Here is a 68569-nt window from a genome sequence, read left to right as displayed (position 1 = left end):
ATCCATCGAGACCGCGCCAACGCGCAACGCGATGCACAGCGCGACGCCGCCAATGCACAGCGCGAGGCGGAGCGAGACCGTCTGCAGGCGCAAATGATGGAGCTAGCGCTCCAAAGGGTGACTCCCCACTCTTCCACCCGGAGCTCCCGGAGATCATCACGACACGGGTCGAGGGCACCTTCCCCTCCCCGACCAATCTACACGGGACACGCACGAACCCATCTCGGACCAGGAGGAACAGTACAGCCCCGACCTCAGCCCCGAGACGCTGCGTTACGAACCCCCGACCCAACCCAGGGGTGAGTTTAATCAACAGTCAGCACCGAGGAGCAGTACCTGGGGGCCCGGCCTCTGGTTCCCACCCAGCACTAACCCACGACCCCCCGTACGGGGAGACTCGCCAAGGAGGCCTCTCCCCCTACGCGCATCGTTGTCACAGCCATCCATGGCATCTTACATTGGGACACCCACATTCCCAGACTTTACGCGTGAGGACAGAGCACAGTATACTGAACTACGCATGTGTTTAGAGACTATTATGTCCGAAGTACAGGACGAGTCCTACAAACATGCCATCCTCCTCAAGCACCTTAAAGTACCCAGAGCGCACAACATAGCGCTGGCATATTCTAACTCAAGAACCCCCTACTCTGATGCCCTGGTGGCCCTCGACGCGCGCTATGGACGTACATGGGACTATGTAATTCAAGAAATACGGGAGATCGAACGCCTCCCCCCAGCTAAAGACAATAGAGCCCTAGATGACCTATCTATAAAAGTACAATCCCTGGTAGGGATGCTCGGGTCACAGAAGGAGAAGGGGAGATATGAACTATACGCCAACTCCAACGTGGAGCGGATACTGGAGAAGCTCCCCCCAGCCCGTCAAGAGCGCTTTCGGCGGCAGAGAGACCACCGTGACCCCCACGGCCCAGAACAATCCCTCCTAGACCTTGCTGACTTCCTAGCCAGGGAGGTCAGCAGTCTACGAATAGACACATTCGCGTGGGGTGGCTCTAACCCTAAAGATGGACCGAGAAGGTTCAACGACAACCGCCGGTCCGTGACCGTGATGCACCAGGCCGAGTCAGTGCCGCGGCACAAGAACCATAACACCCCCCCCCCCCTGCGAAGGGAAAATGGAAGATCGCCTGCCAGTATTGTGACCACGAACACTGGCTATCTCAATGCGACACCTTTAAGAAGTTGACCGTTGAAGAAGTGAGTCAGTGGATCAAAGCGAACCCCCGCTGCTTCCGCTGCGCGCGCAGCCACATGGCAGCTGAGTGCCGCCTGAAGAAAAGATGCAGCAAGTGTGACGGCGCCCACCTGGAGGTCCTACACGAGAGCAACAAGCGGAGACCCGTACCACAAAGCAGCTCGAGAGCAGACGTCCTATACATAGACCCTGCGAAGAGCGGGAGCTCCCGAGTGCTCCTTAAGGTGGTCCGAGTGCTCCTGAGCTACGAGGACAAGGTCCTGGACACTTACGCCGTCCTCGACGACGGGTCAGAAAAGACTCTCCTCCTCGCTTCCGCCGCAGCCCAGTTGGGCCTGCGGGGTACCGAGGAAACAATGACAATCCGTACTATTCGGCGAGACCTAAAAACAATAAAGGGTGAAAACGTCTCATTCACAATAGCAGCGGTCGAGCAGCCCGAGAAGCGGTACAGCATCACCAAGGCATTTACAAGCCATGACATAGGTCTGTCACGCTATGACTACCCCATCCCACAGCTGATGGAGAAGTACGCGCACCTACGCCGACTGCCTATACCGCTCATCGACGGCGCCACACAGACCCTGCTCATAGGCTCCGACCATGCAGACCTCATCGTCCCAACGGACGCGGTCCACATCGGACCCAGAGGCTGCCCAGCCACGGTCAAGACCCGCCTGGGCTGGACGCTCCAAGGCCCTCTCTCCGGGCCTTCCAACCGACCAACGTCCACACGCTGCCTCTACACGAAGGTGAGCGACCAAGACACTACCCTCTTGCAGCACATCGAGAGACTATGGACATTGGACTCGCTGCCCTTCAAGAACGAACGTAAACTAGTTCGCTCCAAGGAAGACAAGTACGCCATAGCTCTCCTCGAGCAGAAGACAAAGAGGGTCGAGGTCGACGGAGTGATGAGATACGCAACTCCACTCTTGAGGCGGGAGGGGATGCCCACCCTGCACGCATCAAAAGAAGTGACACAACGCTATCTACAGAACACAGAGCGGCGTCTCGCTAAAGACCCCCCTCAAGCAACAATATACCGCGCCGAGATCGACAAGCTGATCACGGCTGGACATATAAAGAAAATCGACAACCACAAGGCAGACCAGACGACTGAATCCTGGTACGTGCCCCATCACAAGGTCCACCACAACAGCAAGAACCGCATTGTATTTAACTGCAGTTATCAGATCGGACTACAGAACCTGAATAACTTGCTCCTGCCCGGCCCGACACTCGGCCCCTCCCTCCTCGGCGTACTACTACGTTTCCGCCAGGACAAAGTAGCCATCAGCGGCGACATCAAAGGAATGTTCCTACAAGTGCGACTGATGGAGGAAGACAAGCCCCTGCTGCGGTTCCTGTGGAGAGAGAGGATCGACGATGAACAACCCTCAATCTATCAATGGGAGGTCCTCCCATTCGGCACCACATGCAGCCCATGCTGCGCCACGTTCGCGCTACAGAAGCACGTGGCCGAAGACCCTGGAGCCGACGAGGAGGTCAGACACAGCGTGGACAACTGCCTACAGAGCGTATCAACGCCAGAAGAAGCTGAGAGCATCTTGCTGAAGCTACGAGCCTCCCTGGTCAAAGGCGGATTCGACCTTAGGCAATGGGCCAGCAGTGACCCTCAAGTACTCCGCAGCCTCCCCCCAGAGACAAAGGCTGCAAGCAGCGAGACCTGGATGGCGACCACCCCAGGTGAAGCACAGGAAATTACATTGGGCCTCGTCTGGCGTTTCAAAACAGACTCGCTCCATTACAAGCACACACCCCTGACCAAGGAGCAGGGAAGGTCGACCCCTCTACCGACCACTCGACGGAGTGTATACAGAACACTCGCAAGCCAATACGACCCGCTGGGGTGTATCCTACCTTACACCACTCGGGCGAAGATGCTGGTGCGAGAACTGTGGGACAAGGAGCAGGGCTGGGACGACCCCATACCCGAGCACCTGGCTTCCACCTGGAGAGAATGGGAGGGAGAACTCGACTCACTCCAAGATGTGAACATTCGACGGAGCTACTTCCCCCCTACAGTGCGGCTGGAGACGTATCAGATAGACCTGCACGTCTTCAGTGACGCCTCCGAAGTGGCTTACGGATCGGTGGCTTACCTGAGAGCCCGAGAAGAGGGAGGAGAAGTACATATAGCCTTCGTCCTGGCCCACTCGAGGATAGCTCCCCGCAAGCAGCAGTCGATCCCGCGTCTAGAGCTCTGCGCAGCTCTGGTAGGCACGCAACTCGCCACGCTGATACAGAGTGAACTCACCATAACGGTGCGAAAGACAATCCTGTGGTCAGACTCGATGACTGTGCTCACTTGGATCCAGTCCGACTCTTGTCGATACAAAGTTTTCGTCGGAGTCCGAGTCACCAAGATCCAAGACTTGGTAGGATCAGCATGTTGGAGATACGTTGACACCAAGCAGAACCCAGCGGATGTCATCACACGGGGGATGTCCTTAGACGACCTCACACGTCTTAACCCTTACAGTGACGGTCCTGAGTTCCTCAAGCTCCCGGAGGAGAAGTGGCCTACCCCCACACCACGGGAGGCGAGTCGAGAGGAGGCAGAGATCAAGAAGTCTATGTTCTGCGGGCTGACGCACGCCCCGGCTCCAACGGACCCGAACCTAGACGACTGCTTAACTCTTGAGAGTGCTCAGAAAAGGACATTCTTGTGGCGCCACCCTGAGGTTCCCCCCACCACAGACCTTGACACATCGAACTACAAAGAAGCCCGAAGAGGAACCCCATCTGTGTTGTTGTCCGACCAAGGGACAAACTTCAGAGGAGGAAACAGAGAACTGAGAGAGAGCTTCCTGGCTATGGGTGAAGAACTTAAGACCCGCCTCGCTCCCGCTCAGATCACATTTCAGTTCAACCCCCCGAACGCCCCTCATTTCGGGGGAACCTGGGAAAGAGAAGTCCGTTCTATAAAGACTGCTATGTACACCGTACTTGGGGCCCAGACCGTGGTGGAGGAAGTCCTGATGACAGTCCTCACGGAGATCGAGGGCGTCTTGAACTCTAAGCCCCTCGGTTACGTCTCAAGTGATGTAGCAGACGTCGACCCAGTCACCCCAAACTATCTCTTGATGGGGCGGCTGGACCCTGCCCTTCCACAGGCGGTGTACAGACAAGATGAGATGAACGGCCGGAGAATGTGGAGACACAGCCAAGTATTGGCCGACCAGTTTTGGACTCGCTTCCTCCTCCATTATCTACCATCCCTCCAAGCCCGTCAGAAATGGGTAAAGGACAGGGACAACCTGAAGGTGGACACAGTCGTCATGATAATAGACCAGTCACTACCCCGAGCTACGTGGCCGGCCGGCCGCGTGAGCAGAGTGATTACTGGTGCCGATGGGAAGGTCAGAGCGGCAGAAGTCATAGTCCAAGGGCGGACTTACACCCGACCTGTGGCGAAGTTGATAGAATTACCGGAGATCCCTGACTCCCCTGATGACGACCATGACCCACTGACTTTGTAGATTGCCCTACTCCTCACAACAAGTATGGAGAAGTTGACTGGACCCTAATATTAATCTGTGCTCCCTTTACTAATTAGGTGCGGACTAATTAGGAGGCGGCTGTTCTGAAGGGCCAGATTAACATTGAGAATCTACGTTTTATTGTTTTATATAACTTGTATATTATTTATATATATAAGCTATATCCCTTTAAGCCTCTGTTTGAATCATAGCATTATTCGCTTTCCTCATTGGATAATGCCCTTGATGTTGGCGGTGCCAAGAACCGCGCCCCTGAGACAGGTTCAAAGGCGAGTCTGGACAAGTTGGGACATGCCTGGTGCCAGCGCATTGATTCCAGACAAGAGCTGCGGCTGGGCACTAGAAAGCCCTCTAAGTATATATATCGTGGAAGGCGCGAACAGTAGCAGTTCGGCGTTCGTGTGTGAAGTAAGAAGTTTGTACCGGTTCGATCTAATGCAGTAACGTGAAGTTCGTCCGGAGTAATGCAACAGCAGTAGCTGCACCTAGCGTATAGCAGAGTCAAGTTCGACCTAACTTAATCTGAAGTAAAGAGTCGTCATTTAGTGTGAATCGTATTACAGCAGTTCGTTCGGTGTGCAGCATTAACAAGCAGTTCGTTCGTTTAGTAACTAGCGTGAACCTTAGCAAGTGTGTGTGGACTTAAAGTAATTAGTGCCAGCACACGAGGAGGGCCTAGTAGCAGAACTATTGGACATGTGCGCATTGGAACCTACTGCAGCGATATTGTAGAACCATTATTGGTTGGATTATAGTGATTGTGGAAACGTAGTACCGTGGAGAAGAGCATCGTTAATACCCACTGTCGTTTGGATTTAACTACCTTGAAGATCTTACCTCGGGCTAGCTTCGAGGACGAAGCTGGCTGGCTATCATCATTGCTATCGAGCATTGGATTACAGCTATTACCTTGCTACTGAGCACTTGGATTATAAAGACCGGATCCGTATGAGAACCCCTTTTCTTCAAGTGAACAGCCTGAGTATCCGTACATTCTTCGTTCCTCTGGAGCTTACAACTCTGGGAGGATATCACCAGTCTCCAGCGGTACCCTCGTTTGCCCCCCTATATTGCCATGCCACGCCAGGCGGCGTTTGGTCTAGTATACCTAGCTTAGGAATTATTCATTCCCACTGACTTTGCTACTCGCTGACTTTCTAATATCATTCGCCATAAAAGAGCGACCAAGTCATTCCCATTTGTATATTTGCTGCATAATAATAAATACTGTAAATGATATCTCCTTGTCACCGTGCCGTCTATTCTGAGTGTCTGCCATAATTAACTGTACTGTCTGGCAAGTAATAATAATAATATGTAGTAGTGGTTTAATCTATCACAATCTTTAATACAGTCAGGGTTTTGTAACCCCTCAGTTACACCGATCATATGCATTTTGATTTTTAACTCTTAAAGCTTGTGTAGGGCCGAAACGCTAATCGATTTAACGTTATTAGCTTAGCGCCCTATAACTAGCTTTGCAGGAATTACACCAGACCATTCCGGTATATAGTTCATATTCACGACGCTATAAAACGGGAACGTATTGATGAAAAAATTATTTCTTTATGGCATATTGAAGGGAAGGTTTATACTATCAATTGACAATGACAATGGACACATAGCAATAATATAAAATATAGATTTAGCTCTACAAACAACCTCACGCACAGTGAAAACTTGTAATGAAAAGCTGGCCTCAAGCTGGCCTCATAGTCTAATCCCAATGGCCCCGAATGTGTTAAATTATTTGACATGTGTACATTTTCACGGTATCACGTATGAAAACCTATTAGTATGTTCACGTGAGCTACATGTGATTTACATGTGATTACCATTAAAATGACACATGTGGAATCCTGTTAACAGCACCTGCACCCAGACCCCAATTAGAGAGGAAGGAGGGGGGGCGGGGTTATCTGGTGCCCAGCTGCAAGTGTGTGTGTGTGTGTGTGTGTGTGTGTGTGTGTGTGTGTGTGTGTGTGTGTATGTGTGTGTGTGTGTGTGTGTGTGTGTGTGTGTGTGTGTGTGTGTGTGTGTGTGTGTGTGTGTGTGTGTGTGTGTGTGTGTGTGTGTGTGTGTGTGTGTGTGTGTGTGTGTGTGTGTGTGTGTGTGTGTGTGTGTGTGTGTGCGTGCGTGCGTGCGTGCGTGAGTGAGGGGGGGGGGCAGCTATGTCTGTGTTCGGGGCTGTCTGCAATCATGTAAATCGAGGATTACTCCAACCACAACTGCTACAAAATATTATAAGAGAAACTCTGCACACATGTCTTGCTATAAGACTATGTTCTGTGCCGTTAGAGGCTCTGCTTGGCATCACACTGCACTGCACTATCTCGCGTACGTGCACGCGTACTGAATAAATTCCACAAATGTACCTCTAATACCAGTATTAGTCTGACCACACCCCTCATCAGCTTACCTTCATAAGCAGGTGTGTGGTCACCTGCTCTCCTCTTCTCGCTTTCACCACAAGGAATAAGTGCCTCGGTAGATCCCCACACTTGACACCATGATGGAAGAAATTGGATTAGGAACAGCTTTGGGAAACAAGGATACGTTGACATCATATCTTTATTTTCTCTCTCACTATTTTTCGAGAAAATACGGCGATATTGTCTTCGTACTGGAGTGTCTAGAAGATGATGATCATTCTAAAAACCCTCCACCGGTTTTTCGTATTGGGAGCACGCCGCTGCATGCTTCTCAACTGCAGTTCCTTGCTGTGTTTGTTGGGGTGAAACCTGTCAGGGCACAGCTGAACTGTCGGACATGCCGCTGTTGTGAGAAGCGGTGCGTTCCAGGTTGGGTGAGTAGTGTTTGCTGGCAGGCTCCACTTGTCTGTTAGTGCTATGGGGGCTACTTGACAATGTTTATGGAAACCGGCCCCAGGCTAGGGTCCTTTGTTCAGCCACCTAGGCGACAGGAGACCTTGGTCTGAAGACCATTATAGTTTTAACTAGTGGGCCGCGACCATTGACACTGGTGATCCCTGTGTGTTTTGGACGAGTGGATTCTCTCTGTCACCGTGTTAAGGCCCCATCTTTCATATCCAAATGAGAGTATTCCTTCACGAGGGGATATGTGCATGAATGTGCGGTAGCGGCAGATTCATGTTCAAAGTCAGCTACACAGGCCAGTTGGTATTGTGCTGATTCCGTCGGGTGTGGTAAAATCACCGTTGTGAAGCGGTGTTGACATCTTGTTTTCTCTTTTCTCTTAAAAAGTGAGGAGAGGTTCAGAACGGCGGCCTGTCTGGGTGAGTGTTATGTCATTGTTTACATGTTCATAGCTTGCGGTTAGCCAGTCAGCTGTTAACTGCTGCGTTAGCCTGCTGGATCGCTGCATGGCCTGCTTAGGTTGGGCCTACTATTAGCCAGTCAGCTGTTAGCTGCGGGGCTAGCATGTCATGGTCGCTAGGTAACGTTAGCTTGCTGCTATAGGCCATGGCCTGGCGCGGGGTAGCTTAGCTTCTCGCGCGCCGCCGTGAGCTCGCTTCTGATCGCGTGCGTCGTTAGCTCGGCGTCTCGCGAGCAGAAGCAGTAGCACCCGAACGGTTGGAGCGGCCGTTAGCTTGATGCTATTCTGTTGAACGTGCTTTGATTTTAACATGTTTTACACTCTTGACCACGACGTCATCCTTGACAGGGGATGTTTCGTCGACCCTGCCCTGAGCCAGGACGGCAAGGTTGCATCAACAGGGGACTGTAGTGCGGGTTGGGGCGGTGACGCTGCCCAGTTCGGACAACACAGGAGCGGCTGTGTTCCTACGGTGTCTGTGACTGCACTTCGCTGATCTGCGTTCCGGGTAGGAACGGGGTTGACCAGACCTCATAACACGTCTTCTGGTTTTACTTTGCTAAATGTATTGTGAATAACGGTGTTTTTCCCAAAACGTGTGTTGCTACAATGCATTTAGGATACGTTGCGGGTTATGTGTGAGCTGTTTTTGTCACTGGCAGTTAGCTTCTCCGTGCAAATCGGGATGTAATGATCTGGTTGTTGTGTGAGAAACATCATGGTGTTTATATGTACCGTGTACTCACAACTAAGGTAACTAACCTATGAAGCTATGCTTGGTGACAAGTGAGTAAAAGAATGTTCTTTCTCAGACTGTGATGACAATGAACAGTGTGTTCACATATTAACAGGTTTTCCTGTTTTAACTGGCCGTATTGAGGGTAAAATAGGAGGATTGTGTTTTCCCCCCCGGTTCCCTGGGGACTTTTTCATCCTCCTATCAGACATGTTTGTGCACTATTTGTGTCTTTTGTGTGGTAGGGATGCGATGTAACTCTTAGCTTGATTGCTGAGGTTGTGCTAAATCTGCTGGAGAGACTTATTTTCCTAAAAAAAGAAAATGGTTTGGTTGCTGTCATGTGTGCTTAGCAAGGCCTGTGGCCGATACTAATCGAGAATGATGTATTCTCTCATTGTGAAAAAAACGGCGTTCCTCTGTTGAGTGTTTTTGCCATTTTTTGTAGGTGATGATGGGTTGTGTGTGTCATGTGACCTACAACTGGGTTGGACTGGCCACAGAAGCACATGTGTATGTTGGACCGGGGCTCTTAGAGCCCTCTCTATTCTGTGTTTTTCCTTAGTAAAAATCAGATAGCAGGTTAGCTCATGCGCTGTGTGGAGCTGTAAAACGCTTCATAGAGTTGACTATGACTGTGTCATATTCTCTTTTTGTCATTACATCGTATCATGGGTGTGGGGTCGTAAAGGGGTGAACTGGTAACCTTTCCTCTCCCCATTGTTTCTGTCGGTCAGGGGTACACCCCCTGTCCTTCAAGGTTACGGGGGGGGGGGGGGGGGGGGGGAGTTCCTGGTCCCACGGCCTGGTATATTGGGCGTGTGCACCGCAGGAATTCCCCCGCCATAGAGTACGTCACCGTGCGCGTCTCTGTTGGTAGGACTTCCGTGTGCTGTTCAGGTCCATGTGATGGATCTGTTTTCAGGGGGGGTGGTCAGGGCTCCTCCTCACCAAGCACCTATTCAGGCCTTCTGTGAGTTCGGACTCCTTCTTCCATGTGAGGAAGCCTCCATCAGAGTACAGAGCCTTCCTCCTCAGATTGTCAAAGTGAGTGGACCCTCTAGAAGGGTCCTTTTCTATTGTGTGTGTATTCGATTCAATTCGTTTATTGAGTGTGTATGGGTTCAGTGCCTCTTCCCCGGAGAGCCCTAAAACCAGTTTTTTGGTTGGAATGGATCTGAACATATGTGGAGGGGTCTCACGCCCTTGGGGTGGACCACCAGGCGCGGTTCGCCCGAACGTCTGGGTGGCGCCTTCTTTTCATGTTAAGATCGACACGCATATCTGCCCTTCTCCTGGAGTAGGCATGTCGGCGTGGTTAGGGCACGGGACTGGTTCTGGTCACGCTGGTCCAGGTCAGTTGAACCCGTTGTCCGCCGGGGATGCAGATCTGCTGTTCTGGTACCCTGAGGGACTTGGGCTTTTTTCAGGGGGAAAAATGCCAGGTCGGTCTGGGTGTCACAGGGTTAAGCGCTATGGAGACCCTGGTTGGGTATGTTTTTACTCAGCACTGTCGTAATGGCTTACAGCCATGCCATTCTGTACACGCTCGATCTCGTCGGATCTCGGCCGCTACACAGGTTGGACCTGGTTAGTACTTGGTTGGGAGACCGCCTGGGAATACCAAGTACGGTGTGCTTAGGGGCTGGTTCTCTATTATTTTTCGCTCCTCTCTCACGCATGGCGAAGAGGGGCCTGTGGGGGTGGTTTTTTGACCTCCTCTGGTGACCCTGTGCTTCCCGTACCGCCAGGCCCGGTCCGAAGTGATGTTTGCGACCCGTAGGCCTGGGTTAACCCTTTTTTGAAAACTGAAACACTTGTACTGCGGTATAGCCGGTGTATACCCGCAGGTGTGTTTTGGAGTTTTTTCTTGAGGGGTTATAGGAACAACCACCGCATTGGGTAACACCGAGGTGGTTGATTCCCTGGTGTGTTGGAGCAGTGTCAACTCCCGGGTTCACCGGTTGAGGGTGCCCCTGCACGTTCATGACGTCTGCCAATCGTGTCAGCCTTCTCTGCCTCGACCCCTCTGGGTGGGGGTTTTTAAATGGAGGCTTGGTCATGCGACAACGCCAGCATACGCCCCTTCCGCCGGGGCAGCTGTGTTCAGCTGTCCCCTCTGGCGCCTGTCTCGTCCGCAGTCTCCAGGCTAGGGTTAACAGCCTGTTGCCTGGTTTTTCCCCGGTGCGCTGCCTGCTTCCGTTGGTTAACCTTTTTTTGTGTGCTTACGGCCATGCTGACTGCCTGTTCTGCAGGGTCAGTGTGCCAGGCGGTGTACTATTGGGGGGACGGGGCCAGCTCGGCTTACGGCCATACCGACCTGAACACGCCCGATCTCGTCCGATCTCGGTAGCTAAGCAGGTTCTGGCCTGGTTAGTACTTGGTTGGGATACCGCCTGGGATTACCAGGTGCAGTAACTGGGGGGCCTTTGTCCGAATACGCTGGCGATGTGGGGGGCGGGGCACTACGTGCCCACCTGGTGGGGTCTTGATGCTGGCATCATGGACTTCTCCGGGCCCCCATTCCAGGGAGTCCAGTCCTTTTGGTGGGTCTGGGTCTTCCTTCGCGCTCCGCTGCTACGGCCTTGCCACGGGGTTGGGTTTGCCCTTGACCCCGTGATTCTGGGGGCAGTAACGAGGTTGTTCCTCCGTTCGTTCCCGGGTGGCATGCGGGTTGTGCGTGTGTGTAGTCGTGGGGTCAAGCCACGGTCTGCTCACCCTGTGCGTTGAGTTGCTTGAGTGCCTCTTCGCACGGTCGGGTCCGTCGTCTTCCCGTGAAGCCCCTAATAGGGGGGATACCCTCCATTAGGGGGGGTCGGGGGGGCTCGGCCCTCCCTGTTCTGATGGTTTTGGGGGGCTGTCAGCGGGGTGTATTTGTCAGCCAGCGGCTCCGCTTGGCCTCCCATTGTGCAGTGTGATGCCAAGCAGAGCCTCTAACGGCACAGAACGCTAGGTTATGACTATAACCAAGTTCTGTTAGTTAGAGGTGACGCTTGGCATCAGACGGCCGCTGCAGCCCTTGACCTCACCTTGTGGTGAAAGCTTGGGAAGGAGGAGAGCAGGTGACCACACACCTGCTTATGAAGGTAAGCTGATGAGGGGTGTGGTCAGACTAATACTGGTATTAGAGGTACATTTGTGGAATTTATTCAGTACGCGTGCACGTACGCGAGATAGTGCAGTGCAGTGTGATGCCAAGCGTCACCTCTAACTAACAGAACTTGGTTATAGTCATAACCGAGCGTTAACACTGCATGCGAAACCGATTTTTTCTTCCATTTGCCATGTGCAAAACAATGGTTGCCACAGTATGTTGCAGGCAGCCATGTTGGAAGACAGATAACTACATAGACATTTCTGCAAGGCCTCTATTGAGACCAAAAGTATGTAACATTTCATAGTGTTATTGAAGGTCTTGAGGTATTTATGCTTATGTTTAGACTGCAGGTGAAAAGAATATTCAATTCTGATTCAGTCACTTTCATATGTGGTCCTAAATCACATACAGGTCTGATTTTCTTGCGATGTGATTTCAGTCTGAACAGTCATTTGACTTTCATGTCACTTTTAAGTCACTCTAGATTGACATTTGTCACAATCTTTGACATACATCTCTGTTATTGTTCATTTGCACATGTGGGTCAGTTCAGGAGCGCGACCGATTCACACTGGAATCTGATATTGGCCACATGTCAAAAATAATGTGAACAGCCAAAAAAATATATATATTGACGATGGCATTCAGGATGGCATTCAGGAACGCACCACCGCACCAGCCAATTTGATTTAATGACAGCCAAAGAAGTGTTGAGAATACTTGGCCTATCTCAAGCCCCGCCCTCTTTTCTTGATCCTCCAATCACAACTGTTGCTTCCCTTGGCTGGTGGCCGGTAGTCATTTCAAACCTGTCAAGGGTGTAAAGTAACCCAGTGCTTTTGCTCAGGCATAAACAAATTGGTAGCCCCACATACCAAAGGAAAGGAATGAAGACATGTTTTAATTAAAACACAAGTTTTTCATTGTATTTGCTGTAGGCCTTTGTGGCTGTTTGTTTATGTCCAATGTTTGTAAACAATGTTGTAAAATAGACCTAGTACATTCTAAGTTTAAATTAAATGGGTTAAGAAAGTTCCCCAAAAATATAATTTAGTTTTATACATTACATTTTTTTTTTTACATTTTCAAGAACTTGATACTTTGACCTCCTCACTACATTTAAAAGGAAACATACAAACGTATATTGTGTACTAAAATATTCTTAGGTGTTATTCTAAAGGAACATAAGTGAAACAATCTCGTCATTTAAATGAATGATAAAAAAAAGAAACGCTTCTTTCTTTTAGAAAAAAGCTAATATTAAATACAATTTCTCAACAAAAAGATTTCTGAAATAACCGAGAAGCTTAGCTGAGAAATGTCAGTTCCATTCTGATACAACTCCCATTACCATGCAGCATGTGATGAACGTTGATGTGATTATGCATGTGATTTTTCATCCTAAACAGATATTATATATAATTATTGACACTATTGTGATTTTTTTTTTTTTTTTTTTACAACACCAGCTCTTTTATGCTAGGCTAGAATTCTGCACGTTTGATAAACATTGATAAACAGAGCTGCATGCATGCTTAATCTAAAGAAGTTGTTGCATTGAACATTTCAAATGGAACTAGACATTCCTGATCATTGTAGTGAACATTGTTGTTCTACTAAAGTTTGGATACTCAATTTTAGTTTTGAAACTCAACTACATTTAATATCAAATACTACTTTGACTTCGGATTTTGAAGGACTTCTACCAGTGTAATGTACTAATGTCTCATCATAGATTAGGCATATATATTTTTTGTTTTGTTTTTCTTAAAGCTACAATTCACACTTAATTCGACCATCTAATTCTAAACGTATGATTAACATTATGTCATCGACAGAAGGTGCAGCATAAACCAAACACACTGTAAACTGTTTCAAAACGACATGCACCAGCTCTGTTCATTCTAGTTCCATGTTCTTCAGCAAAAAGATGAGTTTGTCCACATTCATGTGTCAGAGATGCCCTGGTTGCGTGTCTCTCATAAAGGGGACGTGTCGCTTTTCATCTCTCACTCCGAAATTATGTCGTAGTGGACAGTCACACTGCAAGCCTCAATTCGGAATTATTGGTCAGATCAGATATTTTTTGTTTGCCTGTATAGGCTGTGGCCATATTAGAGTCCAGTGTGAACTGGCCATGCTCCTTAACTGACCCGCATGCGCAAATGAACAATAAAGAAGATGGACGTAAAGAATTGTGACAAATGTCAATCTATAGTGACGTAAAAATCGTATGAAAGTTCAGACTGAGGTCGCATGGCTAAATATTAGACCTGCTATGACCACATATGGAAGTGGCCCAAATCAGAATTGAAAAGATCAGATTCCATGTGATTTGTGCTGCTCACTATATGCTGTTGTGAAAATATCAGATCTGGGTCACATAATGAGCAAATAAATCAGATTTGGGCCACTTTCACCTATGTGAACGTATATAGCAGATAACTTTTCAGTGGCTCTGTATGTCCATCCGTCTCTGACTAAGAGCTATATAAATGGGCCGTGTTGGACAATTCTTCCACAATTCCTTGTCGTGTTTCTTAATAAAGTGCGGGGATTATTGTGTTGTGTCTGATAGAGAGGATACTATAGCGCGAGTCAAGTCATTTAATCATGTGCTGAAACCCCGCATCCTCCATGACTGCATATTATGGTGTGCATATCATTCGCGAGTCGCGACACCCCCCCCCCCCCCCCCCAATGCTTTAGTTATTGATTTTCTACAAGGGGATCAATGAAGGGAGATCTTATCTGATCTGATTTGTCCTGTCAGTTGCTCTGTATAGCAGACTCTCTCCTCCTGGCGCTGTCAGGACACAGCGGGTGGTGTCTTCGTATACATGTGTCTCATTCTTCTCATATATTGTGCGTGTTGTCGCAATAATAAACCACACGTGTTGCACACATTCACAGTTATATATCCGCCACTGTTTACCGCCAGTCATTACATCAAATCCCAAATGCTCCCGTGCAGCAGACAGAGACGACTCCTCGGATCCTATAGTCTGTACTCTATCTTGTCCACCCGGGTCCAAAACCACGTCTGCCCCGGGCCCTAACCGAACCTACTGGAACCGTTCCATCCATGATTGATTGATTGATTGATTGATTGATTGATTGATTGATTGATTGATTGATTGATTGATTGATTAGATAGATAGATAGATAGATAGATAGATAGATAGATAGATAGATAGATAGATAGATAGATAGATAGATAGATAGATAGATTCATTTGATTTGCTTTCCATTATAGTTTTGGAGGCAGACATTCTAGTTTAAATTGTTTTTAGGCTAGTTTTTATTTAAATTATACTCTTTGATTCCCATGGCAACAAACCGGAAGTAAAATGACTTGTGTTCCCGCGAAATGGGAACTGGAGTTTGCGGCTGCGCTGCTCGCATCAGCACATTCACTGCGAGTTCTTTCTACCAGTGGTCTGAATACAAAATAAGGATATTGGTTTGATTATTACGTGTCACTGTATATATTATATCATCGATGTTTGATCTGTTTAGAGACAGAGGGAGGTTGCGACTGCGACTGCGAGACATGAACAGACGCTAAAACGATGTATTCTCTAACCAATATATTGGTGGTTTGGTGATTAGTGTAGCCTATACGTTGTCTGTCTTATGATCAAGCAAGTTATTTGGAAGAATAATCATCGTGGCATGAGCATAACGATAGCTTCAAGTTTCACTTCGTCAGAGGAGCGAACTCTAGCAGGTAGTGGTACTGATATTCCCTGCTCTGACATTTAACCAATTCGTCTTTCGTGTGTGGTATATTATAACTATATGACCTCTCGTGTGAGATAATTAGAATGTTGAGTTTTTAATTGTCTAAATTGCTACTGGCCATTGAAAGCATATAACTTCAAGTAAACTGAATTTGGGTTGAAAGCAATATATTCTAGTTCTAGAATTCCAAAATAAATGGATGAGAAAACGTTCTAAATGACTTACAAAGTGAAAGGGTTTAAACCAAACTATCTACAACCTGTCTGGTTAACTCAACGTAACGTATATAGGCGTAGCTGACAAACATACAGGCACAGCTATTATAGATTATCGTATCAGTTTGCCACATGTGCAGAATGACTGTCAGAATGACTGTCAATAAAATGTTTCATTCAGTTTCAATTTCACTGTATTCTTCCTCAGAGTTTTAACCAGGCAGGTTGTAGCTGCGGTTTGGTTTAAATCCTTTCAGATGTAAGTATTTTAGAACGTTTTCTCAGACTTGTATTTGGGGATTCTAGAACTCGAATACCGCTGTATCTTTCAAGTATAGCCTACGTTGGCAGGTAAACAACCATTGCAACCAGAATGGCTGGTGATAATTTTTTTGGAACTGCCCTTTGTGGGAAATCAAACATCAATCGATGTATTTGTTTGTTTGTTTGATTTTTATAGGCAAGGGATTGGGAAGTGGCTGATTTATATAGACATTGGTCCATGTGAGAAATGCTAGGTCTTTTTTTTCTATAGAGTTCATAGAAACGTCATTATTGCTAATTATTCAACTGTAACTAATACGCCTTCATTTAGCCCAAGGACATATATATGTCATGATGTGATCTGTCCTTGTGTCCACGACTGTATTGTGACCTGTATCCCTATGTCTATGTGCTTTTGTTGTGTTTTTATTCTAATGTTATTTATCTTGATTTTATTCTGTTTTTATTGCTAACCCTTTTTTACACAGGATTTTAGCCTGTACCTTCTGGCAGGGGGACTGCCAATGGAAATGAGCCTTTTGGCTAAAATTGGGTGCATTTACATTTGTAAAATGTTTTATTACTGTACACTGTTCCCCCTTGAACAAATAAAGTAAACCTAAACTTAGACATAATATGGTTGGAAATGGAAATGTTTTTTCTCCCTATTTCAATGCCAATATTAATATTACATTTGCTAAATATGTACATTAACTGTGTGTGCAACATATATATATATATATATATATATATATATATATATATATATATATATATATATATATATATATATATATATATATATATATATATATATATATATATATATTTGTTTGTGATATTTTACAAGAGTTGAACTATTTTACAAGGGTTGAAATTGCAACAGTATTTTATTTATTTAACGTGTTGCAGAAATATTTTAACTTGACCCGATCAGCGGTTATTACAAATATACTTGTCTTAATTATTAAGTCATTATTGGTAGTCCATTATATTATTTTAGACAACGAATAGTAGCTCCTCTCGGATTCAACGGGGAGTCAGTAATTTCCTAACGGCTGTCAAATAATGAAATAATGGCCATGAGGTTATAAGGGTTTGTCCCAAAATGGTAGACTTCTCTCTCTCTTATTTAAAAAATATATTAAATAGTTTCAGGTTTCACTTTCACGCTACAGCACTCATTTAGTTTAAGTCCCTCTGAATTGGTGGATAACTCGTTTGTTCTTCATATATCTTAATGCAGGATATGTCCTTATTCATATGGTCTAACATAAATAGGCCTAAATAAATAAACTGAACATGGGCTGTTGTCGTGTGTTGTCCATTTTATCAATATAAATGTATTAGGTTAGCCTATTCCAGACAAATATAAATCTCTTCAGTATAAAGATTAAAAAAAAAAAAAGTTTATACCAATAGAAATTATAGATACTATGAGTCTAACATATAGACCAATATAATAACTTATGTTCGATTTAAAGGTATTCTCTCAACATAATTAACAACAGTCCTTGGCTTTTGATTCGTGATTTGAACATTGACAGATTTATTTTTTATAATCCTAATAGATTAACACTCATAATAACGCAAGAAGATAAATTGGACTTCTTGACAAGGTCAAGCTAGGCGGGATGGTATAGAAGTGAGGGGGAACCTCTTATGTTTCATTATACTCCACTTCTTAGACCAACCTATACCAGTTCTAATTTAGACCTATACAGTTCAGTAGCACATGTTCTATGCTTGAAATGAATCAACGCATAAGCTGGTATATGTCCCAATTAAATGTGTGCGATTTAAACATGAAGATGGTACAGGCCAAAGGTTGGTCTGTAGCCTATAGCTGTCGGGCCATGCGTTTTGTTGCCCGTCAATGGAATGAAATCAATGCTGATCCCACACGAGACATCTGTGCATTTAGGTTCTCCGCATTGTCTGCCTACATTATTCTGCCATTTGGAGAAGAAATAATGTAATTAAAATGCAAAACACCACAAATAGGCTATATGGAAAAACAGGCATGGGAACAGATAAATTGTGAAAAATATACAAAATAAAAACCATGGGCCTATCTTCTGTAAGTGTAAAATGTTTTATTTAGATGTTTTTATACTGTGCAACAGTAACAATACAATAGTTGTCCATACAATCGAGCGATACAAATATACGGAAATTACGAGAGACGTCAAAACATCCGTCGTTAATTTGAGCGTGAAATGAAGTTTGAGGAGCTTGTTTTTGTAAGAGCCTGTCTTTCAGATTAACGTCATCGCTGATTAAATATGCATTTATTTCTATATTTACATGTGGACCCCCCCCCCTCTACAACCGATCACGTGTTAAAAGATGTTGAGGAGATATACAACTGGATTCCACTGCAGCTATAATGAGAAAATCTCGTTTCCAGTAATACAAATAAAAAAGCGAATTAAAGCGCCGTCTAGGCCACCGTCCCATCGGAATTCTTCTCGATAGGCCTATAGGCCTAGTCTACGTCACGTTCTCCTCCCGAACAGGCTTCTTTAGACAACAAAACACGATTATTTCTGACACACTTGGAAAACATGTCGAACTGATTTATAGGCTGGAGGAAAACACATAACCGTTAAGAACAAACAAATGAAAACAAAAAAAAGGAAAAATAAAATAAAAGGTTAAGTGTTTTCATGAGCATGCATGCATGATATCCGACTGACAATTTGAAACAGGCTAAACACACTTAAAATAAGTCATATGATATCAACACATATTGATTAAAAAAAAATCTGTAAAAAGAAAGAAAATAATATAAGGACTATCTTCAGTCACATCTGTAAAATAAAGTCATTTTCGAGGGGGGATAAATGTTCCTCATTCTCCTCTAACTTTTTATACACAGTCTTAAGCGAATGTCGCCCTTCAAAAAGATATAGGCTATAGCCTACAGCAAATCCCAGTCCAGTTCCTTTTTTTGAAATGTTTCACTTTCCACTACATTAAACGTACATATTCGAACATATTCGATAATATTTATAACAGTAATAAAAAGAGAGAGAGAGAGAGAGAGAGAGAGAGAGAGAGAGAGAGAGAGAGAGAGAGAGAGAGAGAGAGCCTCTAACAACAATGGAACTAGGCTACATTGGCATGGAAACATAGCTGAGCGGTCTGGCGTTGGCTGTCCAGCCAGGGGGGTGGGAGGGGGGCCGGGTGAGGGGGGGGGGTCCCCGACCGCTCCTGATCATCCGGAGGAGGCGGACGAGCCGTTGAGAGATGCCTTCCTGGGCTTGCCGCCAAAGGGGTACGGCCGGCTCTGGGCCGACGACGCCGGCGTGGAGGTGGAGGCGCCGTTGGAGATGTGCTGCGGGGGGAACTGGGGGCGGGGGGACTGCACGGGCGTGCTGGGGCTGGGCATCGAGGACGACGTGGAGGGCACGCCGGCGGGGCTGCTGGCCTTGTCGCTGGCCGAGTCGCTCTCCGGGCCGGATCTGCCGGTGCTGTTCTGGCCCCGCTGCTCCTCTTCCTCCTGCAGCTGCTGCAGCGTGTGGCTCGTCTTCATCTTCTTGCTGTTGTGTCTGACGCGGTACTTCAGGGGCAGCGGGCCGTTCTGGAACAAGAAGTTATCACCATCAAAATTATTATTATTATTTTCTTTTTAAGAGAAAAATTCTTCATCTTTATACCTCTTATACACAGGCTGTGGATCATGGGACATACAAGTCACCCATGCTATCATCCCAGTAAAATGATAATTTCTCAGTAAACCCATCATTTACCATATATATTTATCCACATCCGTCTGTATACCTGCATACAGACCATAATATTATTTTTTAATATTCAGAGTTAATTATATTGTTTACACCATTTTTTTTAACCTATTTATACCTTTCTACTAATATACCTGTACCTCCCCTCCCCCATGCTGCTATGACGCATACATTTCCCCAAGGGAGGAATATCTCATCTTATAATTCTTTTTACACACATATATATATGTACATACACCATGGCCAGTATGACCTACTACCATAGGGTATTTATACCTGTATCGTACATATACTCTAACTCTGTACATACATCGGATTGTCATTATTACTCAGTAGTACTATAGTACTACTATATATATTACTATTGCTTATTGTTACATTTACACTCTGGTTGGCTGCCAAACCTATTTTCGTTGTGCTGTATATGAGAATACATTTTAATAATCTTTTTTACACAAACATAGTTAGTGACATTACCCACAAATAAGTACGCTATAATCTGCATATGTATTTAGTCATTGATGAGAATAACAGGTATTAGAAAGAATAAATAAATCAAGGAGCTATTGCATTTTTTACATTGGCTGGTATTGTGTCGTCCACAGCAGATAGAAGTCACAGCTAATATGAGCATTTTGTTTCAATAAACAGAGACCTTCTAAAACAACCAAGACTACAGTAGAAAATAAGAATAAAAGAAAAGGAGCCTCACTATCAGCATATATCCTCACAACACAATGCAAACCATTTAAATAAATATACAGTTAGGATTAGTGGTACAGGGCCATTGTAGTGTATAATCACAAGGTATTTATTAATATACCAAATTCAATCAGTGGATTAGTAAATATCACATTGGTGTTGGTTTGTAAATATTGTGATTTTACCATATAGTCATTTGACAATATAGTCATTTTACCAATCTATGAGGTCAAATTGAATAAAGCTTTAATGTAATGTAGATTTAATATAGATTAGACTGAGAACACTATGAATAAATGGAACAAAGAAATTATTACTACACATTTAATAAACAAGAGCCTCTTACCCTTCTCCAAGTATAGATGTATGCTATATCCATTAATGTGTAGTAATCTTTCAGTGGCTCATCTTCATACATCACCTCAACCTATAGGTGAAGAAAATACAGAATCATTCCCACACAAAGAACACAAATAATAAAACACCATTGATGTCATAATGATGACATCACACATGGCCTTCGACATCAAAACGCCACGGGACAACATTCAGAATGTGTTTCATGATCAACCATGCGTTTCTGAATGAAACAGGCCTCTGGTTGAACAACAACCAAAGATATTGGTCAAACGGAGAGTGACAGTGACAGATGTTTAGACCAATAAGATAGTGTGGGATTATTTCTATATTTTGACATGTAACCCCTGCACCCCCATGGAGGAGTATTGGTAATTTCCAGGAATACAATTTTTTTTAATTTGAATAAGAAAAATATACGTTTTTCTTTTTGGCGTTGGTGCATAGCTGCACAGTACACACCCAGAGGAAACAAGACAAAACATTTCTTCATGGAAACTTTAACTTGGTCTCAAGTCAACATCACAAGGAAAGAAATATTGTTTTCACCAACTAAGCTGAAAGGGAAATTCCACCATGGGCTTTCATACTAACTCAACACTCAAAAAAAAAAACAGTGCTAGGAGGAGATATCCACAAAGCTTACTGCACAGGTGTGGCAGAAACAAAGAGAGCTGCACTCTCGCCACTTTCTCAATCAACACGAAATCCCCCTTCAGAGACACAGCTTTGAGGAGATTCACACTCTGCCACCCTTTGACAGTTTTATTCATACTGAACAAAAATATACACACAACACTGGCACCAGCTCCAGCGGACATTCCTGCAGTCAGGATAATCTGTCTGTCATGTGTACCCTCCCCCCTCTTCCTGATCCTCCAATAGCATCAGTTGCTTTCCTCAGACAAACTCCCTGAAAACCTGAGGTGTCTGTGGCACAATGAACGCTGCTCATGAGAGTGGCCTTGCGTTGTCCCCATCATAAGCAAGACCATGCGTGGTAGGGGTGGAACAGTTCACAAAATTCACGGTTCGGTTCGTATCACGGTTTTGGTGTTACGGTTTCCGGTTCGGTATACATTGTTTTTAATAATTTTTTTAAATGTAACACTCCAAAAATACCAAAAAAATCAGCATAAGATATATAGCCTAAAAAGAATCCAACTTTTCAGTTATTCTCAAGAACATAGTCATGCAAAAACTGAAAGAATGAGGCAGTTTGACATCAGGCACATTATATTGACAGTGACCGGTTAGAGCTAGGAGAGATTTTGATACAGCAAGAGGGGCATTGCTGATTTAAACACGCAAGTTTACAGCGGTTTGTCTTAAATAATGTTTGGCACACAAAGACCGAACTGACTGAAAAATATAGGCATTTGACAAAATATTAACTTAGTGCAAACAAACAAAAGAATTCTATTTTTGTGGCCACATTATAGTTCGTAACGTTAGCCTAGCTTGCGGCTAACGTTATAACCGAACAATACACACATGTCCCGAACCGTGGAGGTCGTACCGAACGGTGTACGGTTCGAATGCGAACCGTTCCACCCCTAATGCGTGGCCATCGTACTGTTTAATCAGCCTCTCCATATGTCACACATTATTATACAGGCCTGTGGATACAGTAGATGCAATTATCTACCCACTACTGACATCTACCCACTACTACTGTCCGACACTGTAGTCACAGAAATAAGCTCTTTGTGTAAAGTATTGTTTAAATTTTTGTAAATTTTTGTTTGGTGTATTTATTTCTTTATTTTTAATGTGTGGTGGGGGGGTCAAATTGATGTCACCCTCTTCCCAAAGCTATGATGCCACGAAAATGAGGATTCTACTAAGGAAAACACATTTGTAGGGCAGAATTACATACTACCGAATGAGCCAAACACTGCTGTGGAGTTTGAGGCGTGGTAAAAGTAGAACTTACTCGCCCCATCCTTAAACCGTTTCAATGAATGTCAAATCTTAAATGTTATCCAATAAAAACAATTTAAATGATACACGGTTCTTCTACAGAGTGGCAAGTTTCAGTTTTACTTGATTTAGCAAAACGTGACTGATTTTTCAGGAATAAAAACATATAGGATACGTTTGGCCGTCTAACATTTTGGGAAATACAATCAACAGCCACACTGTATTCTGCTTATATTACATACATCACGTCATCGAGACGTATATACCAGCACACGTTAACATGAGTAGCAGTTAAACTTGATGTGGATTTACCTGGTAGGTGTTAGGGATGTCCATTTTACTGCGCAAGAACTTCCTCAGATGCATGACTGTCATGGCCGCTGGACACTGGAGGTACCGCTTGTTGTTCGTCTGCAGATAATAACATTGAAATCAGTAAAATCTAATTGGACGTTGGATAATAACATCACATCCTGTGCACTGGTAAACAAGAATATATAGTGGAAATACATTTTCTAAACAGAAACTGAATAAATATGAAAAATAAAAAGTATATATATTATAGAAATGTAATTATTGAAACGTTTTTAAATATATTTTTTTAAAGAACATTGTAGAGGGCAAAGGTTGTTCCACCTTAAAAGCAGATAAAAAAAAAAAGGAATCCCCACAGAAGAGCTTCAACTCCTGTGGCAAGACAACCACCTTATAATGCTTTCATAAAAGAAAAGTGAGTTGAGATACATTGGAAACAAACCGACAAAATCAAACACTGTTTTCACAGTGTTGACAAAGAGCGTGTGGGAGCTGGTATCTCACCCTCTGTGCTCCCTGGAGCTGGTATCTCACCCTCTCTGTGCTCCCTGGAGCTGGTATCTCACCCTCTGTGCTCCCTGGAGCTGGTATCTCACCCTCTCTGTGCTCCCTGGAGCTGGTATCTCACCCTCTGTGCTCCCTGGAGCTGGTATCTCACCCTCTCTGTGCTCCCTGGAGCTGGTATCTCACCCTCTCTGTGCTCCCTGGAGCTGGTATCTCACCCTCTCTGTGCTCCCTGAGACATAGCAAGGCTACAAAAATGTATCTGAGCCACAGAGAGAATGTGGGACTAAGATATAGTTATATCTCAGCCAGAGACTAAAACAGAGTTATATCTATCTCAGCCACAGAGGGACTAAAACAGAGTTATATCTATCTCAGCCACAGAGAGACAAACAGAGTTCCATCTCAGCCACAAAGAGACTAAAACAGAGTTCTATCTCAGCCACAGAGAGACTAAAACAGAGTTCCATCTCAGCCACAGAGAGACTAAAACGGAGTTCCATCTCAGCCACAGAGAGACTAAAACAGAGTTCTATCTCAGCCACAGAGAGACAAACGGAGTTATATCTCAGCCACAGAGACTAAAACAGAGTTCCATCTCAGCCACAGAGAGACTAAACAGAGTTCCATCTCAGCCACAGAGAGACTAAACAGAGTTCTATCTCAGCCACAGAGAGTAGGGGTGGGAATCACCAGTTTTATCACGATATCATACGATACAGATTCTTTGGACAACGATGCTATATTTGCCGAAATCACAAAATCTGCCACGATACGATTCGATTCAGGTGCCTGCGATCGATACGAGACGATATCATTTGCCCATTTAACATAATCAGTAACATTTAGATCAACTCAAAAAAGGCAATGGAAATATCATTTGAAGTTTTTATTTTTGAGCTCTTCCAGACATTTAAATGAAAAACAATCTATTGTTTTTATACAAATAGACCTCCTGTTTACTGTAAAGTGCCAAGTTTTGATATATTGAGCTTTAAGTTCAATTTTTTTGGAACTCAACACACAACCTAAAACCCCTCCCCACTCCCTCTCCCAAACTGTTCCTACAATTGTTTTATGTTGCATGATGATCATGTATACATTTATTATGCATTATATTTTTTATGTTTAAATATCAACATTGTCTGTCCATCCTCAGTAAATACTATCAATATAATATACTCCTCTGACTTCATCTGGTCTTTCCAAAGACGCAAACACGCGCGCACACACACACACAGAAGGGATAATGCCCCCTCCCCCCGTTTCGCAGTCCCCACTAATGGACCTCTGCTGTTCTCTCTATTCCTCTGATCAGGGTTAGCTTAGCTTACTTAGTGTAAGCAGCTAACGTTATTTTAAGTCTTTAATTAACGTGGGCATAAAGCAATGGCAAGGATGCAAAGCATGTTAGAAAATAGATGCATTTGACCCATTGCGAGAGAAAAAAAAAACAGACTTATTTTGGGACCAAATAGGCGGACTCTGCTGTAACGTCTACACACACGGACGTTCCACATGCTACTGCTGCTGTTGTTGAGCATATGAGATTCACCACAAGATTTTCAAAATAAGAGCATCGATATGAACCAATCTTTTTACGTTGCCTCAATCCTATTGGATCGTTGATCTATGTATCGTCCCAGCCCTAACAGAGAGAATAAGAGAGTTCTATCTCAGCCAGAGACTAAAACAGAGTTCTATCTCAGCCACAGAGAGACTAAAACAGAGTTCTAGCTCAGCCACAGAGAGACTAAAACAGAGTTCTATCTCAGCCACAGAGAGAGACTAAAACAGAGTTCTATCTCAGCCACAGAGAGAGACTAAAACAGAGTTCCATCTCAGCCACAGAGAGACTAAAACAGAGTTCTAGCTCAGCCACAGAGACTAAAACAGAGTTCTAGCGCAGCCACAGAGACTAAAACAGAGTTCTATCTCAGCCACAGAGAGAGACTAAAACAGAGTTCCATCTCAGCCACAGAGACTAAAACAGAGTTCTAGCTCAGCCACAGAGACTAAAACAGAGTTCTATCTCAGCCACAGAGAGACTAAAACAGAGTTCTAGCTCAGCCACAGAGACTAAAACAGATTCTATCTCAGCCACAGAGACTAAAACAGAGTTCTATCTCAGCCACAGAGAGACTAAAACAGATTCTATCTCAGCCACAGAGAGAGACTAAAACAGAGTTCTATCTCAGCCACAAAGAGAGACTAAAACAGAGTTCTATCTCAGCCACAGAGACTAAAACAGAGTTCTAGCTCAGCCAGAGATTAAAACAGAGTTCTATCTCAGCCACAGCGAGACTAAAACAGAGTTCTATCTCAGCCAGAGACTAAAACAGAGTTCTAGCTCAGCCACAGAGACTAAACAGAGTTCTAGCTCAGCCACAGAGAGACTAAAACAGAGTTCTATCTCAGCCAGAGACTAAAACAGAGTTCTATCTCAGCCAGAGAGAGACTAAAACAGAGTTCTATCTCAGCCAGAGAGAGACTAAAACAGAGTTCTATCTCAGCCAGAGAGAGACTAAAACAGAGTTCTATCTCAGGGGGCTTTCACACTAGCCATTCGGGGTCGAATCAGAGCACGATCGCACCAAAAAAGGGTGTGATCGTCCCTGATGAGAACGCTCCCCCACGTCCCCGGGGACGCTGATTCGCTCCAAACCTGGACCGCTGGAATAGGTGGTCTCGGGTGCAAACCAGCGTCCCCGACGACGGAGCGGGGGGCGTGGTGTACAAGCTTGTACCAAAACACGGAAGAGGCTTGTTGTATCAACTTGCTGACACACACGTCATTACTGTAATGCTTTCATGCTTGCTTGAATTTTGGGCAGATAAAAAACATACAGCAACAACTGGACAATACCCACAAAAACGATATTTATGGGCAATTTGGCGAGTTCAGACCTCAACCAAACAAGCATGTTGAGCCTCACAGCTCAGTGGATGAAAACATGAATGGTAAATGGTAAATGGCTGCTTTTTTATATAGCGCTTTTATCCAAAGCGCTTTACAATTTGTTACTTACATATTACCCATTCACACACCGACGGCGGAGGCAACCATGCAAGGTGCCAACCTGCTCATCGGGAGCAATTAGGGGTTAAGTGTCTTGCTCAAGGACATATCGACACGCTGCCCAGGAGGAGCGGGAATCGAACCGGGAACCTCCGGATTGCCAGACGACTGCTCTACCTCCTGAGCCACTGTCGCCCCTGAAGCCACGTTACAAGTAGGGATGCACGATAATTATCGGGTCGATATCAGCAATTATGACGTCATCCCGATAAAATTATTGATAGCTCCGATAATATATAATATATTTTTTGGTTAAAAAAATGCGGTGTGGGTGGATTGGGATGAAGGGCGTTTGTTTTTACTGTAAGCTCCTCCCGTTTTGCCAGTACTGTGGTACGACTGATAGCGTGTGGTTTAGGAAGAGGGAGTTTTTCACAAATCCAGCGCTCCCTTTCTCATGCCTGGCTGTGACATAGTCACGTAACTTTCAGAAGCAGCGCGGATAGTAAACAAAGATGGCGTCAGTAGTGTGGGACTTTTTCAAAGTTTCAGAGGAAAACAGTTTGCTTGCTATTTGTAACAAATGCAATGCAGAAGTTCCACAAGCTATAAGGGCAACAAGCTATAACACATCCAACATAATAAGTCACCTGCAACATCACCACCGCTACGATGGTGTTAAAAGCCTACGACGACGCGCGAGCAGCTAAAGCTGCTGCAAATCTAGCCCCTTTCGTGACTGTGATGCAACCCTTGGTTGAATACGCAGTCACTTATTGCTCCGTAGTAGCCAGGTTAATTTGCACCACCAAGCACTGCTTAAAAGCTAGCGGTGGGTCCAAAATATATCAGATATACATTTCAAAAAGGTACCCAGCGTTCCATTAGGGTTTCACACACACACGCGGCGGGGTTAGAAAGCTCAGCGTTGCTAATAAACATTTTTAATAATTTTTATAAATGAGTAAAAAAATCACTGAGCTAGCCTTGGCTAAAATGGCTGCTTCCGCATTTTACAGTAGGAGCGCCGTGATTGCTGGGCGCACCAGGGCAGACACGTGACAAAGCAGCCAGCAATCACAGCACGTAAGTTTCACCATGGACATATGGACCGGTGATGTTTGTTTGGTTTATTTAATTCTTTTTGAGGCGTGCTGTCCTATAAATGCCAAGTAATAGTTGTTTCATGGACCAAGACCACAACAGTCTCCTCTCCTATAGTGTCAAATGTTTTATCTGCTGACAAAGCACAATACCTGTTGGCTTTTAGTTCACTCATTGTTCAGGGAAACACATTGTTAACACATTGCCCGCCGGGCATTGTACCCATCTAATGCCCCTCTCTGCCAGCGCTATAAGTCTATGGAGTGGATCACCTTCTTTGCAGGGCTATAACTTTTTAAATTGTATTGCTATATTGACATTACTATGGCCCATTCAACATCGATTATCTATCGTTCAGGATGTGGGAACGTTATACTTTTTCATTCATACAAAAATACCTTCTAGAATATAAGTGTTTTTATCGTTTTCTGCAGTAATTCCTAGAACGTGAGTTATAGGCCTAAACGCATATATAGATTATCGATTGCATATATAGTGTATCGATTGCTATACACGCTATATTAAAAAATTAAACTGTATATGATCGGTATACGTTATGCTTCATCATGCGTGGAGGAAAGGGGGGGGGGGGGGGTCGTTTATAATTCCCAGATCATCAGTAAATGCTTTATGTAGTATGGTGGATATATTGATCAGATGGTTTGCAAACAAGGAAACTCACAATTGGGTTGAAAATAACATTAGTGTCCTCTTACCGTGCGCCAATGAGACTGGCGGTGAAAGATCCCAAGTATAGGACGTCGATCGCCTAGGTCCATCTCCGGTTTGTATGTCGCAATAAACGCCCAAATCATATCGATTATTAAGTTTAGAAAGCGATCCATTATGTACATTGTGTCTGTCGGGAGTCATGCAACAATATCTGACGGCCGGATGAATTTAATCGACGCACAGCCCCCATATCCTGTTTGCCAGTGTAACTCGCCCGACCATCCACCAGGCAGCGGTATTGAGCCGTCGTTGCCTTCACCTTTAGGGTCCAGCTGGAGCATCGCAGGTGTATATATGAATTATGAATGCCATGGCGAAAAAATGAAATATTGATCTAAAAATCGCTGCACAGCGTTATTGGCAGAATGCGCATGGCGGGCAATAACGATTTAAAGCGTTTCCGGCACTGGATGTGTTAATGACATTGGCGGATTGTGAATTTTGTGATTGACTCAAATTATATTTATTTGGAAAAATAAATAGTCACTTTATTTGAAGAGTTGTTCATAGTAGTAACGCTCATGTCATGATAAATCTGGTTAGGTCAAGACTACAGGAATATACATTAAAAAAAATTATAATACAATAAATATAAATATATTATCGGTTATCGGAATCGACCTTGAGGAGCAGAAAGTTATCGGTATCAATATCTGGGTCAAAATCAATATTGTGCACCCCTAGTTACAAGCCCAAGACTTCCCTGGCTCGCATTAGGCCTGGCAATTTTTTTTGCCATTGTGTCTATACATTGGTTTCTTGTTCGAATGCATTTATTTCTATAGACCAGTGACATGCAATATAATTGACGCAAGCAATGGGCTAACGTTAGGTGCCAAGTTATTCCATAAACAGGCTAAGCTAACTAGCGTTAGCCGCTAACCCAGGAAACGCTCAAAGCGGACTCCACGACAAGTTCCATTTGTGAGAAAAGGGCGTGGGTTATATTGATAAGGCTTGACAACAGAGGCTCAAAGATAACTTCATATTTATTAGTTATTCGTTTCTTTATATCGGGCATCCAGTTTCCATCACCGTATGTTCAACTCTTCCTGTGCCGACGTTCGAGAGTGACATCATCGCCTACGGCAGCTTACACGCTCAAAACGCAAACCGTAAACAAAAACCGGAGCGAACCAGACTGCAGTGTGTACACAAACCAGAGGGGGAGAGTTCGCACTCAGGACGGAGCGGAGCACCCGTTCCTAATGAGAAAGCCCCCTCAGCCACAGAGAGAGACAAACAGAGTTCTATCTCAGCCACAGAGAGAGACTAAAACAGAGTTCTATCTCAGCCACAGAGAGAGACTAAAACAGAGTTCTATCTCAGCCACAGAGAGAGACTAAAACAGAGTTCTATCTCAGCCACAGAGAGAGACTAAAACAGAGTTCTATCTCAGCCACAGAGAGAGACTAAAACAGAGTTCTATCTCAGCCACAGAGAGACTAAAACAGAGTTCCATCTCAGCCACAGAGAGACTAAAACAGAGTTCTATCTCAGCCACAGAGAGACTAAAACGGAGTTCTAGCTCAGCCACAGAGAGACTAAAACAGAGTTCTATCTCAGCCACAGAGAGACTAAAACGGAGTTCTAGCTCAGCCACAGAGAGAGACTAAAACAGAGTTCTATCTCAGCCACAGAGAGACTAAAACGGAGTTCTAGCTCAGCCACAGAGAGACTAAAACAGAGTTCTATCTCAGCCACAGAGAGACTAAAACGGAGTTCTAGCTCAGCCACAGAGAGACTAAAACAGAGTTCTAGCTCAGCCACAGAGAGACTAAAACAGAGTTCTATCTCAGCCACAGATAGGCCTTTCACACCAGCAGGGCTCCGTGCTGGTGCCCAAACCTAATCTTGAACCGGCCGGCGCGTTCACACCAGAAATTATTTGTTCAGAACATGAAAAGTCTGTGCTCAGCTGGAACCGAAAAATTGTTGTTTTTTCCTTGCGAACCGTGACATCAGTGGGCATGTCATATTCTAGGCTGTGAAGACAAGCATAAACGGGGAAAAGTAGAGGTTCGTTCGGCATTGCACTCAATCGATCCATTCAACAGGAAGCAATTTGCAACAGATTTCAAAATGAGATTAGATTAAAATGTATTGTTATTATACAGCACAAGTACAATACACCATCCAACCAGAGTGGATAAATAAATGCTTCAGAAATAATTATGTGTGGAGAGAGGCTTAGTGAGCCTCGGTGCGCAAGCACACACACACGTACTGTATATACGTTCGAAATTAATTGTTCCAGCAACGTAGGCATCTATTATTCTAATGACTTGTTTTATTGGGTATCATAGTAGTAAGTCCTACTGTAGAACATGACATATTAGCATGATGATTTACACACTTTTTTTCTTCATTAATTCATGCATTTCTTTATCCACTCTGGCTGGGTGGTGTATTGTATAATGACGATACATTTGAAATCGGATCTCATCTTGAGATTGCTACCTGTTGAGTGGATCAGCATGGTACAATGCTGAACCTCTGAAGCTGTTTTATATACGGCACATTTTTCCACCGTCATGTTCATATGGTTGTGTTTACCTCCGCCTGAGTAACGCCCCCAGTTGATGATGGTGGAACGTTGGTTCTCCTTAAATAGGTGTAAATGCGGGCTGGTTCGCCAGAGAGCACCAAGGTTCAGAGGCTCCAGAACAAAGCCAGAGCTTGAACCGGAGCCCCGTCTGTGTGAAAGGGGCTAGAGAGAACCTGAGACTAAAACAGAGTTCTATCTGAGCCACAGATAGAATGTGGGACTAATAAGAGTTCCATCTCAGCCACAGAGAGAACGTGGGACTAAGACTGGGATTAAGCACCTTGGAAAAGGCACTATATAAATTCAAGCCATTATTATTATTATTATTATTATTATTATTATAAGATAAGAGTTCTATCCTACCTGTTCTTTAGACTGTTTGTCCTCAGCTTTGCCAGCCACTTTCACCCTAGAAACAAAACCAAAGGAAAACACACATTAGCACACTGTAACCATGAATGTTGACCTTCATGATAGTTTATGTCAGCCAGTTAAAACCTTTTCAGTCTGGCTGGAAACGGAGTCAATTCAGCCTCAGGACCCAGGCTCTAGAACACAGTACTGGTTCGTTGGCGCCTCAGCAGAAACAAGCCTGCCTACCCGTTTTACTTTAAGAAACACTGGCACATGTCTTTATGTAAAACGATGCAACTTTATCAATTTTATAATATTTACATTTCAAGCACTTGCAGTCATAAATATAACAAAACAGTATGACTTACATTCTATTAAATTACTTGGTCATAAAATGTAGAAATTCTCATAATGGAGGAATGAATGAATGAATGAATGAAAACTTTATTTAACAGATTGCAGAATGGGTACAATACAGTACGGCTCAATACATACAATTGTTAAGGGGATGCAGACCTGAGAAAGACGTTTGTCTTGTTTCCATCAGGGTCCCCCATTTTCAATTCATATAGACATTTATGACATACATAACATACATGACATTTATGGCATAGGGACATATAGGTATTTAGTACTGATACATTTGTGACATAGGCGGTATTCAAATATACAGTACTGTTACCCCTAGATCCTGACAGAGTATATACATATGATGGGGAGGGGACTGTACATTAGGAGGGGGTGGGTGGGTGGGAGGGGAATATACATACGGCGGGGAGGGAATATATACATGCGGTGGGGAGGAGACTGTCTATTAGGAGGTGGTGGGGGTTTTGGGCATTTACGGTGGCCAGTTTCGAATTGCAGCCTCCCGTAGGTGCTCTTTAAGGGCGGTTTTGAATGTGGGCAGGGATTCACATTCCTTTACAGCTTTGGGTAGGGCGTTCCACATTGTTGTGGCATAATTGCGAAACGTGTTTAGTCCCTTGTTTGAGCCGAATCTGGGTTTAACATGATTTGTTGAGCTTCCTCTGGTGTAGTGGTTGTGGTATTCACTGACCTTTGGGAAGTATTTTGACATGTACATGGGCACCCCGGTCGTATAGTGTATCTTGTAGACCAGGCCCATTGCAAGTTGCTGTACTCTGTCGTCTACTCTAAGCCATCCTAGGTTGGCAAAGTGGGCAGGGGTGAGGTGGGTTCTGGGGTTCAGGTCAAGTAGTAGTCTGACCAGTTTGTTTTGTGATGTTTGTAATTTTGTTTTAAGCGCCTTTGAGGTGCTTTGGTACCATGAGGTGCACGCATAGTCATAGTACCCTTGAATGAGTGCTCCTGCCAGAGTCCTCAGGGTATTCTTGTTTACCAGAGAGGAGATCCGGTACAAGAATCTAGTTCGTTGGTTGACTTTTTTTATTACATTGGATGCCATTTTGTCACAGGAAAGATTTGCCTCTAGGATGGAACCCAGGTAGGTAATTTCGTCTTTCCTTGTGACAATATTGTCACCCACTGTAACTGAGAAGCCGTCGGTCTTGCTGAGTTTGTTATTTGAACCGAAGGATGCTTTTTTGTCATCAATAAGATGATCAATAATTATCTGAAGAACTTCATGCATGTATAGACACTACACAGTGTATACTGTCCATGTTAGTGTACCGGTCTCCAGATTTCATGCACCAGGCATTGCCTTTATGAAATATTTTCTTTTTGAGACAATAATTTGTTTTGCTCATATGTGACTCAGATCCGTTTTTCTTTTCATGACTGTGTGAACAGCACAATTCACATAAAATCTCATATTTTCACATGTGGTCCATGAGACTGTCATGCAACTTTTAGGTCACTCTAGACTGACATTTGTCACAATTATTTACATCCATCTTTATTGCTCATTTGTGCTGCAGGTCAGTACAGGAGCATGACCCTACACTGTCTGAAACCTTTTGTCTGAAACTAATGTGTTTTTGCAGTCCTTCTTGGCCAGGTCACTCTTGTAAAAGATATTTTAATCTCAATAAGTTTATCTGGTTAAATAAAGGTTAATAAACACTGCAATGCAATCTGATATATATAAAAATGTGAATAGCCAAACAAAAGAATATCCGATCCGAGCAATAAATCAGAATTGACTAATAAGGCTTGCAGTGTGAACGCAGCCTATGTGACGTAAGAAAGACCAACAACTAGGCCTGCCGCGATAAGCAATAAATCGATTAATTGCTGCGATAATTAAAATGAATGCAATGATTTTGACGGGCGCGATTAATTGCTATTTGCGCGTTTGTTTTAATGAGGCGGAACCAGTGCCGCTTGTCAGTCACTGTCCGTGTTGGGAGGCGGGCCGCTGACGTTACTAGAGTACAGCACGGGAGCTCCGTGGGGCAACGCCACAGCTTAACTACATTTCTCAATAGTGTTGCTCCTTTTAACCAAGTAGCATTATTTGTAGTGTAACGTTAGCTATTTTTAGACCCAAGTAGTTACTCGCTACTGCCCGGAGAAACTGGACTGCTAAATAAAGATGAAAGATAGAGCTTTGATTCTCATTCCATGCTAACAACATTAGCTAAATACCTAACAAACGAAATACAACGTATAGCATAGCTACAAGTACAACACAGAATAACGTTAATACAATTACATGCATCATTGTTTACAATGAACGGGTGGGGCTAGTCAAAGGACTGGACACAGGGACAAGTTAAACATGAATTAATTTATTATAACACTCCGGTAGTTTCGAGTCGTGCTGCAGTGCTTACGCACCACAGCTATTCTATTATATACTGCTTTGACGCTTCCTCCTCATCGTTGATTGCCTGTAGTAGCTGCATCTAACGTTAGTAGCTAACGTTAAAACTACCTAAAGTTAGTTGTTCACCAACAATCTCAACATTTGTTATTAGCTCAAAAACAACCGGACGAGACAAGTTGTCGGCTCATATGTTCTGCTTAGGATAATCACAACAATACTTCCGGTCCGGTCGGTGGGCTTCAAAATAAAAGTCTAAAACCGGAAAAGACGGAGCGGTGGGCTTCAAAATAAAAGTTTGGGGAAATACATTTCTCAAAAAAAATTCTCTAACCGGTCGCAATAATATCGCTTATCGCGATATTTTCGGGGGCAATTAATCGCCCAGCAAAATGTGTTATCGTGGCAGGCCTACCAACAACACACACAAAAAAGGAGATGTCAGACAGACTTGTTATGCAAGTCGTGTGGTTCTCAAACCGCTTGAGTGCCACACAGCCACACTTTTAGGCAACTCATATCCACGGCACACACCGCGGTGTGGTAGAAGAGGAAGCACAACGGCAGCAGATGAAATAGAGTCCATAATGACTGAAGGAGGGTTTGAGTGTTTGATGACATCACCGCCACCATTTACATGTAAGACACCGATATTTTACCTCGACTGTGAGGACATTGTTATTAACCCTTTCACTACAGAAGGTTAACACTTTCTCATGTGGCAGTGAAAGGGTTAACCTTCTGTATTGTAGCAGTGAAAGGGTTAACCATTATTTGGCAGTGTGGCAGTGAAAGGGTTAAACAAAACAATACTGGTGCCCCTAGGACAGGGCTATTCAACTGGCGGCCCGCAGGCGGGATGATTCTGACCGGCCCGCAAAAGATTACATGATAATATAAAAAAAAAACTTTTACACGCACAATTGAGCCAAAAGTCACTCAATTAATGACAGATTTCATTGATAAATTGAGGGAAAACTTTGCAAGTCGATTTGATGAATTTGACATGCCCAGAGAATTGATGCATTTTGTGAGCAACCCATTTGCCAATGTAGCTGCTATTTCCACAAAAGGACAAGAGTTCCTTGCATCACTTCACATTGATGAAGGTCTCCTGCAACTTGAAATAATTGACATGCAAGCATCATCTGCTCTGAAGCAGGCACTTGAGAATGAATCCACCACAAAATTTTGGATAAAGTGTATTCATGTCAACACATTCCCCAAAATAAAAACGCTGGCAATATCTGTGCTAACAATGTTTGGCTCAACATACACCTGTGAATCCAGTTTCTCTCACATGAATGCCATTAAAACAAGCAACCGTGCCTCCTTGACAAATGAGCATTTGCATCACTGTTTGCGGGTAGCCCTCACTTCCTATGAACCCTCTTTCTCTGCCATTGCCCAGTCAAAGAAGTGCAATCTCTCTCATTAGATGTGTGTATGTAGGCTAGGCCTGTCTGCCCCCCACCCCCCCTGATGTTTGAGAGTTAAGAGTGGACAATAAGTGCTAATAAGATGCTGTGATTTGCTGTTGTTGCACAGACATGAAGCACTTTTTCATAAGCTCAGCTGCACTATAAATGTTTTTTTGTTCAAGTGTTGATGCACTCGTTTGTTTTTTATTTTTATATTGAAATGTTGAAGAGGAGATGTTGCAGTTGTTGCACAGTCATAAATGAAGCACTTTTTGCAGGAGATGTTGCAGATGTGGCACATAAATGAAGCACTTTTTTTTTTTTTTAACTCTTTAAATGCCATGCCTGGTTTTCCATTTTACCGCTTGAATGCCACCATCCGCGCCAATGTTAACGTTAATATCGCCTAATCTATGTTTTAAATTATGGCTATGTGTCTAATCTGCCCATCGCATTATCAAAGACTATGTTCCAGACAGTGCTGTGAAGGCAGATTGTTTTTTTATCGCGTCGTTGCCGTTTCAGAGCAGTTAGAAAAGCCCCCGTTTTGATATAAAAAACAACTCATTCTGGAGCATTCTATGAAAATCGTCTTTTAGTGGAATATTCCACAACGTTGATATTCGTCGGCCTTTTTATGAATCGTTTTCAAATAAACGCTAGATGATCAATATTATACGTGCACGCACGCACATTACGGCCGCGCGCGGACAATCGCCTTGTTGATTTCCTCTCGGACTTTTACAGTGAAAACGAAAGAAGAGATTTCACAAAACAGCTTATAACTTCATCAAAATTACTCTGATTATCCTACCACTGATAACATAGAGTCCTTACCTGACATCAGATGGTATCCAACTGGTATATTCCAATTCCTGATCACCATTCGAAAAAATCGATACGTGTATGGATCCAACGCGACACAGTGGTTCTCCATGATCCGCGGAGATCTGAGGCTCCAGAATGAACTCTAGTAACCCCGGCTGGATCAGTGAACTGGAAAATGTGGAGTACCGGATTTTTTTCCCCATTCATTTTCATTGAGTCCATTCCAAAATCACTTATGTCATCTGGGAGACGACAGGGGGCGCTTTTTTCCACAGTGATCACCGGCGCAGCTCGGCAATACTCGGGTAGGCTCGGGTGATGCAATAATTTTTCAGATCGCAAAAAAAAAAAAAAAAAAAATATTCCGAGAAATCTCGTGAGTGGCTAGCAACCACCTATAAAAAAACACGAGAAATCTCGTGAGTGGCACTGAAAGAGTTAAGTATACTACTTTTGCAATGTAGTTAAATAAAAGTTGTGAAAATGTGGTTGCGTGTTGTGTCAAGTGTACATATATTCATAGCACGGGGAGGCGCCGTGGCAGTCCGGCCCCTGGCCCCTTGGGTTTCTGACAATGTGGCCCCCTGAACAATTTAGTTGAATAGCCCTGCCCTAGGATAAGAATAAGCTCTCAATGAAGAAACCCAAACCCATTGCCACGAGTCTAAACAGTTAACGCTACGAACCTACAAGACTAAGCATGTAGAATAACGCCCATAATGGCCCCCAAAATTGCCAACGCCATATTCTTATAGAAATTTCACCAAAAGCCTAATATGATCTTATATGTAATACAAAAGGACAAGGCCCAAAGGGGTTTTAAGCTGAATAAGATGTCTGATGTGTTTGTTTGGTTCATATTTAACTCATTGGCTGCCAGCTATTAGCCTTATCCTGTGGTAGCTACTGCCACGCTGTAAACGATGGGAGTTAGTCACCTTGTTTGTAGCTAAATCTATATTCTATAATTATAGCCATGGATACAATACTATAGTCATTTGACATTGAGTTTCTTCCGGTCAAAATGCAAAAGAGAGATAATTTTTCCATCCATACGTTCCTGTGTCATACCGTGGTGAATATAAGTATGGTTTTAGAGCGGTCTAGGGTAATTCATGAAATGCTTAGTTATGGCAGTATACGTCGATTCCATTGTAGACGTTGCCGTTTCTTGCCTGAAAAAACGCTATTGTTCCGGAATCAAATCCACATTATAGGTATTATGTTCCATCATGAATGCATGAAAGGGGGGGGGGGGGTGGGGGGGGGTCGTTTCTGATTATTTGATTGTCAGTAACACTAAAAACGGTTATCAGCCCGATCAGTATGAAAGCATTGCAGGATCAAGCTAAAATTGACGTCAAATCGCCCTTACCTGTGGCCGGGAGTAATCCAAAAAGAATATTCATTGTTTGATCGCCATCTGGTATATCCATGTCCATTTGATCGACGGCATAATTCACCACAACATATGGATCGGAGATATTTGACGCGCTTCAATGTAACCGGCAAAACCGTTCGTCTTGCCGGACAAGGAAAAATTTAACCCGAGACCTGGGGCCGTCCCACAGAGAAAGATACAAGGGTAGAAGTGGTGCTTGATACCGCCGTCTAGCGTGATGCGGCCGGTATTGCACCTAGGCATTCTCAATGCGATTCCCAATGTTAACCCCGAGTCAGTGGGCCTGTAATGAATAGAAATATCGAATAAAAGAAATAACAATCAAATAACGAGTATACTCGTTGTTGGCGTTCAACGATTGGCGGCCAATAACGAGTATAATAGTCATTGGCGGGGAATGAGTTAATGAAGTCAATGTCGTTTTTGTTTGAAGTTACATTTCAGCGCCCATTAAGTCACTCTTGGATGCATTATAAAACATGATGTGTTTGAAGTTAATGTATCCGTTACCACCCATCGGCAATATGAATCAAAATGTTTCATTACTTTTCTACAATGTTGTTATAATGCTGATACAATATCACAACATTAAAATATGGAGGATAGAGAACCGTTGTGTTTTTGACAGTATTATTAAACACAGAATTCATGTTTTGATTCTATGTTACAGGATTTTCTCTGGCTTGCAGAGCTGTTTTAATGGAAACGTTGATGTTCTGCATGGAATGGGGCTGTGCAACCTTTAGAAACAAGGTTCCTGTAAGACACATGAGTGCAAGAGGCACTATTGGAGCTCACTCACATGTAATGAAATGTTCATTGGATTTAACTTTTTTCATTGTTAGGTATAGTCAGACAACTTTTTTATTTTTTTATTATTATACTTATTTTTTTAGTAGGTGAAAACTTGTGTGAAGTAAAATGCAACTAGTGATCTTCCGTTACCTGTTCTGGTCAAAGAACTCGATGGAGAGGCTGATGATCTCATCGTCTGTGATGATCCTCTTGTCTTCGTCCGCCACCTCCCCGCGGTCCTCGTTTGAGCCGTTAGAAGCTAGGGCAAATAAAATAAACCAATGATAAACGACAAACGTTTGATAAAAATTGAGGAACAATGTTTATTTTATTTTTTATTTTTTTAAGTAAAAAATATAAATAAAATATATGTATATACACAGCCCTGTTGAAGTTATACAAGTGTGTAAATCCCTCTTAAAACACAAAATGTATAGAGTATATACTGCATGTAAAAGAAAAGCACCCACTAACTGAAAAAAGGGGGGGGGTTGGTAACCCCTTAAAGAACATTTATAAAAAAGAAAGGTAATAATATTATCAATTGAACGGAGCATGTATGGAATGATATTTAAATATCTGGAAAATACAAATGAGTCGTAAGCCTGTCAATTTTTCAAATCACATAGCAACTCTTGTGACTAAATGCTATATTTTTCTTTTTAACTCACCATCTACAGTAGGGTGCGCTGCGTAGAAATCTCTCCTCCTCTTCATTTCATCTTCAAAGAAAAAAGGACAGAAGTCGGTTTAGTTTTGATGTGAAATGTAGTTTGAATCTAAAACACGTATATCCATGACCCCAGTTCCCTCTAAGTGTTTGTGGCAACGGGGGAGTTCCATTTAGTTTCAGTTCCCCCCTCTGATACCAGCTCTGTTGCCAGCTTCAACCCTGGTGCTGGGTGTAGTACCATAACTTCTTATTTAGGATATTTCATTGTGATAACTCTGTACATCAGATTAGTAGTACTAATTCATATATTTTATACACAGTTTAATCACCATACATTACCATTTAGACTCAGAATTAGCCCCAAAAATGTGGTGCTTTGTTATAGATTCACATGTATTGTCATCATACAGCACAAGTACAGTACAATGAAAAGAAGTTTGGCATCCAACCAGAGTGCAAATGTAACAGTAAAGTTCAATACTTATACTTTTACAATTGCACTTGATGCCAAACTTCTTTTCGTTTTACTGTACTTGTGCTGTATGATGACAATACATTTTAATCTAATAATAAAAAAGCACCACATTTTTTGGGGTCTAATTGTGAGTCCCTGCTGCGCTGCCACCATGCTGGAGGAGAGGAAACGCTGATACAGCAGTGAAGTGAGAGGAAACACAGTATGCTAATTCAAGGGCCAGCTGTTCTGCTCTCTTACTTTTGAATAGGCCAGGGACCAGCTTGTAGACAATGTCCTGGAGAGTTTTGTCAGACCTGGAGAGAGAAGAGAAATAAACAGGCATGTGACTCTTAACTCCAAAAAGTGAATAGGAGGCACAAGGTGGGATTTCAGGATTCAAGGTTTGACCTCCACAAACCGGCGGTGGCCCTGACAAACAAAAGGAAATAAATAAAAAACATGTGGACAAGGGTTGCAGATTCTTTCTTCACTTAATTCATGAATAAAAGTTCTCGGGTGAAGTGATGAGCCTGGAATGACCGCTGGAGTTCTATACCCCCACCTCGTAAAAAGGTTTGTTTACACACTTGTTCTTAAAAAAAACCTGCAGTCAGAAAGCATTTTATTTTTACTTGTGGTAAAATAGCAGGGCTGCAAACAGCTGATTTCTCCAGTTTAAAGCCATGTGTTGTCAGAAGCAGTAATCTACATATATAATGGCTTGCTCAGAGAAGTGGCTGGACAGATGTCTTGCAGCGTTGCAACGGGACAAACCGGTTATATGAAATTGACACATGTCAAGGACAGAAAACTCAAAATAATTAACGTTACACCAGCTTGTCGGATAAGAGCCGTTTACAGCGTTTCAATGCAAAATATTTTACAGGGAAATAGCAAAAACAACTATTCTCCATTTGTATTTCACATCTCCAGCATCTAATCTGTCATCTCCGGAGGATAGAAAAATGCTAAAATGTCTGCAGTCGGGCATTGACCCAAAAAACAAGAGCCAGTGGTAATCCAAACGTTTGTTTAGTCTACTACACTGTTCCAGCAAGCATGCTAAACAATGATTCCTTGATGCAGTCAACACACACACAGAGAAATGAAGGCTTTGTGCAGCGGAATAGCAAAAACAAGAGCAAGTCTAAACAATGACATGAAAAGCAGAGAAAGTTCTATTTAAATTTTTAAAACAGCTTTCTGGAATGTGACTAAGAAGTGCGAGGGGAAAAAAACTACAAATAATACATACCTAATGTTGAGGAGAGGTTTGGTTTTGTGGACTTGTACATCACAGATGGGACAGTATTTGCTGGTTTCCAGGTAGCGGACAATGCACATCTTACAGACTGCAACCCACACACAAAATAACCATGACTATCATCAATGTGTTGATAGAAAACGGTAATCCTTCCAGATAAAAAGCATGACTTCACTTCTGAATTGATTATGTTAAACATTTTGCTGGGGAAGAATGTACTCTGCAGTATACTACACAGTGCAGCACAAGTTTAGCTGTATGAGTGTAGACACAAAGGCCTCACAAGCAACAAATGTTTTTAAAGTGACTATAGCGTGTTAAAAGGGTGCTGTATTTTTTGTGTGTTAAAACAAGTGTTGAATAGCTCTACATTCCGACAGCCATCACTGATATAGTGTCTGGTCAGTAACATGGGTCTCTCAGTCCCTCCACTCTGCAGTAAACACAAAATAAATTGTCTGGTATCCCTTCCCACTTTATCCAATCAGGAGAGAAGCCTAGATATTTTTACTTATTTCAAGAAATCTCACCACGCCAAAATTTGCTGGCAGATTATTTTACTTGTTGCAAGCATTATTTTTGTTTGTATTTTTTTTTTTTTGTCAGACCATTTTTGCAGTGCAGTTCTTTCCTGGTTGGATAAAGTTGAGTTTACTGCAGAGTGGAGGGACTGGGAGACCCACGTTACTGACCAAAGAGCTATTATTTTAACATGTAGACCACTTATTTTAACAAAGAAAAAAAATCACATTTAAGTGACATGCAAAAGCTATACATGTACAGGCTTCAGTGCCTCTCTTATTCTGAATAATAAATCCTTTAGCTAGCATAACTGAAATCCAAAAATCGCTTTAAATTAACCAGTTGCATCAGTCAAAAAAGTTGTCACATCACGAGAGAAGGATAATATACTCACACGAATGTAGACATTCTATGATAGTTGTCGCGTCTATGAAATATCCGCCGCACAGAACACACATGAGATGAGGGTTGAGCTCCGTGATCTTTATCCTGGTGGTTCGGTGCATGGTGGCGGTGAAGAGGTCCGTCCTGTCGGAGAGCAAAGCAGCGGAATAAACCAAAGGTGCGAGCAAAACAAAACAACGCTGAGCAAGTCAGGCTCGTCGTGAAGCCATTTGGAAAAAAGGCCGTTGTGTTGTTTGCGTGTCTGTGTTAAAGCAACAACAATAATTTATGCTAATACTATAATAACCAAGGGACGGAGCTCCGTGGCAGATTGATCGGCACTATAGTGACGGGCCACCGGGTGACTAGAGGAGGACGCGGCGAGGACAATGAATAATCATAAATCAATCACCTCCATTGGAATGGATCGACGATCACAAAACTTCGAAAATGTAAAACCCGTCGTATAGTATCTTAGTTTTGTGACGTGGTTTAAAGAAACATAACATGCCTCTCTCTACTCTTAGTTCATTTTTGTTCTTTTATTTTTTAATCACACCACGACGGTAACGGTAAGATACGATACGACGGTTTGAAACGGAAGCCTCGAATAGATCCAAGTTGAGTTTCTGATTGGTCCGGCGTTCCAACTACAGCAGCCGCAGGCGCCGCCCACCGATCCTGTCAATCACGGTTTATTAAGAGATGATGATTCAATGTTGGATTATTAAAAATACCAGGAGGGTGACACGAGGCGCGTGTCCGTGGCGCCTAGACGTTCATTCGTCGCGTCAGGTGTGCAGCCAAACATGGGAGGGGGGGGTCTTACGGTTTCTATGGCAACTTCATTCACACACTGGCACCTTGCCAGTCGCCAATAACGGATATAATTTGTCCAGAGAATAAAATCGCACAACCTATTGATGATGTGGCCCATAATAACATGGGACATTATATTAATAGCAGACCCCCTGTCCCTTCTTCGCGCAGCGACTCGGCGGCCAGGCTGCCGACAGCACGGCTGCCATTTTGTGAAGAAAACCAGTGTCGTTGGAATAATTGGCAGCAGGGTTTCCCTCCAAAGGAAAGTAGACGACATGCAACGCGTTTTCACTCGGCTCCCCAATATCACCCGAACAACAGCACGGTGTCATTGCGCACATAGTATTATTCCAAATGATTTTTTTTTCTCTCAATCGTTCAACCGTTTCCGTGTCGCCGCCGCGCCGCGGAGCGCAAGTTATCAACATTCAGCACCGTGCGATAACAACACGGCTCGACGCGCACCACAGACTCAAGCGCACGTACACGACCACACTTCTGAATTTTGCGATATAATATTGAATTAACAACACTATAACAATACGCCCGCGGCTTTGATCAACCAAATGGTGGCGACACTGAAAGCTGCACACCGTGAAATATAGTCAAAGTTTAGCATTCCAAAGTAGACCGTTCTCTCAGACCTGATACACCGACTACATTTCACCGTGCATGGTGTCGCCACTGTTTGGTTTATTATCTTGTTGCCGAGATTAAAACAGGAGTCGAGATATAACCTCTAAACATCTCGACCCACGTGGGCTGGAAGCATAAAAAAAAGGGCAATAATCAGCGTCATAACAACTTGGATGACAGCCAGCGCACGTTTCTGAATCATCTGAGCCGAAAACCAAAAACTATATCAATGGTATATATAATACAGACAACAAAATAGCACGAACATATGTGTTAGGCTCACAGATCTCCCCGGTACCAATTTATAGGACAGTTTCTGAATAAACTGTATAGGCAAGTGTGGACGCTTTAATGAATGGATCCCACGTGGATGATATAGGTATATGGTGTGATCTTAACAGCATGCCTGTTACGCCATTAATCGATTGCATGACTGGTGTTGTTTGCACAACTGTTCTCGCTCTGCTGGATATAGGTGGCTGTCAGTGAGCACACAACAGTCATCTACCAAATATCCACAGGCATAACAAGCTACTTTCTTGCTGCATGGCAAGGAGCCACTAAGTCGAAACGCAGACAGTTTAATGCATTACGGAAATTATATCCCAAAACAACTACCCCGCCAATCAATCAATCAATGGCGTGCGTCATATATATAGTGCCAGATTAGTCCAATTTCAAGATGGCATTGGGAATGGAAACAGGGTTCAAACAAAACATCTATGAATATTGCGTATCTGTCAAATGATGGTTAATTTGCGCTCTAATTAATGGGTCGGCAGATTTGGCAGTCCAGATTAAATTCATGACGCCACCAACAGGAACATAAAACCACCCCCACCCCGCGTAGAGATAAACTACAACGTTCATCTTGGTTTATAGTGGGACCCTAAAACAAACTATAGTGCCGCCCAGCTCGTCCGGTGAAGAGTGGTCCTCTTTACTGTTCCACCACCACGGTTCTTGTTACATGCAGACCAACAGCATCTGGAAATACCCCCAATTAAAAACCAGCCGAAGCTCCGTCAAGTCTTGAAATTCAAACAAGAGACCATGGTGCCCAATTGACTGTATATGCCTGGAAATATGCTGAAATCCGTTGTACAAACACAGAAGGCAGTACTGACACCGTGCACTCTCAGACAGAGCTATGAAACCACCTGGAAATCTATTGACGGACAAGAAGAATAGCGCGTTAAAAAAAATATGTTTACCAAATTAACCACCATTAACAAGATCCAAATAGCATGCATAGCCAAAATTAATTTTACTCGAGACTTCTCTCCCACCCACCCCTAATGTACAGTCCCCTCCACATCATATACTCTGGCAGGATCTATGGGTAACAGTACTGTATATTTGCATATCGTATGTCACAAATGTAACGGTACTAAATACCTGCATGTCATGTATGTCCCTATGCCATAAATGTCATGATGTCATGCATGTTGTGTATGTCATAAATGTCACTATGAATTGAAAATGTGGGACCCTGATGTAAACAAGACAAACGTCTTTCTCTGGTCTGCATCCCCTTAACAATTGTGTATTGAGCCGTACTATATTGTACCCATTCTGCAATCTGTTAAATAAAGTTCTCATTCATTCATTCATCATTCATCATTCACGGAGGACACCGGTTGGCTCTCTGGACATGATGAAAGAACAGCATGAGCCACAGTCAGTTCAAAGGTGCGAAAAGGAAAAATGTCAAAGTCTACACGCTCGCATATATCAATATACACCCTTAAAAAATGCCCCAAAAATAAATGATCTACATTTTCTACAGCATATAAGCGTTGGAACGGATTTTTTTATTTTATTTTTTTTTAAGATGGGCTATAGGCTATACTTTGGTTCCCCGGTGAGGCACATAGTCAACGCTTTGTCGACATCTCGCCCGCAATTAAAAAAACAAATCTAGTAAAAAATCCCACAAGCCGTTAAGCATGATGAGTGGAAAGCAGAGTGTTTACATTCGAGCCCTTCTGCATCAAGTCACGACGAGGAGACCTCGGTGAAGATAACTGGAGAAGGAGATTGCACCACTTGTCACATCTTACAGACAGTTCCGCCGAGCGGGGAATTTTAGTTAATAAAACCCTCGGCCGTGGACGTAGGCGAAAAACCAACACGTCGTCCCAACCGACACATCCCAAAGGTTGAGTTTCTATAAAATGGGGAGATAATATGCAACTCTAGTCCTAATGAAACCCGTCCGAGTGCGCGGTGCGGTGAACATCTCGCCCGTCTCGGTCGCGTTCGCTCGAGATCCTCCGCTTTGAAGAAATCTCCCCGCGGCGCCGCGAGTCTCGTGCGCGAACAAACATAAACAACCGCACCGGTGAAGGGCAACACATGCAAAATGCGTGTCCGTGAAGCTTAATGCACGTGCGTGCGCGAGAAGGGAACGTGTTTCCGAGAAGCGGTGCGGGAGGAGAGAGAGAGCGCGAGCCTCCACGTCGGTGCTGAGCGCGAGCCCCGCCGTCGAGGCTCCACAACATACATCCACCGCTGGATGATCTCCGGTTGTTGCCTCGTTTCAACAGTCAAAAACACACCATCCCGCCCCGCCGGCCCGACCGTAAGAGGCGGTATCGAATATTACATACCCAGAAGCTCGGCCGGTGAACCGCAGGGACTCGGAGCCGGAGAGACAATGAAAGTTAGGAGGCGATCAGCAGAAAATGAATACGAGCCGAGCCGCCATCTTGAAACGAGCTGCAGACGCTGTCAATTGCGGAGAGCGCACAGTAAACGGGAGCACATTTCAGACGCGTAAAAACTCGGGGTTTTTCTCCGCGTTTCCGTTTGTTGGGTCTTCGGTTTCCAAAGATTCCGGGCCGCTGGCTTCACGTTGCGAACGGTTGTAGTTCGGTACCGACAACTTTACCTCCAAAAGCAGCTCTCTGTAATCTGCAGCAGTGTGTGGAAACTGACACCGTCCCCAAAATGGCTTGTGGTTCGACCGCCCCGCTGTGGTCACGTGGTGTCATTCCTTAAGGGTGCCTGGACACATTACTGTCGGTGTATTCCTGCGCTCTCGGTCTGCGACGCAGCGTGATGTTAAATAATAAACAATGCGCGTATATGCGTAGATAGATTGATATTGGTTTTTGTTTTGCCATAGAGACATAAAAAACCAACCGCTAAGATGTTCTGGCGCTCAGATTTCAATGTAGGACTGCAACACAAAGGGTTGTTTGTGTCTCTTGTGCGTAACAGACCCCTCGAAGATGTGGCTTCTGCTCTCTTGTTGTGACTATTTCCAAACCACCAGCGTTGCCAAAATACGCCTTTTGTGACAAATAGCATTGAACCGTTGGTGTCATGTATTTCTTTTGCTGCTGTTAAGCACTTTGAGCTGCAGTTATTGTATGAAAAGTGCTATACAAAAAGGTTGTATTATTATTATTTTAGCCAGGCTGCCCCCAGCATCTGCAAAGTGCAGATCTATGATTCCCATATGAATTCAACCCATTAGGCGATCCCGCGGCCGTGACCGAAATGAAGGTATCTCGGATGTTTATGGAATCTGAGCCGCCGTGGAGCTGCATTAGTTCAGCAGCCGCCGTGGAGCTGCATTAGTTCAGCAGCCGCCGTGGTGCTGCATTAGTTCAGCAGCCGCCGTGGTGCTGCATTAGTTCAGCAGCCGCCGTGGTGCTGCATTAGTTCAGCAGCTCTGAACCTTTAGCAAGAAGTAGCACTATATGCTGCAGACAGTTGCCATTGACATGCTTTTAGGGCAAGAGCTGAGCCCGAACCCCACTGTCTATAATACAACTCTGTACATACATTTGATCTAGCACTACACTCTAGTACTAACTTGTATATGTTGTACTCACCTGTACAAAATGTACATTTGTACTCACCTGTACATTGTATATTGCTGTTGCACGTTACAGTTACATTTGCACTCTGGTTGGATGCCAAACGTCTTTTAGTTGTACTGTACTTGTGCTGTATAATGACAATATATTTTAATCTAATCTAATCTAATTACAGGCGAGCAAACACATTCCCCTTATATGCATCTATGGCAAAATCCCCATTTCGGCTGGTCGGTCTTGGCAAATGAATAGGCTTGTTTCAGTTGCCTGTCATTTAACGGGTCATGTTTCATGGCGCGCGTTTCGGGATCATGCACATTTCCTGACATGCCATATACTGTATACATATGGACGACTTTGTCGAGTTTCTCTATAGGAAATAGGAATTTTCCTGAAAAGATGTGAAACTGTATGCTATACCTATCAGGCTCTCAAACTGCTGTAGGATATATAGAAAGACAAGGCATAGCATGGTGGTACAATTAACTCATTTTAATTGCAACATAAGTCGGTATGATAATTGCCATATGAGCATAGTGTATTTTAGTCAATCTCGAGTACAAAAATACAAAGATAAAAATAAACACGAATGCCGCTTGAAACAGTTGAACGTGCAGTGCGTTGCGGTGTAGAGAGAGATGTGACAACAAAGAGACCACTTCGGAAACTGGATTCCGGCGTCCAGCCCAGGCGTTTCAAGAGTGAACTCCGCTCACATCTGAGTGGCTTTTTCCAAACTCTTCGCTGCATCTTTCATCTTTCCCACCAAATCCTGAAAACAAGGTCACATTTGTCCACTTCAGACAGGAGCAGTCTAAATACAATGACCTATCAATGTAGAAACGAGACAAACTGAACAGCGTCAAATAAACATCATAAATAAAAAAATATATATATAAAAGACGAGCCTATAGGCTATTTACACAGATCCAACAAAAAATACTTCCATTGCCTGTGAGAACCATAATGCCTTTGAATTAATTTGCAGTCGTACTCTTATACAGCATATATATAGGATTTATGACATCATTAACATACATCTCACAATGAAAACGAAACTGGGATCGTACATTGAACTAACTAACACGCAGTGCAGTCTAATTTAATTTCAGTATCCTGGCTTGTGAAACGGACTGCGAGTCGCCTGGCCTAATATAAGCCGGGTCAAATATGGGTCAAGACGTGTGTCACGACATAGGGCTATATAGGACAGCTGTGAAATGTTACAGTTAGCCCACAGTGATCCGCAAGCACAATATTGTCATTGCAAGACAAACATAATAATAATAAAAAATCTCAAGCAAGCAGGGCATCAAATCTGTCTCAGAACCTCATTACGGACTATACCGTTTGGGTGTAGACTATAAATAACCCAGAACAATGCGCCATCCCGCTGGCTTTAACCAAAAATAAATACACTTTACAACATGGGTTTATTAGGCTTTTCAACAGAGAATACCCCGGTGTTGTGCAGACTTGTCCGCTGCAGTTTTGTTTAGAAGGCCTTTAATTAATGGTGTAGTCAATTTTCATATTGCCACATTCTTGTCGGTTTGCAAAAAAGGCCACGTCGCCTTGCTTCGTAAAACCATTCGTTGCTAGATAGATATATAGGCTAACTTTATGCGCAGTTCTGCAACCAAGGTATGAACAGATGAACACTGAACAGGCTACGTCACAATACTGATAGAATGTGAGATGAATGATCTATAGGCTAAAAGTCATGCCAAGTACAGTTGGGTTCACAATTTCCCTACCGAGGATCCAGGAGCAAACTACTCTACCTGCAGTTGTTCCATCGTGCAACTAAAGTTGATATCTTCAGAGGATCCTGCAGCACCGTCCTGTAAAAGTAACACACTTATATGCTTAAAAAACGCAGATATACTGAAATACTGAAATATTCCAACATAGACGGGTGTCCTGTCTGAATCATACCTCGACGTTCAATGATATTAGGTATGATGGCTCATTGACCTTGTGGAGGTGTCCGTTCTGCCGAGGAAATTACATATTAGGTTGTCAGAAGCAAAAAAATATATATATTTGACTGAGATTGTGATGTTGAATTTGTATACCTTCACGTGATATTGCAGGCGCCATGACACGTCATTAATATGAGGAGGGCATCTCCCTATACTAAAACGGAGAATAAACATGTAATTACAACGAAGCATGTTTGGCAAAGCAAGGTATATAGGCCTATAGATTCGTTTATTTTTGGCGCACAAGAGACTAAACAGTCTCCAGTTTGACCTTTATCCTCATTATGAACGGCGGGAGACTTGCGTCTTGGAGCTTCTGGCTCGTTATGAAAACAGATATTGTTTTCTGAAGTTTGCGTGTCCATAACAAAAGGGACAATCAGCGTGATTAATTACAACGTAAGAGCTGTCCTAAAGAGCCATAAACAAAGGATCTGGCCATGAGCAAGGAATAGGCCATAAACTGATATCAAAGAGGCTGTTTGGAGCAAATTGTCGAGTAAAAAGCTGGTGACTGAAAGTCCAGCTATTGACCGATCGCCTAACTAATAAACTGGTAACAGTTACAAAATAAATTAAAAAGAAAAAATTTAATTGAATTATATTTATAAAAAAAAAATTAAACTCTTAAATTGTTATGCAGTTATTTGTAATGCAAAGTTGAATAATTATGCAATATTTTTTTTTACTTTGCTAACACTTCACTGACCTCAAATCAAAGTCACAAGGCCATGCATCTGCAGGCAATAGCCCTTCAGGCTGACCATGGGCACTTCTATAAGGTTACAGACACACTATTGTAAAATTACTTTGAGTTGTTCATAATTAGATAATATCAGTTGAGGAGGCTATACAATCCATTCATAAGAACCGAGTTGTTCATAATTACATTACATATATCAGTTGATGAGGCTACAAGCCATTTCTGAGGATTATTCTTAATTAGAATAGATATATCAGTGGATGAGGCTACAAACCATTCATAAATACTGAGGATTATTCATAATTCGATATGAGGTTGACAAGGCTACATGCCATTCACAAATACTGAGGATCATTTATATAAGATATATCAGTTGATGAGGCTACAAGCCATAAAAAAATACTGATGATTTTTCATAATTAGACATATACTGAGAATTGTTCATAATTCGATTTTTCAGTTGATAAGACCATAATAAGACCTGTTAAATTGTTTAATATTAGCCTACAGCTAATTCTTTTCACAACTTGCCTAAAAGCCCCCTGATGTGAAAAGAGAGGCACTCAACTCAAAAACAACACCACCATACGAGTTACATCTTTATTATCTTATACCGCTCCAAGTCTCCAAGTCTCCAGAACTTACCTCGTCAACAAAGCCTCCAACTCTTCCTTATGTGTCTGGTAAAATAAACACATTTAGATCAGTTTGACGCAGGGATTAGCCAAAGGAACCATTGGCTGTAGTGAAAACTGGACTGCATGGGGTTTAAAGGATATCAACGTAATTACCTGATATGAGTTGTAGAATATTTCTGTTCGTTCCACATCAAATTTGACATCGTCAAGGCACGAGCTGTAACAACAAGGCAAGAACACATGACACGACAAATAAAAGAGTGGGATAGAAGACATTTATTGTCCCTAAGGGGGAAATTATGCCATTGTCCCCAACCACATCCCCATATCCACCAGCTGTAAAAAAGGGTCATGTACAAAATGATCGCTGGAGTGAAAAGTAAGTATCGCTGTGAAATATGGAAAATAGTTCAAGCGAATAGCTGCATGGGACCCGAACTGAGTAAATTAGTCTCACGAGAGGACCCAGTCACATTAAAACTCTTATCAACTGGGAACCCAACAGAAACAGGCCTGTAAACCCATGGGTCCATGGTCCACAGTTTAAGAAACACTGATCTACAGACTTTTGCTTAAAAAGAAAGTTACTTCACTTATGAGGGTTTGATCATCTGTATTTTTTTTATTAACTCTTCATCACTAACCTCTGCTGTGGAGTCAAATTCCCAAAATTACACTTGGGAATTAAAATCCCAAATGCAGAAAGAATGCACAATAATTCACCTAACCATATAAACGCATGCACGAAAATTTAAGCTAAGCTTAAATAGTCTGGGACAAATCTAAATCCAATCCTGCTTGGGTGCATTTACATGTGTTGTAGATTAGAACCTAATCCAGAATCCTTATCCATTCCCCTTTTTAGGGTCTGATGACTTCAGCTCATGCACATTTTTAGAATTTAAGAGAAACACACCTCAGCCTGCTGTGTGTTCAGGTTAAGATATTTTTGCATAAATAAATACTTGAAGTGGTCTGGTAAGAGGGCACTTGCCATGACACCAACATATTACAATTGTATTAAGCCATATTCTGATAACAATTACTTAGCACCTGCAGTACTTTGATCATAACAAAGCATGTAAAAACCTACAGGCCATCATATGTAGCTGGGTACATTTCTAAACAATTAAAACCTACAGTATTCTTTAATTATTATAATATTTTTTAAACCCACCACTACATTGTTTTTGACCCATTTCCCCATCTCTACTGAAGGTAGTATTATTACTCTCTTGTAACCTATACCCACTATCTCCAGCTTTACTCCCAATTAAAGCACATGCTCTGCTGAAATAAAGGTGGGCTGCTGAACAGGATTGTTATAGTACAAGATTAGTATTAGTTTAATGTGAAGAGAGGGGTTGATATGTCTGCCAGGCCAGTTCTCTCCACTGAAATAGCAAGGATAATTCAATTAATTGTTGATATTGCCTGAAAATGTAAGCGTTAAAAATGGATTACATTTTTTAAATTTGTGACCTTTGCATAATGTTTTTCATCATATTACTTTTTCTTTTGCAGTCAATGCCAAAGGCTTACAATGTGTCTGAATATATATAAACATAAACAACTTAAACATATCTCTTTACTTATCTTAAAAGCCCCTTGGATCACCACATGAATGCCACAACCTCTTATAATTTCTTCTCTCTATTGTGACTTAATGTGCATGGCACCTAAAGAGGCTGAGGGTGGAGGCTCCTTACACTTCACTTTAGGGGCCACAGTAATAATAGTTAACTCTAGACTTGAAATATGGGAGTTCGCTTGCTAGGAAATACACATGATCAAATATTATCTCGGGGACATCGGGTCAGATCACCTATCAGAATTATATAGTTTGTAAAGTAGCTGGGAATTGTTATCTTATAAGGCAATATGAGAAAGTGACCTTTTTATTCGTGTGTTCTGCGGAGTATGTATTTTGATTATTCAAAATTATTTGTTTGAAGCAGGCCAGATTTTGGGCTTCATATTGTTTTCAGATATTGTTCACAACAATAGACATCTTGCATTTGATAATGGTTATTCACAGGTAACGACAGTGTATACAAAGCAGGAACACGATAACTTTTTGGGAAATTCGCTTATTTGCCATCTCCATCCCATGGAGTTAGACAAGCAGATACATACCCTTTTCTTCTCTGTGTGCATTAAGCTTAGGGAACAGCCGCACTGTTAGCCTAGCTTAGCGTCATTCACTGGAAGTAGGTGTGCCAGTGTAGCCTAGTTCCCAACACTCCACTCACTCACTCACTCACTCACTCCAAATACACTCAAAATACAACTCCAAGACTTTCCTGTAAACATGTTGTGACATGTGTATTTACCCGTGGAGAAATAAAAATAAAAGATTATTAGAGATTTTCGTTTTCTAAGCGCAGATATATATACTCTGAACTATTTTTTGCCGAACCACTGCTGCCTGGGTGCAGTGATTTCATCACCTCAAAGGCCCCATTTAAAAAAATAAAGAAAACAGGGCTTTTGAGGTGATGAAATCACTGCACCCAGCAGCAGAGTATATATCTGCTTAGAAAACGAAAATGTCTGATTTTTTTTATTTCTCCACATGGTAAATACACAGGTTTACAGGAACGTTTTGGAGTTGTATTTGGAGTGTATTTCGTGACTGTTGGGAACTAGGCTACACTGGCACACCTACTTCCAGTGAATGACGCTAAGCTATAGGCTAACGGTGCGGCTGTTCCCTAAGCCTAACACCCCTTCCTGACAGGGAGCGACGCGAGCGAGCGTGATTGCGAAAATGATTAAAATGTATTCGTTTCAATCAGACTATCCTGACCTGCCGCGAGCGACAGCGAACTGAGCAGCGATGTCGTCCACCCCTCAGATATTCGCTCGCTGTGTCTCTAGTTGAGCGATTACGCGGCCGAGTCCCGCCCCTAAACACTTTTTATTGGTAAAGAATCGCAGGCCCCCCCCACGTGTGCTTCCAGGTAACACACACACACAGACACACTCGGACACGCGCCGCCTCATATCAGGACAGTGTCGCGCGCGATTTCGTCTCTAGTTCGCTCGCTCGCTCCCTGTCAGGAACCGGTGTAATGCATGCACAGAGAAAAAAGGGGTATGTATCTGCTTGTCTAACTCCAGGGAAGATGGCAAATAAGCTAATTTCCCAAAAAGTTGACTTGTTCCTTTAACACTTTCTGCGCCAACCCAGAGATTTCTCTGGTTATCTCGCCAGCGGTTGAGTGTCAAAACCCGAGATTTCTCGGGTTTTCTTTTATTCTATTTTTGTATTCATTACACAGGCTCACGGACCTGTGTTACCATATGAAATCATTCTGAGATCCAGAGAGTGCAATACCGGCCGCATCCTGCTAGGTGGCAGTATCGCCCACCCTTTGAAACCTTATTTTCACACTGTGTGTCACATCTAATTTCGTCTGGGCGGATCATTTAGACCAAGCCAACTAAATCGCTTCATCCGAGCACTTCGAAACGTGTTCAGCACACTTGAGGCATATCTTGTGCCACTTCATGTCAGGGACCCGATCGACATCAATACTGGAAATCGCAATCAAATAATTGGAATATTCTTTTTGGAATAACCCCGATCAAAGGTAAGGACTATCTGACGTCAATTCCACCTTGATCCTACAATGATTTCATATCGATCCAGCCGATCAACGTATAGTATTCAAAACGAATGCCGTTGCTGGCGATCAAAGCATAACCCCCCCCCTTTCATGCATTCATGATGAAACATAATAACCATTATATACCTTTGATTTGGAAATAGTAGCGTGTCCAGGCAAGCAACGCGAACGCTTTTAGCAAAATTCACATATCGCTCCATAACGCAATTACCAGGAATTAGCCAGGATCACTCTGAAACTATACAATTTCACCACGGTATAACACGTGAACGTATACATGAATTATTTATTATTTTTCACATGTTAAACGAGGGATAGTTACTGTCAAATTAGCCATAGTATTGTCATATAGCTATATGTGCAAACACCGCGGCGCAGTGAAAATCCCTATCTTTTACAGCGGTGGCCCAATCAGTACAAGGATGGCTAAAACGGCTGGCGCTGAAAGTGTTAAGATATCAGGGATATCCATCATAATTGGGAGTCTTGATGTGCATTGAGAGGCCCAATCCAAACATAAACAAATGGCTAGCCCACAACCAAAATAAAAGAAATATATGAATGGAGACGTGCTTTCATTCTAGTTGATTGATAAACTGTTAATAAAGGACCAACACTGTATCTTGTGGTTGACTAAACAGTTAATAAAGGACCAACACTGTATCTTGTGATTAATTAAACTGTTAACTGACACACCACTGCACCATGTATGAAAATCTTAATTTGCCAGCTCCCACAGTAAGACGACAGCAGCACTGGTTACAGTTCATTTTTAAATGTATTTATTCACTTCAATTATCCGCAATATCTCAAACAGTATATGGACCCTTTCACCTCTATACATCAACTGAGACACTGTGCACAGCTATTTTTTAAAGTTCCAACAAATGTTACTACCTCAGTTGGCAAAAAAGCATTCATGTTCAAAGGTCCATCTGACTGGAATAATCTCCCAGTTCATATTCGAGCTATAACATCCTCACAACTGTTTAAAACTGTGCTGTCCTCTCACCTTGAGATTACTTGTTCATGTTTCCACCAATAATAGTATAACAGATCTTTGAAGCAATCACTTGAATATGTGCTCTGTGTTTTGTTGTTTGGTTGTCTTATGTTCCTCTTGTTTGATGTTGTTTGAACCTGTTTATTATTAATTGTATCTTGTTTTGTGTTTGGTTTTTGTTTGCTTCTTTTGTTTTGTTATGTTTAATACATAATAATTTATGTATTCTGTAAGCTGTGGACCCCCTTGAAAACGAGATGGTTCATCTCAAGGGGTAATTCCAAATAAAGAATTTCAATATATAATAAAGGATCAACACTGTATCCTGTGGTTGACTAAACTGTTAATACATGGACCAACACTGTATCTTGTGATTAACTAAACTGTTAATAAAGGACCAACACTGTATCCTGTGGTTGACTAAACTGTTAATAAAGGACCAACACTGTATCTTGTGATTGACTAAACTGTTAATAAAGGACCAACACTGTATCTTGTGGTTGACTAAACTGTTAAAGGACCAACACTGTATCCTGTGGTTGACTAAACTGTTAATAAAGGACCAACACTGTATCTTGTGGTTGACTAAACTGTTAATAAAGGACCAACACTGTATCTTGTGCAGACTAAACTGTTAATACATGGACCACCACTGTATCTTGTGGTTGACTAAACTGTTAATAAAGGACCAACACTGTATTGTGTGGTTGACTAAACTGTTAATAAAGGACCAACACTGTATCTTGTAGTTGACTAAACTGTTAATAAAGGACCAACACTGTATCTTGTGGTTGACTAAACTGTTAATAAAGGACCAACACTGTATCTTGTGGTTGACTAAACTGTTAATAAAGGACCAACACTGTATCTTGTGGTTGACTAAACTGTTAATAAAGGACCAACACTGTTTCTTGTGGTTGACTAAACTGTTAATAAAGGACCAACACTGTATCTTGTGGTTGACTAAACTGTTAATAAAGGACCAACACTGTATCTTGTGGTTGACTAAACTGTTAATAAAGGACCAACACTGTTTCTTGTGGTTGACTAAACTGTTAATAAAGGACCAACACTGTATCTTGTGGTTGACTAAACTGTTAATAAAGGACCAACACTGTTTCTTGTGGTTGACTAAACTGTTAATAAAGGACCAACACTGTTTCTTGTGGTTGACTAATAAAGGATCAACACTGTATCTTGTGGTTGAGTAATAAAGGACCAACACTGTATTGTGTGGCTGCAAGGTTTGTTTTGGTAATGTTTGTAAACACTAGAGAGAAACAAACCAATATTCTGATTCATCACGAGTTAAGAAAGCTTATTTTACCTCTAAAGTATAGTCTTCAATAATATACAAGGATATACCCCACATGCGGCTGGGTGGCGCAGCGGACATTGCGCTCGTCACCAATGCAAGAGACACCGGTATCGAATCCGGCTCTCAGCGTTGCCTCCGGCTTGGCCGGCCGTCATACTAACTCAATTGGCAGAGTTAGCGGGTGGGAAGTCGATGGGTGGTAATCTGGACGTTGTAAACAGCGACTCCTACAGGTCGGTCAGGGCGCCTGCACAGCATGCAGAGACAGGAAAATGGCAGGGGCAGTGTGAGCCTCCTACACGTTACTCCTCGCCAAATGAGAGTCCGCGCTGGCAGGTGAAAAGATGTGACTGGCTGCCTCCACATGTATCGGAGGGGACATGTGATGGGCTTCTATCCTCCCTACGACCGGCCAGTGGGGGGCACATGCAAGCTACGATCAAGACAGGGGAGGGGAGAATTGGCACGGCTAAATTGGGATGGGAGAAAAAAAATAGAAAAATGGAGGAGAAAAAGTGGATAAAAAAATAAAGGATATACCCCACATATAGGGTTAAACTATTCCAGACATGGGGCTTCAAAGTTTCACTCTTGGCCACACAAAATAAACAAATAGCTTAACTTTGGTGAATTGATTTACCATTGAGATTATCTATATATTTTTGTATTATTTGTTACACTATTACTATCACAGCAACTGTGACCCTGATGAAGACATGACAGCCAACACACATTGATTATTATTCACCAAATGTAGATTAATTATCTATTTTGTTTACCACATAAATATAATAGTTATAGATAATAGTTTTCATATATTGATTACAAACATTGGTATTTGTTCATATTTAAGGCCCTTATTAAGCTACCTCCTTATACTAAATTATTATTGGAATGGAATTTTGGAACCTATGGAACCCGTTCGTGACTGGCTGGTCCTTGAGTTTGCTCTGAACAGGGTATCTGCATTTTTCTATGATTATATGCTGTGTGATTTTATATGCCTTTTTTTGCTTAATTCTGTGCGTACTCGACGTGACTGTAAATGAGGGAAAGCTCAGTTGCCTTTCGACTTTAAATAAAGGTTTGAAATGAAATGACAGCAGCAGACACACATATAGAACTCTTTCTAGTTTACCTTATTGTAGATTTGTCAGCATTTTGTTTAACCCCCTCCAATATACAGGTGGTGGCTGCGGTGTGACACTGTTTCAACAGGATCTGGTCAATGCCCTTCAACTCAGGTTGATCTACGACACACAAGCACACACACACACACACACACACACACACACACACACAATGTGGATTCCAATTTGTCTACTACTTGTGGTCATAAATTATGTAAGTACTACAGTATGAACATTCCACAAGTTATAGCGAATAAGCATTATTGTGGGTTCTAGAAAATAATAGAACAGTAATATATATATAAAGCATTTGTGATACGTGTTGGAGTGTTTTAGTCAGTAACATGGGTCTCCCAGTCCCTCCACTCTGCAGTAAACACTACATTCTCTGGTATCCCGTTCCCATTTTATCCAATCAGGAGAGAGAACCCTAGATTTTTTTTTATTTTTTTTTCAAGAAATCTTGCCAAGCCAAATTAGCTGGCAGATAATTGTACTTGTTTTTGCATGTGCATGGGGTTCTCTCTCATGATGGATAAAGTGAGAATGGGTTATCAGAAAGCGTGTTTTGTGTTTACTGCCTATTATGTTTAGATGTATTGTCATCATACAGAACAAGTGCAGTACAACGAAAATAAGTTGGCATCTAAGTGCAAATGTAACAGTAAAGTGGAATAAGTGATTAAACTGGAATATATATATGGTACTATTGAGTAATAATGCTAATTTGATGTGTACAGAGTTGTAGTATGTAGTGTACTAATATGTACGTTGATACAGGTATAAATACACTATGGTATTAGCATACTAGTGGTTTAACTAGTAAGAGTAGGTAAGGGATATACAGATATAGTACAAGGTATATGTAAACATGAATATATGCAGGTCTAGTCAAACAGCCACAGGTGTGGATAAATATATATATATTAGTATTGTGCATAGCTATTACACAGAGTTATATGGGTAGACAGTTAAGGTAGTAGTTATGACTATACGCTATACTTTTGTGCAAGCTAACCCATAATAAATTAGGCTACCATTGCTCGCTTCGAGGCGTTTATGCTGATGCCAATTGTCACATTTACATATCAACAAGCATCCATTGTCAACTTTGCCTAACGGTGATTGACACACTCTTTCATATGATAAAACGACTTAATATCAGTTTAACTAACAACAATATGGCTTTCCGAGTCGCGCAATGACGGCACTGGTATGCCAAAGCATGCACAAGTTATTATAGGCTCAAACTCGCGACGATTAGCTTTGCAGAGTTTAGAGCACAATGCAGCGACACGACGTTTCGCTGTGAGATTCGACCAAATGCCTTGTCTGTTCCGCGCCGCCTATAGTCGAGCGCTACGTGCATCAAACGTTACATTATAAATGCTACGCGAGCTTAGCCTATAAATAATAATTTAATGGAATGCGACGAGTCTGTCTGCGCTCGACTATATAGGCGACGCGGAACAGACAAGACACGTCTCTCTCTCTCTCTCTCTCTCTCTCTCTCTCTCTCTCTCTTCTCTTCTCATCTTCCTCTCTCTTCTTTCTTCTCTCTCTCTCTCTCTCTCTCTCTCTCTCCTCTCTCTCTCTCTCTCTCTCTCTCTCTCTCTCTCTCTCTCTCCTCTCTCTCTCTCTCTCTCTCCTCTCTCTCTCTCTCTCTCCTCTCTCTCTCTCTCTCCTCTCTCTCTCTCTCTCTCTCTCTCTCTCTCTCTCTCTTCTCTCTCTCTCTCTCTCTCTCTCTCTCTCTCTCTCTCTCTCTCTCTCTCTCTCTCTCTCTCTCTCTCTCTCCTCTCTCTCTCTCTCTCACAACAAGAGAAACCGGAAGCCGTGGAAGCGGCGCAAACAAAAGACATCGGGAAGGAGACGTCGAGCTTACCGAGGACATCGTGGTCGGAATGGGAGGAGAGCAAGCTACGAAAAGCGACATCTATTAGCACGGCGAAGGCTTTCAGGTCCAACAGCGACGGGTCGCCGAGGCTCTGCAGCCCTTTCTGCGCGGACTCAGACAACTCCATTTTGAAAGGAAAGACCCACGTGCGGTCACGTGGCGGATCAGCTGATGTCGCGTTTAGCGCAGTAGGAGGCTGTGCACAGCAGAACCCTGTGTTGCAGGGAGGGGAGGGGGAGGGGGAGGCTGACTAGCAAATGGATACAAATCTATGTGGATATAATACGGTGAATAAATAATACTGTTGGTGATGATTGTTGATAACTGACTACATGCAGGATAAAGAACTGACGACATGCAGGACAAATAACTGACTACATATAGGATGAAGAACTGACTACTATAGGATGAAGAACTGATAGGATAAAGATACTATATAGGATGAAGAACTGACTACATGTAGGATGAAGAACTGACTATAGGATGAAGAACTGATTACATAGGATGAAGAACTGACTAGGATGAAGAACTGACTACGGATGAAGAACTGACTACATGGATGAAGAACTGACTACGGATGAAGAACTGACTACATATAGAATAAAGAACTGACTACATATAGGATGAAGAACTGACTACATATAGGATGAAGAACTGACTACATATAGGATGAAGAACTGATTACATAAAGAACTGACTACATATAGGATGAAGAACTGACTACATATAGGATGAAGAACTGACTATACACATGATGAACTGACTACATATAGGATAAAGAACTGACTACATATAGGATGAAGAACTGATTACATAAGATAAAGAACGGACTACATGTAGGATAAAGAAATGGGCAGCATCACACACCATCACACACAACGGTCCAACTGAACCATGACACCCCTGCAGCTGCACGGAACAGGCAGCTACTATATAGTTACACGGCTTGTGCTACGTAAATATGCTATTTAACCACAACGAGAAGGGGGGGGAGGCTACCATGACTATAACCTTTGAATTCGGTTACCGCTAGTATTGGTTTGGCAAGCTCATCATACGACGTCAATGAGATGCAATTACTCGTCTGAGGTTACTGTCAGGGGACCCAATAGCCATTCACCGTGAAACCATGAATTCTTTGTATGGCCATACCGAACGGGTTATATACTGTTTACAACAGAGCTCAGCATCTTTTAGATTTAAATTTAGATTAGATTCAAATGTATTGTCACCATACAGCACAAGTATACAGCGAAAGGGAGTTTGGCATCCAACCAGAGTGCAAATGTAACAGCAAAGTATAATGTACAGGTGAGTAAACTGGGTATAAAATATATAAATTATACTATCATGCGTAATAGCTAATCAGCTGTATGTACGGAGTTGTAATATGTGTGATACAGCTGTATCTAAGATTATAGTTAAGTTAAGGGATATGTGATAGATATAGTATAGATACAGTTATACTTACAGACAGGTGGGCAGACAATCTGCACACATTATGGCCCACCCTTTTCAGTAAGGAATGCGATCCCGACTATACTAAACTCATCATCATCATCATTGTGGACTTACCATCCGTGACGCGAACGCTATAACTCAGACTCAGTTATATATATAAATATAGTAGATATGTAAAAAGGATTATATGCAGGTATGACAGATGGATATATAATATGTATACGGTAAGAATAAAAAGATTGTATATGCAGGTCTCTTTTGTGGTCACTCACATCGGTGTCTGTCAGGAGATATCCATGCATTCATCCTGAAACCATATGATTTCCGACTGGCCACAACAAAACAGCTTATACACATGATATATTACACAATAGTATTGTTTGTCTATATACAGAGCTAAGAGCTCATCGTCTTTTAGACAGCAATAGTGACTCTATGGGACAAGCTGGTATTTAGCCTGTATCAGACTAACGATTGATCTGGATTCAATGACCTGACCTGTGCGTTGCTCTTCACGACAGGCGACAGCCACAAAGCGTTAACGCATCTCTACGCCTATCTGGTTGTTCACTCTCAGTTTTACAACAAAACCAGGCAGCATCGTCAATAACTCCCCTTTTCACACGTTTTTACACGTAAGCCTGTAAGCAGCGATTGAATGGAATGGTTTTCAAAAAGCTATACGCCACTGAAATAGGCTATAGGATAAGTATGAATAAATCATGTAGTGCTTTCAAAAGAAAAAAACTATGTTTATATCTATATTAACATCGTTCAGATGTATACATATTTGGGGTTGTAATCATTCCCCTGTGCATATTACATAACACATATAGGCATACTATTCATATTTAATTGGTTTATTTGTCATTCCTCGTTCTATTAACCTGTCGAAGACCATAAGCATGTTCACATCTTTCTTATCGTGTGGCACCTCTCGTTTGAAGGCTCTCGCCCAGACTTGACCACACACACACACACACACACACACACAGGCTATATAGTGACCTCTGACTCCCTCCTTTGTCCAAAGTCCATTCTGCTGTCGATCGGATAGCGAACGTTGTGAAATAGCACAGTTTAGCGTAGCCTGCATTCTGACCCTGTCATTTGGTTTCCAAAAAGAAAAAATAGGCCAAAACAATATCATCCAATTTAGGCTAGAGCATTTTTTTTGGCCACCGATTTTATAGCAAACACCCCTCCTGCTCCTCTCTCTCTCTCTCTCTCTCTCTCTCTCTCTCTCTCTCTCTCTCTCTCTCTCTCTCTCTCTCTCTCTCTCTTCCACTTTTGTCAGCGGAATCTTGTCTATTAATCAACCGCGCGTTCACATTTATCTCAATTTAAACCTCCCTCCCCGCGTCTCAGAGCGCACGGTCAATTATCGAATCTGCATAAATCTGCATTGAATATAACTGCAGAGCTTTGACGCGAATCGATTTGCAGTGACTATCCCCCCGGGAAGATTATATCCCATTCACATATATTAACGGTTAATTGTTTATTATTGTTCTTTCTGCATTGTTCTTATCAACAACACAACTATTGTTTGCGAAGATATTGGAAACAGGAGCCGTAGCCTGTCCGTCTTGAGAAAAACGCTGGTGAAGAGGATGTTCAATGTACTTGCTTGTACACCTGCACATAACCCGGCCTTAGCTCTGTGTGATAGCATGATGGTGTACTATAATTCTGTATGCCATATTTATTCTCACTGCATATATCCTCTGTCTGTAGTGTACTTATACCTGCATAGTCCCTTATACTAGTTACACTGCTGGCCGAGTTGTACTCTCTCTTTAATGACCATTTATATTGACTGACATCCATAAAAGGACAAGTACAACTGAATGAAACTCAAGACAATTCAACTCAAACTCAACTCTGTTGCTTTAGGCCAGTACAGTATATGCGTTGGCTATTGTAAAGAAGGACATTTTATACGGTTATAGCAGGATTCTGTGCTGCTTGTCCTTGACTGTCGCCAGAGTGGCAGGCTGAGGTGAAACCGGGCTAGTCGACCGACCTTATAGGGCGATTGGGGAACCCCTTTTGTTAGATTAAATAAAAAAAAAACGTATTTCAAAATTATGTTTGTGGATTGCACTGTCTCTAGGACAACACCCGATTGCACGTCCCCTATAAAGCGTATTTTATTTTGCGTATAAATTTACTTTTGTTTGATCTGGAAAATCAGGTTTTGGGAATTTTCTTAAGCATGAAGCATTGTTTGCCAACGTAAACAAACCATACAGACACAAAATACAACACTGTTAAAAACACATGGTCTGTTGTCTGTAAAGTCCTTGTATAAGAGAGACCTTGTAGTCAATCAACTAGAAAATTAACAACATTATTCTTTTATTATTTTTGGTGATAGGACTACCCATTTATTTACGTCTGGTCACTGATTGGTCCTTTATTGTTTCCTTCAAAATAGACAAAACAAAATGCTGTTTTTTATGGCTTATCATTCAGAAACCTTTTGGACACATTGTGGTCTCTATAGGTATGGATTTATTATGGATGAGATTGAGAAAATGTAGGCTATAGTTTTCATTGTACGAGGTATAGAAACATGTAAAGGTGCGTGCCTATATATAGCCTTTTCGTTGTTGAATAATATTTTGGTTGAACGAAAAGGCTATATCTGCCTAATGCTCTATTGTCTATTATATTCTATTCTATTCTATTCTATTCCATATTATATTCTATTGGTGAACCTCTACCAGAAAACCTCTTAAGCAAACGAGGGTCACGTTTGGTTCACAAGACCTTTTTTTATCAATAGTCTTCTATTTCGTCTAATTCAATATACGATCTGCTCGTATAGGATATAGATAACACGGAGAGTGCGTTAATGACGGCGAATCTTAATTTTATATATAGGCGACCAAACCCCTCGTCATAACGTCTATGTAAAGTGAAAGTGACATCCCCTTTAAGAACCCGCCGAAGCGTTGTAACATGACCTTTGACGATTTGTGTGAATAACATCCTAAAAAAGAATCATGGGAGCACATTTATAAATAGATGACCATATTATGACATTAGACTATTGTGACTGTTGTTATACTTGTTGTTAAGCTAGAGTTAAGGATAGCCGATGCGCCTATTTTAACTTTAAGCATATGAGGCTAAATTTTGTAGATCTAATCGATCACATTTTATTTAATTTAAATTAAATAATAATACGTTGTTGAGCTTACTGATAACGTATTGGCCAATTAATTAATGTAAATTGATTTTATAGGGCCTATTGTTAAGACACATATAGGTGGGGCGGCTATACATAATATAACAATGACCGTATTGTTTCCTACATATTTACCAGAGATAAGAGCAGCTAATAGGCTTTCCACAGAGTTTACCTTTCCCCCCAGGCTAACTTTTCAATATGTGGGTACCGTCTAAACTAAAGGAAACTGACAACATATACAAATATCACCCGACACAGCTGGCGACCTTTCCCCTTACATTGCGATGGATTTATTCCAGAATAGATTAAAATAAACGTTCATCACACATTCAACATGCTACCCTGCCTGACACGTTTTACACGTCTTTCTGAAGCAGTTGGGAGCAGACAGAGAAGGGGAAGCCGAGGCCCCTTTCCCCGCGTGCCCCAGGGTGAGCGACCTGCCCTTAATCATATTCTTATGGCACGGAGGCTGCAAGCTCTTATGGGACGCATGCGCGGTGGCAACGAAACGAGTTATCACCGTCTGTGCAGAGTCATGTGTGCGGATAGCCTGACAGACTAAATGGCTAGCATTGTGCTGGGTTTGATTTAGATATAGTGGAAACTACAGCTGGAGTGGACATACTCCGTGTAAATCGGTGGGAAGACTGTACACTTAGTTAAGTGTCGTATGGCTGTTTTAAAAACTCAGGTGTATATTGTATCAAAAGGCTGCAAGAGGCTGCAACATGAGCCCATAGCGTCAGGGAGCAAGCCTTTTTTCTTTTTTTTTCTTTTTACCTTTTCAACTATTACTTGTTCAAAACTACATTTACAGTAATTGAAGGTTTGGTCGATACGTTAAAAAAAAAAAAAAAAAAAAAAAAAGGGTTTTCTCATATCTTTCATGGAGAGTTCACTGATCAGTCAAGAGTTTTAATTGTCACGGCATACAGGGCATACAGTGAAATGCGGGTGATGGTCATGCCCGCAGCGATTGTGCAATAATACAAGTAATAAGAATAAGACATAACAGGTATAATGTACATACAAAAAATCACATTCACAGTTTGGAATGAGAAAAATACAATTAAAAATGAAAGCTAAATCCTCATCGCAAACTTTAACAGCTTCCCAGCTTCAACACAACTCTTCATATAAATATTTTTTGACCAAAAGAAAACTGCCAAAATATAGTAGTAAGTGTTTAAAAATGTAAATGTGATTTTGACTAAGCTGAGGAAATAAGCTGTCTGAGAGATTCAGTCTGGGGGTTTTAGGCTGTTGTGCACGATGTCTCAGCCCCCCCCCCCCCCCACACACACAAAACTATTGAGTTACTTTTAGTCTTCTAACCACTGAGATGATGGTGATGTTACATAATTCACACTTTTAGCCACAAGTGACTTTCTCTGACTCTACAAACGACAAGAGGGCCTGCAGAATGGATGGATGGATGGACGAATATGTAGATACAGTAGATATATATATAGATAGATAGATAGATAGATAGATAGATAGATAGATAGATAGATAGATAGATAGATAGATAGATAGATAGATAGATAGATAGATAGATAGATAGATAGATAGATAGATAGATAGATAGATAGATAGATAGATAGATAGATAGATAGATAGATAGATAGAGAGAGAGAGAGAGAGAGAGTAGAGAGAGAGAGAGAGAGAGAGAGAGAGAGAGAGAGAGAGAGAGAGAGAGAGAGAGAGAGAGAGAGAGAGAGAGAGAGAGAGAGAGAGAGAGAGAGAGAAGAGAGAGAGAGAGAGAGAGAGAGAGAGAGAGAGAGAGATAGAGAGAGAGAGAGAGAGAGAGAGAGAGAGAGAGAGAGATAGATAGATAGATAGATAGATAGATAGATAGATAGATAGATAGATAGATAGATAGATAGATAGATAGATAGATAGATAGATAGATAGATAGATAGATAGATAGATAGATAGATAGATAGATAGATAGATAGATAGATAGATAGATAGATAGATAGATAGATAGATAGATAGATAGATAGATAGATAGATAGATAGATAGATAGATAGATAGATAGATAGATAGATAGATAGATAGAAGGACAGATACAGACAGACAGACAAACAAACAGATGACAGTACAAATATAGACAGACCAATAGTTGATAGACAGACAGACAAACAGGTAGACAGACAGATAGTTAGACAGGTATAGATGAAAGTCGATCTAAACAATATCTGTAGAAGCCATTACAGCACATTGTGACTGCCTTAGCAGTGTTGGCATTGGGGGTGAAAATATTAAATACATTAAAATTGAAAATGATATACTTAGTTATTCACAGTCTCTGGATGATGACCAGATAATCTCACAATCTCTCTCAGTGCTTCCCCAAAGTGTCTCCCAGAAACATCACCAATGAGTCTGGCTCTTTTGTGTTCAGCTGTGAGGCTTACAAATCTATACACAAAACTTCATTGTTATTGTTCTGGAAATAATGGACAACTATTTTTGTTTTAGGCTTTCCATTTCCAGTTTATTTGGGTGGATCTTTCCTTTAAAATTCAACATGAATCTATATTTCTGAGTGAAAGAAATGGGGTGCAGTTAAAGTTATAATCCACAAATTCTATACATCATTATTTGATGTTTGTTTTGATCTCATACACTCATAATAGTTCTGTGCCACGGAATGTGTCCTAAATATCACCTCAGGTCACTCACTGTGTTGGAAGAGGTACAGACTATTCTTTGCTTATACTATGGTAAATGCTGCTGATTCAGTTATTATGCCTTAAATTTCATTGTATTTGTGGACATTCACTATGACATCACTCCCATAGCCAGAAATGAGAGCAGTCTCTAATCTGTGGTGTAATTCTGCATGAGGGGGGGGGGGGGGGGTGGGGGTATAGAGGCCTTGCACAGAATGTGTATAGTTCTGTAGTAACATGGCTGCCTGTTGGTAACTGCACTTTCAAAAGAAAATGCCTAATGTAGGTAACACAATGCATGTTCCACTGTGATTTGTTTACAAGATCCAGTGATAAGATACTGACTCATTACATTTTTGTCTTTGTCTTTCATATAGCAAATGTTGTCTCTTCCAAGATGACATTCTATGACATTTATTTTGGAGTGTAACAGAATGATTTTCTGGGGATAACTGAAACCAGCTTCCCGAAAGAATACTTTCAAGACTTGAGAAAAACAGATCAGATTTTCAGATTGACACCCATGTATTTGAGAAGTTTTACACTGGGTTTTGGGTGCAGGTTTCAAGCTTCTGAGGGCCGTGAAAGTCACTCACCAAACACAACCCTCTAACCTTTCAACTCAAGTAAAAACATTCAAATTACCAAATTTCACATAAAAACCCCATCTCTTAACTAGCCTCCTTGACCTTAACCAAACCTTTAGTTTTAAACCAAAGATCAACCAATGGAAATAATTAAAGATCCATTAAAAGAAAAAATATATATATATATGTTGAGGTCCTTATACAGGGGCAGGGGTCTTGGCACAGTGCCTGATTCTCTTGTGGGGTGGGTATCCATGCACCTTTATTAAAATAACTTCATACTTTTAGAATATTGTGATAAAACTTAATAAAAAATTCTGCCCACGTAAAAGTATTCAACCATTTTCTGTTGAAATACTATTACTATTAATAATAATAACAACAACAATAATGATTATTATATATACAGTATATATATTATTTTTTATTTATTTTTAAACACATATTCAGTATAGACAGTTTCAGTTGAAGGTGATGTTTATTTCCTGTCAGTTATCTGTATTAGCAAACACTGCACCATGGACAATTTAGAATGTCCATGTTGTCCAGCTGAAACCGTCTTTCAGGACATGCCGTCTTCACCTCAGTAGGTCAAGCTGGGGTCAGTGGTACAGTCTCTTGATGTCTCTCTCTCTTAAGTCCACATTTTTAAGAAGCCAATCTGATTAGTCCCACAATGAGACTCCTTTCAGTCCGTCCAAAATATTGGCCCCAGATATTTGGGTTTTTGGGAATGCTTGTGAAAGAGGGAAGCATATGATTTTTCAGAGACATATACTTTATTAACTTCCACTAGTGTGCCTAGTATGATACCAACTTAATGCTATACCATTGACTTCCACTAGCGTATAGCATCATACCAACAAATGCTCTTGACGTCCACCAGCGTTTATTATGTTTGTTTATATTCAGAGATAATTATATTGTTTACAGTTTTACACAGTCTTTCTTCTCATATTTCTATATTCAGATGTAATTTTATTGCCTATATTTAAGTCTTTCTACTATTACCCTGCCTGTACCTGTACATACCCTCCCCCATGCTGCTATGACCCAAGGGGATCAATAAAGGAATATCTTATCTTATCTTAACAAATGCTACCATTGACTTCCATATGCGTGCATACCAACAAATCTCAAAAACC

General features: G+C 42.3%; 2 protein-coding genes across 3 annotated transcripts; both read right to left on the bottom strand.

Moving 5' to 3' along the window:
* Positions 1-18213: 18213 nt before the first annotated feature.
* On the bottom strand, positions 18214-46286 carry bmi1a (bmi1 polycomb ring finger oncogene 1a). Of its 2 annotated transcripts, none has more exons than XM_084326161.1 (10): positions 46256-46286; positions 41915-42048; positions 40990-41086; positions 39993-40048; positions 39276-39326; positions 38755-38863; positions 31416-31461; positions 23143-23241; positions 20897-20977; positions 18214-19685 (listed from the first exon to the last, which is right to left on the bottom strand). In XM_084326161.1, exons 2-10 carry the CDS (start codon positions 42024-42026, stop codon positions 19320-19322), a joined length of 1017 nt encoding a protein of 338 aa, XP_084182287.1. In that variant the 5' UTR covers positions 42027-42048; positions 46256-46286; the 3' UTR covers positions 18214-19319. The 2 variants fall into 2 exon arrangements, with proteins under 2 accessions (XP_084182287.1, XP_084182286.1); XM_084326160.1 differs by having other exon boundaries at positions 45975-46283.
* Positions 46287-47669: 1383 nt separating this feature from the next.
* Positions 47670-59623, bottom strand: commd3 (COMM domain containing 3). The gene is made up of 8 exons (XM_084326162.1): positions 59484-59623; positions 57610-57721; positions 50672-50735; positions 50526-50560; positions 49271-49331; positions 49131-49187; positions 48977-49036; positions 47670-47964 (listed from the first exon to the last, which is right to left on the bottom strand). The coding sequence occupies exons 1-8, from the start codon at positions 59620-59622 to the stop codon at positions 47905-47907; spliced, it is 588 nt and encodes a 195-aa protein (XP_084182288.1). The 5' UTR covers position 59623; the 3' UTR covers positions 47670-47904.
* Between the last annotated feature and the right edge of the window lie 8946 nt (positions 59624-68569).

The sequence above is a fragment of the Notolepis coatsorum genome, assembly GCF_963971535.1.
Source record: "Notolepis coatsorum genome assembly, chromosome: 12".
Lineage (NCBI taxonomy): Eukaryota > Metazoa > Chordata > Actinopteri > Aulopiformes > Paralepididae > Notolepis > Notolepis coatsorum.
This window is presented reverse-complemented; position numbering and strand designations above follow the sequence as displayed.

Coding starts and splice junctions, on each gene's coding strand:
- bmi1a (XM_084326161.1), bottom strand. CDS start 42,026: ATGCACCGAACCACCAGGATAAAGATCACGGAGCTCAACCCTCATCTC. Junction 41,087..41,914: donor CATAGAATGTCTACATTCGT/GTGAGTATATTA, acceptor TGTGGGTTGCAG/TCTGTAAGATGTGCATTGTC. Junction 23,242..31,415: donor ACAAACAGTCTAAAGAACAG/GTAGGATAGAAC, acceptor TATTATCTGCAG/ACGAACAACAAGCGGTACCT.
- commd3 (XM_084326162.1), bottom strand. CDS start 59,622: ATGGAGTTGTCTGAGTCCGCGCAGAAAGGGCTGCAGAGCCTCGGCGAC. Junction 49,188..49,270: donor GCCTGCAATATCACGTGAAG/GTATACAAATTC, acceptor TTTCCTCGGCAG/AACGGACACCTCCACAAGGT. Junction 47,965..48,976: donor GCACGATGGAACAACTGCAG/GTAGAGTAGTTT, acceptor CCTTGTTTTCAG/GATTTGGTGGGAAAGATGAA.